This window comes from Elgaria multicarinata, chromosome 4 (genome assembly GCF_023053635.1).
Source record: "Elgaria multicarinata webbii isolate HBS135686 ecotype San Diego chromosome 4, rElgMul1.1.pri, whole genome shotgun sequence".
Taxonomy (NCBI): Eukaryota; Metazoa; Chordata; class Lepidosauria; order Squamata; family Anguidae; genus Elgaria; species Elgaria multicarinata.
In genome coordinates this window covers 23,204,481-23,276,109 of record NC_086174.1, presented here as the reverse complement: position 1 = coordinate 23,276,109, position 71,629 = coordinate 23,204,481, and the positions used below count along the sequence as shown (strand labels likewise).

Sequence of the window (71,629 nt, the reverse complement as noted above, 5' to 3'; positions counted from 1 at the left end):
AGGGCTCCTGTATCTTTAACAGTTGCACATAAAAAGGAATTTCACCAGGTGTCATTTGTATGCCTGCAGCACCTGGTGAAATTGCCTTTTCATTCCAACAGTTAAGGCTGCAGGAGCCGTGCCCTCTTTTAAATCTGGTCACTCTAGTATGGCTCCTGCAGCTTTAACTGTTGTGATCATAGACTCATAGAATAGCAGAGTTGGAAGGGGCCTACAAGGCCATCGAGTCCAACGCCCTGCTCAATGCAGGAATCCACCCTAAAGCATCCCTGACAGATGGTTGTCCAGCTGCCTCTTGAAGGCCTCTAGTGTGGGAGAGCGCACAACCTCCCTAGGTAACTGATTCCACCGTCGCACTGCTCTAACAGTTAGGAAGTTTTTCCTGATGTCCAGCTGGAATCCGGCTTCCTTTAACTTGAGCCCGTTATTCTGTGTCCTGCACTGTGGGAGGATTTCACCAGAAGGAATCTCACCAGGTGCTGCATGCATGCAAATGACACCAGGGGCCCTTCCACACGCAGTACTGAAGGCACATGCACGCGCCCCAAGTACGACCCCAAAACGATAGTGTGTACTACAGCCAGAAGAGACGGAGGAGGAGGAAGCGGCTGGGGAATCCGGGCGCATCCTTGCCGCCGCCGCCTCCCCGCCGGCCTCCTGCTGCCAGGGTAAGAGCGACCCGGGTCGGAGAGCTCGGCGGAGGCGGAAGCCGAGCTCTCCGACCCGGGTCACTCTTACCCCGGCAGCAGGAGGCCAGCAGGGAGGTGGTGGCGGCTGGGGAATCTGGGCGCATCCTTGCTGCCACCGCCTCCCCGCCGGCCTCCTGCTGCCGGGGTAAGAGCGACCCGGGTCGGAGAGCTCGGCGGAGGCGGAAGCCGAGCTCTCCGACCGGGTCGCTCTTACCCCGGCAGCAGGAGGCCGGCAGGGAGGCGGCGGCGGCAAGGACGCGCCCGGATTCCCCAGCCTCCTCCTCCTCAGTCTCTTCTGGCTGTAGTGCACACTATAGTTTTGGGGGTCGTACTTGGGGCGCATGCATGCGCCTTCAGTACGGTGTGTGGAAAGGCCCCTGCTGAAATTCCTTTTTCTATGCAACTGTTAAAGATATAGGAGCCCTGTCCTCCTTTTCCATATGGTCGCCCTAGCCAAAGCCCCCCACCCCGCCCAGCACGGGCCCAATGCCTGTAGTTGCTCCTCCACTTCACCATGACAACCTGCTTGCTCACCCGCCTCTCAATCTGGACCAGACAACACAAGAAGTGAGAAGGAGGCGCAATAGATGCCACTGCCTACTCACTCACTGGCTCTCTGCTTGTCAATCAAATGAGTGTCAAGCAGCTGGGTACAGACCCTGAGGGGAGGGCATTGAGGGTGTCTTGCTCAAGGCTCCTCCAAAACCTGGTGTCTGAACTGGGTAGACAGATGTTTTGGGTGTGTTGGAGAGTACTATGTAACCTCACACATAGTTATGGGAAGCGAGGGTTGTAAGTAGCAACATTCGAGGGAAATGAAATACAAAAACACGCCTCGCTGCTTACAGTCCCTCCACATGGCTAGCCCTCTGGAAATGGTAAAACAGAGAAGGTTTCATTCAGTTTCGGGTTTATATAGTAAGGAACATAATTATATATATGCATTTTGCACCTTCCTCATAGAAATAAATAAAATACCAGTTACACAAACCAAAGCAAATATGCAGACAAAAATATGAAAACCACAGACCCTATGACTACTAGTGTTTATCCAAATTATCCATTTGGTCCGTGGTCTACATAAATACACCAACATAAGACTCCCTATCCAAACCTCTTTTGGAAAAAAAAATCTGGGGCTTTTGAGCAAAGATGTAATAAATCAGAGGCAGGGCAGAAAGTAGACTGAGGTCTACTTCTTCACACAGTGCATAGTTAAGCTATAGAATTCACTACTTCATGATGTAGTGATGGCCACCAATTTGGATGGCTTTAAAACGGAGTTGGATAAATTCCTGGAGGAGAAGGCTGTCAATGGCTACTAGTCCTGATGGCTATGTGCCACCTCCAGTATCAGAGGCAGTATGCCTACATAAACTGGGGAACATGGAGGAGAAGGTGCTGTTGCACCATGTCCTGCTTGTGGGTTCCTGGCCGACAGCTGGTTGGCCACTGTGAGAATAGAGTGCTGGACTAGATAGATCCATCATAGCTCTTCTTATGTTCTTACGTTCTGGTAGATCTCTGGGTGTTTGCAGTAGATCAGCAAGGGTTTCCAATCCCCAATAGTTTCACAATAGCAAGTAAAATGGGAACTTTAAAAAAATGTCTCTCACTTAACTCTCAGCTTTAACGTTCCTCACTTTTAAAACAGGATTATTAATTGGCTGCTTTTAACCAGTCTTTGTGATCTCAATGGGCTGCTTTGAGAGCTTCCTGAGTAACTATAGTTACTCAGATATAGATCTGCACTTTTATTACCAGCCTTCCCCAACCTGGTGCCCTCCAGATGTGCTGGACTACAATTCCCAGTAGATAATTGACTCTTCAAGTACTCTTCAAGTACTTGAAAGGTTGACACAGAAGGGAGGGCCAGGATCTCTTCTCGATCCTCCTAGAGTGCAGGACATGGAATAATGGGCTCAAGTTACAGGAAGCCAGATTCCAGCTGGACATCCGGAAAAACATCCTGTACATTAGAGCAGTACGACAATGGAACCAATGACCTAGGGAGGTGGTGGGCTCTCCCACACTAGAGGCCTTCTAGAGGCAGGTGGAGAGCCATTTGTCAGGGATGCATTAAGGTGGATTCCTGCATTGAGCAGGGGGTTGGACTCCATGGCCTTATAGGCCCCTTCCAACTCTACCATTCTCCACAGCTCCACCCTCACACACAAATTTTGCACTTTGAGATTCTGGGAAAAGACCATCCACAATCCCACAAGCCTGACATTTGCCCATCTCTGATAAACATCTTTTTTTTCCCCAAGAGCATTAAGTGCAGGTCTCACACATGCCGTGTGAGTGATCCGGCTCTCTCTATTCAGTCCCTTCACAAATCCTTTCTGATGATGGAACGAGAGTATCTATAAATGTGAGTGGAAAATGGCTAATTTTTTTTTTAAGCCTCCATTTCTTCCAAATATGTAGATGGATTCATTTGCAGGGCTGCAGCTGCTCTGCGATGATCTATCCATCTCAAGAGATGACTAGCCAGCCAGATAATGAGTTCCTCTCTGTTGAAATGAACTCTCGGCTATTCAATTTGTCTGGCTTTTGACTCATGAATTCTGCGCTGCTTAGTTTTGGAGAATGAAACGAAGCATGGGGCTGAGTTGCTAATGAGCAGCATTATTTTATATACATACACATATGCAAAGAGAGGGGGGAGAGAGCCAGGTGTGTGTGTGAGAGAAGAACACCGTAGGAAAGATCTGTGCATCAAAGTGCGTACTTCATTCATTTAAAAAATATTGAGAGAAGCAATGACAAAGAAGAGGTCACATATATATATATATATATTTAGGGTTGCCACCTTTTCCTCTTGCTGATCCTATATGCCTTTTAACAGCAGCCACAGCAGCTTGAAAGGCGTGCGGACAACAGGTTCAAAGCGTTCAGTTGAACACCCTACTCCGCCGCCGCTGCCATGTTGCAGTAGCAGGGCCAGTGCTAGCTGTAGGAAAGAGCAACAAATTCAGCTGCTCCCCACCCCGCTCCTCCTCCGGAAGGCTTTTTTCACCGCTACAGCCGCTGCCCCCACCCCGCTCGCTTGCTCTTTCACTCACTCACTCAGCTGCTCCCTGCTCCCAGCTGCTCTGCCTGACCTCTCGCGACAGTTGCTGAACAAGGTGGGAGCAGCAGCCACGCTGGGGCCAGGAAGCAGCACGTGGTGGAGCCGAGGAGGGGGCTGTTTCTGTAAAGAGTAAGACTGCCCGGAGCTGCGGATTGGGGCCCTCCCCCCTTCGGAGCTGCTGCCCTCCTCTCGTCATCAGCCCTGCAGGTACTGCAATGTTTGGGAGAAAGAGAGAGAGAGAGAGAAGCTGTATGTTTACGTGCCTTCTCTCCTTATCGCTGCCCCACCGCCCATCCCAGTCTGGACTCCAGCAAGAGAAAAGAAAGGGGGAAGGGGGGAGAACTGCAATGCCCCCCAGGACCTCCTGGCTAAGGAGGGTCCATTCAGCAGCACCTTTTTCAGAATGTTTGCTAAAACAATTCCTATCTACCCTTGCTTATTTTAGGGTGTCCAACCCCCTTTTTTCAAGCCGTTCTTTTGGTAAACATGGTATGTGTTTATCTTGTGTCACTTTAAAACAGAGCTGCAGCACAATCCTATGTATGTCTACTCAGAAGTAAGCCCCACTGAGATCAACCAAACTTACTCTGAGGTAAATGTGCATAGGATGCAGCCTGAAAACGAAGAGAGGGTGAAGGAAAGACAGGAGAAAAAAGAATTGTAGAAATAGAATATCAAGGTAACTGGGATATTTAACCATATTTAAAGACAATAAGTACAGTGAAATTAGTGCTTCTCTACTTCAGTCCCAATCAAATCATTACAACAGTACAGTACAGATTATTTGTTAATTAAAAAAATACAGTTTACTTCAGTTTTCTTTTTTTTTTCATTTGTTTGATGAATGAAAAAAAGTCCTTTATTACTGTATATTTAATCAATGTTTACCTTAAAAAAAAAAATCCCTGTCCGAACCACCTAATGAAATGTGCTGCGCACACCTATCAGGAGCAAACATCCTCTAATGGTGGTCTGTCAAATAACATTAAACAAGAAAAGGGTGCTATTTTCCCCACCACATGGATAAAGTGATGAAAACAACTTCTACGAGTGCAATAAATGGGCAAGTCCTACTTTCCTTCAGACTCGCCTTCTACACATGAACGGTCACTTTCTGATGGGGAAATCAGGGTTCCAAATTGTGGGAAGAGCTTCCAGAGATACAAATTTCTCTGCTTCAAAATTTGCCCTCCAGATGTAAAGGCATAGGGTTAGCCTGCTTGCTCTACTCATGTGTTAACCAGACTTCAATTTTAAATGCTGGAAATTGGGCTTGAGGGCTTCTCTAAACGAGCGATTTATTGCACACTCGAGATTGGCCACTCATGGAAGTTTGCAGGTCTTTTAAACAATGTCATGAGCAACCAGGACGTCTCCAGCAGCAACTGTTGCGAATTCCGCCATGAAAAGAACTACTTATTAACACCCTAAAAAAGCACTATTCTGTCACTAGATGGTGCTGTCTCAATTCAATTCAGTAGTCACCCCTTTCCATCCATGTAATTAAGCCCAAAACAATCGCACCAAAAAGCAGGAAGCACAAATGCCCCGGGTAACCAACAAAATTTCCTCTTAATGTAAAGACACCCTCAGTAGCACTTTAATCTATTTTTATTTAGTCATACTGGTCTGGCAATTGTTGAGTGCATTCGCATGGGACTCATTGCACCAGTGTGCATGGTGTGCGCATTTGAATGTGCATCCTATTGAAAGCAATGCAGTGCAAATTGATGGTATGTGGGCACCCATCCAAAGTTTGCCCATAGTTCCTGTACATGGAGCTTCTGTACATGGTTCCTCTACACAGAGCTCCATATATGTGATTCCTGTACATGGAGCTTCCATACACGGAGCTCCCTTTCTACATTGAAGCACATAAGTTGAGTCCTAGCATGCCAACCCTACATGCTGATGCAAATTAATCCTCGTGGCTACCCCCTTCTGCTTTTCACTTCTGTCAACATACCATTGTGTTGGCCATTCTGCTCTTCTTTGCTTTGGGCCAGCTTTTGTTAATTTAAATTTCTCCTCCACACGACGCCAGGTCCCTGGTCAGGGTCATTAATGTGCATCAGTGATGAACGTTGAAAACTGCCTCTGTCCATGGATCTCCCTTGCTGGCGTGGGGTATACAATCATTAGCCACGTAATTCACACGTTAATTTCTTTTAGCATTTTTAAAAGTAAATGACCCCCTACACAGCTCCTCATTCGGTACGCTGGCATCTTCGGCTGAGCGCATGAAAGGAGAAGAGGGCAGACACTCGGTGTGGCCATTTCCAGCCTGATCTCGGCCTTCCTTTTGAGGCAGCGCCGTGTTAAAAATATTCCCCCTGAAGGTATCATCATCACCCGGCTGCCGCAGATGTCACTGACTTAGCACTTTCTGGAGGATCTATTAAAAGCAATGTCATTAATTACTTAATGTGTCATCACAGGACTGCTTTCCAGAGGTTTCAAAGGGCTGATTATGATTTGCTGCCCAAGATTCGTCACCTTCCTGGGCAAAACAGGGGTTGGGGTGGGATTGGAGGAGTGAAATCTTTCAGCAGCTATTTAGCGAGACTTTGCAATGATCGAGCAGTTTGAAATTCATTGAGCGGCCCCGAAAACACTATTAGGGCACAATCCTATGCAAGTTTAGACCCCCACACATAAAAACGCCTACAACTCCTAGCAGGCCCCAGTTGGGGCCTGCTAGAAGTTGTAGGTCTTTTTTCTGTCTAAACATGCATAGGCTTAACTTTAGCCTGTGGAGGGTGGGCAGACTTCAGTGTTATGGGAACTACCTTATTTATTTATTTATTTTTAACTAGAACTGGTAATGCAGCTAAGACTGGACCTTGGGGCTGAGGGTCCAGAACCCCACAGCCCAGTGGGGGGCAAAGCGACCACCCACAAAGTCGCAGGTGATTGGGACAGCGGCATACATGCCTGGCGTCAACCCTTGGACAAGCAGAGATGATGCACTTTGCTGCAGCATCTTTCATTTCTTCTTTTTCTGGGAATTTTTTTTTGGATTCCAAATGTGCCACTGAGACCAGAATAAAAGAGGGGGGATGTTCATTGTGTACACAGCAGGGAGAAATGTTCATCGTGTGCTTCACAGCTGAAGTAACATACAAGGCCACCTAATGTACTCAATGAGGCTTCTATAAGGTTTTAGGTCTGGAGTCTAAAATTATCTAGTTGCACCACTGACCAGAACCCCCGAGGTCTATCAGCTGGAGTTAAGTGCAAAACAGTGCTCAGGTACAAGAATTAAGGGACAGTGTACCTGTGAGCATATGCTGAGCCACGAATTTGTGATCAATATCAGGGCCGAGCGCACAAGTCCTTTCACACAAAAATTTGCTCCAGGTTTCCCCGGAAGATTCTTTTTCATCAACCTAATTTTGTGGGGGAGAGCTTTTTAATGGTTGCTATTGTTAGACAATTGGGAGTCAGAAACTCTTATCAATTTAATGCACATCACCCAGAGATCTACTTTAGGGTGACCATATGGAAAGGAGGACAGGGCTCCTGGATCTTTAACAGTTGTACAGAAAAGGATATTTCAACAGATGCCATTTGTATGCATGCAGCACCTGGTGAAATTCCCTCTTCATCACAACAGTTAAAGCTGCCCGAGCTATACTATTGTGACCAGATGCAAAAGAGGGCAGAGCTCTTGCAGCTTTAACAGTTCTACACCAATAAGAAAGCTGCATTAAGCCGATTTCAACTCCTTTATCGTATTTTGCATAATTTGTTCTGCCCTTTGATTCCTGTACTGTTCTATACTCTCCCACAGAAATGCAGCCCAAGCACTGCCTTGTCCATTTTGGTTTTAAATTGTTGATATTTGCATGCTTTGTGATTTTCAGCACTTCATACTGAGCAGTCTTGGAAAGGTGACTCATCAGTGTTAAAAATAAGTAATACATTTTCAAAAGGTTTGCAAGATGGGCATCTATATCAGCCATAGGCATAAAGGCAGAAGAGGTATATACACTTATTATTAGCAAGGTAACTACACAACAGCTGTGTCCGCATAAGCTCTGATATTCTGTTCATTGAGTTTCTACAATATTTATTCAATTTAACAGTTGGTTTAAATTGATTAAAAATCTTTTGATTGGCTTCAGAAACACCCAAATTAATCATGGAAGTGATTTTAAAAAAAAACATTCTTAATAAAAGTAATTCTAAACACTGAAGATGGTAAATGCCATAGAAGCATTTCCCTTTCTCATATAGGAGTTAAACAATGCAACCTGTAATATTCCAATGTGGAGTGTTCTGTTCAGGGAGCCAGCCAAGCCCTTTTGTGGAAATTCCATTCCGTCTTCCCCATTCATCCCAGGTTTTCATTCCCCAGCTCTACATCTGAGTGCACCGAGCATGCCCAGCCCTCATTGCACTGTTTAGGTCCCCACCACCACCAAATTATTATTTTTATTTCTCGAAGATTTAGGGTTTCCCCAAACCTATTGATACCTTCTTCTTGTGCCTGTATGCTGCTATTTTGGCTACATGCAGATCTGTACAGCCTCATCTAAATGTGCTTTCTGACAGAATGTGCTTTCTGCTTCAAAAGAATGCAAATTAAACCAATTAATTCATTAACTGTGGCTGCAATTGCACACTTACCTGGAAGACAGTCCTTTTGAATACAATGGAACTTGATTCTGATTTCACTGTAAGATTTATATAACGGGTTAGCAAGATCTAAATTCTACACTAAAGGTTGGATCCAGGACCTGCCTTATGCGAGAAGAAGGGCTCCTCTCGCAGAAGCCTGGTCCTTCCACCTGATTTTGCAGGGGGATCTCTTCCCCTCCCCTCCACAACAGATCACAACTAGGATGACTATATGGAAAGGAGGACAGGGCTTGTGTATCTTTTAACAGTTGTATAGAAAAGGGAATTTCAGCAGGTGTCATTTGTTATGCATGCAGCACCTGGTGAAATCCCATCTTCATCACAACAGTTGAAGCTGCAGGAGCCCTGCCCTCTTTTGTATCTAGTCACTCTAGTATTGCTCCTGCAGCTTCAACTGTTGTGATGAAGACTCGATTTCACCAGGAGGTGCGTGCATACAAACGACACCTGCAGAAATTCCCTTTTCTATACAACTGTTAAAGATACAGGAGCCCTGTCCTCCTTTCCATATGGTCACCCTAAATTTAAACCTGTCTCCCCTGACCTAGTGTCCTCCAGATGGAGGTTATACTAGAGTGACCAGATACAAAAGAGGGCAGGGCTCCTGCAGCTTTAACTGTTGTGACGAAGAGGCGATTTCACCAGGAGCTGCATGCATACCAATGACACCTGCTGAAATTCCCTTTTCTATACAACTGTTAAAGATACAGGAGCCCTGTCCTCCTTTCCATATGGTCACCCTAAATTTAAACCCGCCTCCCCTGACCTAGTGCCCTCCAGATGTGTTCGACTTCAACTCCCATCATTCCCAATCAACACTGGCCAATGGTTGGGAAAGGGTGATTTAAGCAAATCTCCAACTATCCAAATGCATTTCATATTCTTCAGGCCAATTGGATAAATAAAAAAACATTTAAAAAAAGAAGAAAAAGAAAAGACCAAACCGAACCTGTCTCTTCTATTAATCTAGAAGAAACATCTGAGTAGGTGGCTGGAGATTTTTGGATTGTTTTTAGACCTGGCTCTGATGGCGCTTTGGCACACTGACTACAGCCCTTGCGATTTGCTGACAGACCTCATTATTATTTACTGTTTGTTATTACTGCAGCATCTAAAGGCTATGAACAGCCATTTATCTGTGATGTAACCAGGTGTCAGCCCAAATATGAATGCGTATCTGGAGAACCAGAAGCATTTATTCTTGCCTGTAAATAAAATTTATCACATGCATTTCACAGTAGACGAGGACACAATATTCTTCTTCTTCATCATCTGCTCCTGCTGCTGCTCCTGCTGCAAATGGATACAACAGGCCAAAATCCTGCCATGACTTCCACACTTAGAGTTCGATCCAGGATCTGCCTTCTGCAACAGGAAGGGACCTTCCATGAGAGGTAAGGCTCCACTTGCGGAAAGCCCCTCAACTCAAATGTTGGGGATCCTCCCTCCCGCACAGATCACCCCTTTCAGCAGGGTCACCTTAGTGTGTGTAGCATTTTCAGGGGGCTAGACAGCTTGCTGTGGGGAGGAGAGGGTGGGAAAATCCACCTCAACCCGAGCCAGGAGACTCAGACCTTACAGGACACCCCAAGTTTTAAGAAATAAGGGGCAAAATTAAACCTGACACCTTAAATGGTAGCATTAACCACAAGGAATAATTTAGTACCAGGTACCATATTGGAAGGAGGACAAGGCTCCTTTATCTTTAACGGTTGTATAGAATGGGGGAATTACAGCAGGTGCCGTTTGCATGCATGCAGCACCTGGTGAAATCCCCTCTTCATCACAACAGTTAAAGCTGCAGGAGCTATACTAGAGTGACCAGATGCAAAAGAGGGCAGGGCTCCTGCAGGTTTAACAGTTGTGATGAAGAGCAAATTACACCAAATGCTGCATGCATACAAATGACACCTGGTGAAATTCCCTCTTCATCACAACACTTAAAGCTGCAGGAGCCCTGCACTCTTTTGTATCTGTTCAGGAGGCCTCGGTTCCTGCAGTTTTAACTGTTGTGATGAAGAGGGAATTTCGTCAGGTGCTGTATGCATACAAAGGACACCTGCTGAAATTCCCTTTTCTATGCAACTGTTAAAGATACATGAGACCCATACTTCTTTTCATATGGTGATCCTAGTACTGGGGCAATTTAGAATGAAGCACACAGACAACCGGCTATAATAGGAGGTAAGTTTATTTACACAGCAGAAAGGGGAGTAAAAGGCATACAGGAAACAAAAAAATGTTTGGAAACAATACTTCAAGTCAAAATTAGCAAAACTTCCTAGACCTGCCTATCTGTATCTAAGCACAGTAGGACAGGGACAAAACGGAGTCTTGGAGTCCAAAGCAAAGGCAAGACGAAGAGGAAGATAATGCCTAGTGGCATACCGCCCCCCACCCCCCCCACCCCGCAGACTATGTGCTCAAGCCCTTGACAACACCAAGGTGATCCTGTTAGCCAGTCACAGGCTTTGCTGGAACAGGCCGCCTTCGGTGAGAGTTCCCACAGGAATGCAGCTGAGATCACTTGGTTCAATTAACTGGCCCCTGTCCAGTTAACCCTGTTCTGGCCCTGTTTCATCCAATTCACTGGGCTCTGTTTTGACCAGTTCACTGGGCCCTATCCAATTAACCCTGGTCTGTCCAGTTAATTGGCTTCTGTTCTGACCTTGGGGCTAGAGCCATTATGAGAGAACCCAAGGAGGTATATCATTACGTATAGCCTCAGCCTTAGGAAATGGAAACCTACGGACTGCTAGCACACAGAAAGAAAATGGAGTTCTTAACGTCACCCCTTACTTGTGAAAAAGAGAGGAGCTAGGCTAGGGGAGGCTGGTGGCTCTGATTTTGGTGGGGCCATGAACGTTTCATTAGGGTGTGCACCCAGGGAATTTTTGTTTTTAATGGTGATCATTTATTGAATACTCAATCATAAAGGACATTATTTTTATTCATTTATTTATTAAACACTGTAGACACTGATGCCCTACTCCGCATTGGGCTTGACTGACTGTGGGAGGGCCATTGCAGGTGGGGGGGGATGAGGAGATGCTCCTCAAGTCGCACCATTGGTGGGGCTTTGTGGTGACACTGGCTGAAGGAGGGGCTTACAAGGCGATATTAGCCTTCGGGGCTCCTCCTCCTGGTCTCTTTGAAGTGTGTCTCCCAGCAGAGTGATTCCTTCTCACTCCTGCTGCCAGGAGCAATGGTATGCTGTCAGGGTGGTGGCAGCATAGCCCCCTCCGGACCCCTACTCAATGGCCCACGCAATTCAGTGCTGATTGCTTGAGACGTTAGCTAGGGTGTGCCTAGGCACACCCAGCACACCCCTTGCACATGCCTATGGCTATGAATCCCTTTTGTGTTTTAATCAAAACCAGACAGAACTTTAAAGGAGCCATCTAAAGGGCTGAACCCTATCCCCAAAATGGATTCTGCACCTTGGACAGCTCCTTTAGATTTCTGGCTGGTTCTGATTGAAACCCAGAAGGGATTCACAGCCCCACCGAAATCAGAGCCACCAAACTCTAGTGAGTTAAGCTGAAGCCCAACATAAGAAGCTGCCTTATCCCAGGTAAGTCTATCTGGTGCAGTAATAGTATTGTGTGCTCCAGCGTTCCCCAACCTGGTGACTTCCAGATGATTTGGACTTCAACTGCCTTCCCTTCCCAGCTACAACCTCTTTGAAAAATCACACATGACTTGGCAATTAAGCGAAGAGAGACATCTGCCATTGGCATCATGGACACTCGGAGCTCTGGGCTCCCGGGAAAGAGATGCAGGCCCTATGGGCCCTAGCAATGCCTACAGTTGTTTGCACTAGCAGGGTTTGGGTTGCCGCCCCCATCCCCAGGGCTTGTGGGTGCTGAAGACAATGTCCTCCCTTGAACCCAGGGTCCTCCCATGAAGCTGGTTGGTGGGAGATTCAGGACAAATAAAAGGAAGTACTTCTTCACACAGCACATAGGTGAACTCTGGAATTTGCTACCATGAAATGTACTGATGGCCACCAATTTGGATGGCTTTAAAAGGAGGTTGGATAAATTCCTGGAGGAGAAGGCTATCAATGACCACTAGCCCTGATGGTCATGTGCTATCTCCAGTATCTGAGGCAGTAAGCCTGTGTGCACCAGTTGCTGGGGGACATGGGTGGGTGGGTGCTGTCGCACCATGTCCTGCTTTGTTGGTCCCTGGCCGATGGGCTGGTTGGCCACTGTGAACAGAGTGCTGGACTAGGTGGACCCTCGGTCTGATCCAGCAGGACCCTTCTTATGTTCTTACATTCAAGTGGGCAGTAGAAGAAGCTGCAAAACCACTTGATTGGCTTATAGCGATGGAACAATAATTCAAGCTCACAAAACACAGGGAGGCCCAGCAGCAACTACAAACAATTCTATTCACTTGCACTTAGCACTAAGCTGGAAAGCAGCTCAGGTGGGGGAGCATACGAAAGGCCTTGGTGTTGGAGGGGGTGGGAGAGAAACACATTGAAGTAGATGAAGGCACCAGAAAGGAAACCTTGGCATCTGTTGGGAGAAGGCGCTGCGTGCATTTTAAGGCTCCCGGCAGAACATTAACAGTATCCTTTTCTTTTTCATCTCTCCATTTTCCTTTTTTTTAAAAATCACCTTAATGTTCTACGCCTGAAGCCAATGGATAATCAGTTAATGGAGATTTCACAGGGATGTGGGGGAGTCCTTGAGGAAGAGGATGAAGGAGCTTCAGTGTGGCCACTGGAAAATTACCCTTGGAAGCACCTCCCAAATCATCATGTTTCTCCTACTTAATTGGCATTTATATATCACAGATAGGGGTTGGTTTCCAAATTTCCTGTGATCATAGAATAAGGATGGCCATATGGAAAAGAGGACAGGGCTCCTGTATCTTTTACTGTTATTTAGAAAAGGGAATTTCAGCAGGTTCAGCGCTTCTTCCTGTATAATATTGCCAGGATTCGACCATTTTTGTCTGTCTCTTCTGCCAAGACTCTCGTTCACGCACTGGTTATCTCTCGGTTGGACTACTGCAACCTTCTTCTCTCTGGCCTTCCTTCGTCTCACATCAGTCCGCTGGTCTCTGTCCACCACTCTGCCGCTAAGATCATCTTCTTGGCCCGCCGCTCTGACCATGTCACTCCACTTCTGAAATCTCTTCATTGGCTTCCAATTCACTCCAGAATCCAATATAAACTTCTCCTGCTGACCTTCAAAGCTCTTCACGGTCTAGCTCCTTCCTATCTCTCCTCTCTCATCTCACACTATTGCTCCAAGAAAGAAGACCTGCTGCACCAAGAAAAGGAATAGAAGCAAAGCCAGACTTGCATAAAATGTGTGTATGCCCAATTCATGTGTACAGAGTGAAGCAAATTTAGATATAGTGACTGTCATTTAAATAGCAATGCAATACATCTCACTGGGGGAGGCTAGTAGCTCTGATGTCAACGGGGCAATGAATTTGCTCCAGGTTTCAGCCAGAACCTGTCAGAACCCTGAAGGAGCTATCTACATCCTGGATAGCTGCTTTAGAGTTCTTACTGAAACCCCTGAGCGGATTCACCACCTCACTGGCATCGGAGCCACCAGCCTCCACTGCATCTCACCGTAGTGGGGACATTACTGTGACCAAGTGACCCATGTGCCTGCAGAATCTGGGGTTGATGGGCAACGATTGATGGGTAACTTCAAGGCCTTTGCTCTCTCTTCTTAAGTTCTTGCTCTTAAAACCAGATGTGGACTGTAGGGAAAGCCTTCAAATAGAGGACTGTCCTCTGTAAAGTAGGAACACATGGCTACCATATCTCCAACTGCACCTCTTCCTTTGCTCATTCTGTGTACAACTTGCACTGAATTTATTTGTTTGTTTGCTCCATTTATATCCCACTTTTCCGTCAAGGAGCCCAAGATGGTATACGTAATCCTCCCTCCTCTCCGTTCTTATTCTCACAACAACAACCCTGTGAGGTAGGTCAGGCTGAGAGTCAGGGACTGGCCCAAAGTCATCCAGTGAGCTTCATGGCTGAGTGGAGACTAGAAGCCAAATCCCTGAGTCCCAGTCCAACACTCTAACCACTATGCCACTTGAGCTCTCCGGGAGCTAATACTGGAGCTCACTTCCTATCTATCTGTCTATCTATCTATCTATCTATCTATATATGCAATGACTTTTCTCTTGAAATATGATAATGCGATATCACTGGAAGGTAGGGAGACCCATCTACGATGCTGGATATATATTTGATCTATGAATTTGTTTTTTGTAAGTATCCACTCAACTGTAGATTTTTGCTGCCCTCTGCTGTGCAACATTGGTAAAGATCCTAGGAATAGCAATTATTAATCAGACCGAAAAATTACAACAGAATTGCTTTTTAATTACAGCTAAGGCTATAGCAGAACATATAATACAGAGTCTGCATAATTTCAAGGCTCGGTTTGCTCTTCCAAGTAAATGCATAACCACAGTGCTTTCAACAAGATCCCTGGTGTTTATAGCTGCACAAATAATGCTTACCAGGCCAGTTTTTCATGGCGCAGTGGGTGGGTTATGAAAACACACAATGTAAAATGCTCAAGTAGTGGAAAGCCACAGAAGGGCAGTGGACTGCTACACACACCTACAGATACAGTCTATTGGGGCTGGGTGCAAGGCCCGAGTGTTAGGCGGGAGGCAGTGATGGCGGGGGCGGGAACCGAGGACTCTTGTCTTGCTTCCGCCTTCATTTGCTCCCCCCGCTCATTTGATATCAGGGGGGTGGGCTTATTGATGGTAGTCCCCTCTCTCTTATGATGGTGAATGCTAGGTCCGTGTGTAATAAGACCAGTACCGCCCATGATCAAATCCCCAGACCTCGCTGTCATCACCGAGACCTGGTTGGTTGAGGCAGCTGGCCCTGTGTTGGCCCAGTTCATACCAGCTGGGTACTTGGTGCATCATCAGGCAAGACAGGGCCGTCTGGGAGGAGTGGTTGCCCTAGTATATTCATCTAGTTTACACTGTAGGGTGGTTCCTAGCCCAGACACAAGATCTTTTGAGCATCGCTTGGTTTCATTCCCTTGTGAGAACATTGCTTGCAAACTCCTGAGAGTGTATTGACCACCTGCACACTCAATGGAGTTTGCCCCTGAGCTGACCAAGTTGTTGTCTGACCTGAACTTGGAGTCACCCAGGCTATTGGTCCTGGGTGACTTCAGTGTACATGTGGATGATGCCTGTGATGTGTCGGCCATAGTTTTCCTTGAGATCATGACCTCGTTGGGGTTCTCGCAGAATGTTGTTGTTGGGAGTACTCACACTGGAGGTCATACGCTCAATCTCATCTTTGGCCTGGGGCTGGCCGTTGGGGATTGTCATCTAACCCCTTTGTCATGGATGGATCATTACCTCCTTCAGTGTGTGTTTAAGACACCTCTTCCCCCACCCCCGAAGAGGTGGTGGTCCACAAGTTTGGGACCGTCTGAGAAGTAAGCTGGATCCAGAGGGTTTCCAGCATGCTTTGAGGGCTTGTAAACTTCAGTGGGGCACTGATTACTTAGTGGATGAGCTATAACATCTGGCTGACCACCACCATTGATCATTTAGCCCCAAGGCGGCTGCTGGCTCAGGGTCAGCCACGCAACTCATCTTGGTTTTCAGATGAGCTGCATGGGATGAAGCAGAGGCTGCGTAGATTAGAGCGGCACTGGAGGCGGACCCAGTCTCTTGCTGATCGTGAATCCCTTGTGTGGTATCGCCAACAATATCATAGGGCTGTGATGAGAATGAAGAAATCTTTCTTCTCCTCTCGCTTAGATGCAACAAAAAACCAGCCGACCGGCCTCTTTTCAGTGCTGCGCAGCCTGAGAAATCCTGACTGTGCAGCAACAGTAACAGAGCCTACAGCTGATAGATGTGATGAGTTTGCCCAATTTTTTGTTGGAAAGATTAGTGGAATTAGGGCTGGTTTTCCTCCAGGTCTACCCTCAGAGTTGCCGCTGGAAGCTTCCAGGACACGGTCTATGCTTGATTGCTTCGGCCTAGTATCTTTGGCTGAGCTGGAGAGGATTTTCGGTCAGCTCCATTTTACCACCTGTGGATTGGACCAATGTCCAACTTGGTTGATACGCCCTGCTTGGTCGGTGGTGGGTCCACTTCTAACGGCAGTGGTGAATGCATCCCTGATGTAGGGATGTTAACTATGTATAAAGCCCTGCACTGCCTGGACCCTGGTTACTTGAATGCTCGCCTCACTCCTTTGTCCCACCATTGGCAGACTCGCTGTCAGGAGCGGGGTGCCCTGAGGGTCCCCCGCTACAATTTGGAATGTGCAGGAGCCAGGACTTTTTTAGTGGTTGCTCCCCGGTTGTGGAACAATTGGACACCGGAGATTAGTCAGGCTCCTACTGTCAATTGTTTTCAATGCTTCTGTAAGGCATTTTTACTTTCACAAGAGTTTGGGGGAGGGGTGGTTTAAATTTTAATGTGGGTGGAGGGTTTTTAGTGGAAATTGTTTTATGTTTTATTGTAAAGCGCCACAGTGCCAGAAATGGCGAGGTGGCGCTATAAACATGTTTTTAAATAAATAAATAAATGGTGGTCCATTGTGGCAAGGGCAGATTAACTAAAATCCTATAGATTTCCAAGTGCCAAAACATGCTTTTGGGTCCCTCACAACTTACCTGATCCATTTTCAGTGGTGTAGTGGTAAATTTTAAACTGCAGGCATTCACCATGACAGTCCTTCTAACCACACCCACAGGGAGGGTCCAAAAGTACACCCAGCAGTATTTAGGGTGACCATATGGAAAGGGGGACAGGTCTCCTGTTTCTTTCACAGTTGTATAAAAAGGGGAATTTCAGCAGGTGTCATTGGTGTGCATGCAGCACCTGTTGAAATCCCCTCTTCATCACAACAGCTAAAGTTGCAGGAGCCCTGCCATCTTTTGTATTTGGTCACTCTAGCTATACAGGTGCCCTGTCCTCCTTTCTATATGGTCACCCTAGCCACTGGCAATATTGATTCATACCAACAAACCACTTCTGGCAGGATTCTCTCCAACAGGAGCAGATCTTTTTGTAAAGCTAACGGGTCTTAACTGCCATTACAGCGGCTGCAAAATACTTTGCATGGCAAAAGGGAACAATATATTGTTGTTGGGGAAATTCCAAATGGAATTTGGAATTTCACTAAGGAAGCTTCATTCTGGAGTGGGCTCATTTCCGATGCTTTTAATATTTCTTCTGATGCCTTTAAAGCAGCGAGTGAAATTTTACCCAAACTGGTCTACTCATAAATAAGCCCTATTCTAGGATGTCCATATGGAAAGGAGGACAGGGCTCCTGCATCTTTAACAATTGTATAGAAAAAGGAGTTTCAGCAGGTGTCATTGGTCTGCATGCAGCACCTGGTGAAATTCCCTCTTCATTACAACAGTTAAAGCGGCAGGAGCCCTGCCCTCTTTTGTATCTGGTCACTCTAATGTAGCTCCTGCAACTTTAACTGTTGTGATGAAGAGGGGATTTCACCAGGTGCTGCATGCATACAAATGACACCTGCTGAAACTCCTTTTTCTATACAACTGTTAAAGATGCAGGAGCCCTGTCCTCCTTTCCATATGGCCACCCTACCCTACTGAGCTCCTTGAACTTTACACCTATGAAAGTATGCATAGGATAGCAGCCTCAGCTCTCGCAGTTGGGATGCTCAAGGCAACTTCTTTATCCCCGTCCCCTTCCAAAAAATAGGCCATTGTTTGGGCGTTGTGAATCATTTGGAAATCACACTAGGAGAAAGCAGCTTCTCTCATCATCATTTCTCGTGCTTGATGAAAGGGGAGGAAATTGTCTCTGATGCACCACCTTTCACCTTGCATCAGAAGAATGGTTAGTTTTCTAATAACCATCTTGGCATTCATTCTCAGTTTAATTTAAAGCGGGGAATGGAGCTCAAGGGTGGATAGAGATTCCTGGACGAATGGCTTCCCTTAAGTAATCTGTGCAATCACATTAACTTTTCACTGAATGATATACGGTTCAGGGCTAATTGTATTAATATATAACGAGGCATTGCAGTAGAAGGAAGGCCGCCGTTCTGCACAAACAGAGCGGAGAGGCCAGCTCCAAATCAATACAGTTCTAAAAAATATTGATTCATCTTTCTTTTCTCTGAATATTGGCCCTGAGTATAAGGATGTTCAAGGCACCTCTTTGCAAGGTCATTTCCCTTGTGAGAGAGAGGAAGCGGGAGAGAGCTGTCCCCAATTTAGTGCCCTCCAGATGGGTGGACTGCACCTGAGAGAGGGCGGGCGGATGTGCATAGCGTCAGGTCTGAGCATTTCACACTTTATGGTTTCTCTCAAAGGTCATCACAATGATTTAACTAAAATAAAACACAATTCAAGACTGAGAAGCAACTCAACAGTCATGTCGTACAGATCAATAAAAGAAACATTTAAATCTTATTGATCTTACAGACAGTCTGTAATTGTCTCCTTTTACAAAGCCTTTTCTCAATTTTTGTGTAGCGATGACCAAATTGACTATCAATAAGGTACAAGTGTGTGCGTGTGTGTTTTTAAAGTAGGGCTGGGAAGAAACAGTGATTCAACAAAACATTCATAAAACTGTCGTAGGAGAAACATTTTCGTGAAATGTTCCTCTCCCAACTTTATTTCTCCGAATCATTTTGCTGATTTTTCAGCGCACTTACTTGGCCAAGTGAAGGAATCCAAATGTGTGTGCATATGTGTATAGCCAGTAACGGATGTTTACAAATAGGGTTGCATGTGACTTTATATTTTTAACAAGTCTCCTTGAATCTTTGCCCTTACTTTGGAGTGGTATTTATTTCACACTGAATCCCCTTGAATAAAATGAGCTGCTGGAGAAATAGTCTGCTCACTCCCTAAAATGTGTTTTTCCTATATTCATCTAATGTTCACTTTAATGGCAGCTCCCTGTGAGTTTCAGAGGAGACAGTTATTTAGGACAGCAGCCATTTTGAATTTCCCAAAATTCAAAAAGCTTCGTAGCTACTATGGAACACCCAAATGATCACCACCATTAGCTTGCAAACATGTGAGTTTTGACATTCTGGGTACTCCATAGCTGCTCCAGATGCCTTTTTAAAAAATGTAATTTAAAAAAAAAAACCCAGTGTCATGGGATAGGGAGGTGCAAACTGCAGGGGGATGTTTCTGAGGGAAACAAAATGGCAGCCACTCAAATTCCCTTCCCCCACAAAATAATTTTGCATCAACCAAACCAAAGCATCCAGTTTTGAGTAGGTGAAATGGCTGAGAATTGATCCTTATCTATTGGGACCAGTTTAATTTAAAGGCTATGTGTTTTTATGATAATTTCATAGTTTAGAACTTTCGTGGATAAGGTCATAGTACAGATATTGTATTGTGTAGAAAAATCGGGCCTTATCCTGCCTAGTTCACTGAGAACCATGAAAAATTAATTGACTTGTAAAATATGAGTAAATGAGTTATATTTCTGTATTGCATGGGTAACGTCTAGGCTGTTGCTTGTACTTTCAAATACGATTTTAATGTGTGCAATGATTTAGAAGACAGAAAACCAACTCGACGACTTCCTTGCCTGCATTTGAAACCCCGAATGCCTCGTGCTGTGCAATAGATGATGCGCTGTGCTTTTTTCTTTTTGTTTACTGTGTGACTGAGCTCATCGAACACCTGCGAGGGAATGCCGCTACTGAGCATTGCTTGCAACCACTGGCGCTGTTGTTGGGCCACAAATGCCTTCTATTGCAAGGCACCTGGTCCAGAAGTCAGGAGTCCCACCAACCAAGCTGAGGAATGAGGCCAGGGGAGGCTGCGTGCGCTGTTCACTTTAATGTGGAACAAGATCTGAGCTTGTGCTCAGCCGGCCCTACATGCTCCCTGATCCCCCCTCCCTTCTGCAGCCCCTGCTCCTCCACCCCCGTAGCCAGCAGCATCCATCACTCAGCAGGTCCCTTCTGTAACGACTGCAGAGGAACGACTTCTGCCACATCTCCACGCAGCCGTTTCTTGCTTTTTGAGCTGCAGTGAAAGAGCAGAGGGAAAGACTGTGGGCGCTTCCCGCCATGGGAAATGGACTGAAGGCAAATTAAATAGCAGGGGATTCCCACCATTATTTTTCCAAGAGCACGGAACCCTCATAAGGCCACTAAATTCAGAATCTAAAATAGGATGGCCAGGGGGGTATCTACACTACTGTTTTTAAAGCGCTTTAAAGCACTTTGAAAACATTTTGAAAACTGTATATGCAGTGTGTCCTGGGCCCCAACAGTTGTCAAAACTGTTATAAAGCGCTTTAAAGCGCTTTAAAGCAGTAGTGTAGATCCCCCCCAGGAGTCCTACTACTGTACTCTATTTGAAGGTGTCCTGTATTTAAAGGGCAGCCTACTGAAAGTCTGGTTTAAAATGGGGGCGGGGAAACCATCAGAAGGGAAATTAGGGGGCTTGAAGTTGCCCGTCAGCCGTTAGCACCCCAACTGAGCAGATACATAATTATTCTGGTCACCGTCTTCCCCTCTATGGTGAGACCTGTTTCTATTTAATTTATACTGAAGTTTACCCTGAGCCAACTTCCCTTTTCATTAACTGTACTAAGTTAAGGCTGGTGGCTCCGTTGTCAGTGGGGCAATGAATCCACTCCGGGTTTCAGTCAGAACCAGTCTGAACCCTAAAGGAGCTCTCCCACCTGGTCTCACCTTTGCTTTTCCACATCCTCTATGGTCTCCGGAAGCTGGGCAGCTAACGTCTCGGGAAGGAAGAAGGCTGTTGAGCCGCAAAGAACTGCCATGACACAGTACGTCACTTGGGGCAGAGGCTTCCACACGCTGTCCAGGAGAAAGATGAGAGGAGCCACCGATCCACCTAGACGTCCCATGAAGGCGCAGTATCCCTGCCCATTCTGTCTAGAAACAAGGCAAAGAGGTGTTCAAAGGAGGTCTTGCAGTGCCGGCACAAACACTCCCACTGCCTGAGGCGGAAAAGCACACGCAGTGCCGCCAGGCACCATAGCCACGGCTCCCCTCCTCCTTCCCCCTTGCCCACCACATCTGTCTCCATCTTGCCATCCTACACTCCCCCCTCTATCTTCCACATTGCCTCTGCCACCGCCTGCCCTGCAGGATGGCTGAGCTCTCTGAAAATCCGTGTTGGCCTGAAAAGTTGCTAGCTCAGCTCTTCAGAGAGGTGGCGGCCACACCCAAGTGCCTGGCTCTGAGGGGTCGTTCTTTAGAGTCAGGTATTGTGGGAGGAGGGGTGTCCCTGGATATTTCCTGCAGTCTAGGCTCACTCTGAGGAGACCTGCAGAGTGGGTAGCAGCGACAGAGTGGGCAGGGCCTACCTAGGACAGTGTTGTGTTCCCACTGTGGCCAGTTCGGTGCCATGGGAAGCTGACAAGCAGGATGTGAGCAGAACAGCACCCTCCAGCTCATGTTCCCCAGAATCTCATATGGAAAGGCTCGCTGCCTCCAAATTGATATTATTGACGATTTTATCATTATAGTGTACTAAATTGTTTTAATTTTTAACAGAGCCATCACCCGAATAAAGTAATGTTAGTTGAATCATTGATTTAGTAATGTATAACTAACAGCGCACGGTTAAATTATGGAACTCACTACCTCAAGATGTGGTGATGGGCACCAATTTGGATGGCTTTAAAAGGCGGTTGGATAAATTCCTGGAGGCGAAGGCGATCCATGGCTACTAGCCCTGATGGCTATGTGCTACCTCCAGTATCTGAGGCAGTATCTGTGTGCACCAGTTGCTGGGGAACATGGATGGGAGGGTGCTGTTGCACCATGTCCTGCTTGTTCATCCCTGGCCGATGGCTGGTTGGCCATTGAGTGAACAGAGTGCTGGACTAGATGGACCCTTGGTCTGATCCAGCAGGGCTCTTCTTATGTTCTCATGTCGCAATTAAGCTTATATAGGAGTAAAAGTAATCACTTGGAATCAAAAGGGGTTCTAATTGATTCATCAATAATTATCAACATTATTTATTTATTTGATTTGTACCCCACCTGTCCACCAAGAAAATGGCACTTTAGGTGGCTTGAATCTAGCTGGCCAGTCCATTCAGCACTGCAGTCCTACGTTTTGGTAAATGTTGTAGAAAAGCAAATTCGTAGAATGTATTTATTTGGGAGTAGCACAGGCTAGAATAGTGTACCCCAACCTGGTGCTCCCCAGATGTTTTGGTCTGCAACTCCAATAATTCCCAGCCAGCAAACACATCTTTAGGGCACCAGGTTGGGGAAGCGGGGGCTAGGAGCTAGAACAAACATAAGAAAAACCCTGCTGGTTGGGTTAGTCAACTCCGCCCACCGTTCCACATGGCGAGTTACAAGCTGCCTTTTATTACCAGCTCAGTTATTTATCAGCTCAAAGGGATCTCCCTCTTACCTGAGGACGGTGGGGTAGAGCTCTGAGGTGTACAAGAAGACCATGGTGAAAGCCGCTTCAGAGAATCCTTTGCCCATGATCGCAACCACCGAGCGCATCGTCCCCAGTGCTGGGAGGAGAAACAGGGCATACTTGGGAGAGTGAAACAGCCTGCAAGTCTTTCCCAACCTTGGTTCTCCCAGATGTAATTGGACTACAATTCCCATTGTCCCCAACCAGCTGCACCACAGGGAAAGCGGCTGGTTCCCAATCCACACATCGCTACACATAAGCAGGGTGCCGTAAAAGCATCTGCATGTACAATAGGTATAACCAATGTTAACAGTACCAATGTTAACAGTACAATGCACTCTACAAGCTCCATCCGATGCGTGTTTTATTGCACACTCATTACTGGGCCCTCACAGATTTTTCACAGGTCCCTCACATGACATCGTCTGCCTCCCGCACACCTTCCTTGTGCCACAAGAACCCCCCCAGAAAGTCCAAAATATTTTTAAAACCGGAAGGTGTTGCTCTCTCCTGCTGTGTGCAGGAGAAACAGCGGGATTAAAGCACCTTACTGAATGGGCCTCGTGCTCGTTGTTTACTTCCTGTTTTGAAACAGGAAGTAACGAAACCAGGAGTGGAGAAGCGACAGTAGGGAGTATGTTTTCCCACGTGTGATGGAGCTCTACGTGGGGCTGCCTTTGAAGACAGCTCAGAAGCTGCAGCTTGTGTAAAACGCAGCGGCCATATTGGTAACAGGAACCAGTAGGTTCGAACATATAAGACCAACTCTGGCCTGCTTGCATTGGCTGCCTGTACATTTCCAAGCCTGATTCAAGGTGCTGGTTTTAACCTATAAAGCCTTACACAGCTTGGGACACAAAACCCGACGGAACACCTCTCCCGACATGAACCTATCCATACACTACGGTCATCATCTAAGGTCCTCCTCCGCGTCCCTACTCCGAGGGAAGCTCGGAGGATGGCAACAAGGGAGAGGGTCATTTCTGTGGTGGCCCCCCAATTATGGAATGATCTCCCCAGTGAGACCCGCCAGGTGCCAACATTGTTATATTTTCAGCGCCAGGTCAAGACTTTTCTTTTCTCCCAGTCATTTAACAGCATATGTTGAGTTTTAACTGACTCCAGAACTAGCTTTGGCATGGCTGAGTATTTAAAAATTGTTTTAAATTTTAGCTGTTTTTATGGTTTTAAATTTTGTATATTGATTTTTAATGTTCAGTCTGTTAATCTTTGTAAACTGCCCAGAGAGCTTCGGCTATGGGGAGGTATATAAAATGTAATAAATCATCAACATCATTATCATCATGGCCAGCCCAAAATATATTTTGCAGTGCTGTTGTGGCCCAGACCACTTATGATGTTACAAAGGTTCCTGGGAAGCACAGATTCCAGTATAAGGACTCCTGTCCCAGCAACTGTGACTTGACCCCTATACTCATCACTTACTCAGAAGGACATAGAGTGTATCATAGAATCATAGAATAGCAGAGTTGGAAGGGGCCTACAAGGCCATCTAGTCCAACCCCCTGCTCAATGCAGGAATCCACCCTAAAGCATCCCTGACAGATGGTTGTCCAGCTGCCTCTTGAATGCCTCTAGTGTGGGAGAGCCCACAACCTCCCTAGGTAACTGGTTCCACCATCGCACTGCTCTAACAGTCAGGAAGTTTTTCCTGATGTCCAGCTGGAATCTGGCTTCCTTTAACTTGAGCCCGTTATTCCGTGTCCTGTAGGGTTAGTCCTCTCACCTCCAAGATTTTGTACCGTCAAAACTGATCAATGTCAATCATTGGCCAGGGCTGCACATGCAGTCCAGTCCAGTACATAATTATTGCTGGGTGAGCAGCTTCAGGAACTGGGTGTTGGGTCTGTTTATTCTTTAATCCTATTTCTATCCTTTTTCACACCCAGAATCCAATTTAGCAAACGGGTTTGGCTACAGTGTAGAACAGGTTTCCCTAACCTGGGGCCCTCTGGATGCTTTGGACTACACCAATTCCTGGCCATTGGTCCTGCTGGATGAGGAAGATGGGACTTGAAGTCCAAAATATTTGGAGGGCACCAGGTTTGGGAGGGCTAGTGTAGAATGTGTACCTGCTAGGCCAGGGAGCCCTTGTAACTTCAAACAGAAGTTGGCCATATAGTGAGCTCCAGAAGGAAAGGAAAAAGTTTTGCCCATTCTATAGCTTCCACTGGGGGGGTGGGGGGAACATGTCTTGACACATCTTGCTCATATGTATTGGTGACTGGTGTCTCTCATTTCGGTGGGGCTGTGATTCCCTTCTGGGTTTCAGTCAGAACCAGCCAGAACTCTAAAGCAGCTGTCCAAGAAGACCAAACCTAGACCCAAAACGGTTCAACACCTTAGATAGATCCTTTACAATTTGGGTTGGTTCTGACGGAAAGTCAGATTGGAATCACAGCCCCACCTAAATCAGAGCCACCAGCCTCCACTGCTCATGTGGATCATGTGCAGCAAGGCATGAAACTTGGCAGGAAGGGAATTGACTCAGAAAACGTCTGGCTTTTTCTTTTAAAATCTCTCCTAAGTCACTCAAACATTATTTTGATCTGGCTCAGTAATGATTCACAAGGTACACAAATTCGAGGATGTGCAATAAAGTTGGTGTCCTTGCCAGCATAGGTGGAATGAATCCTTCCTTCCAAATTCTTCTTTCCAAATATTCATCGTATTTGATTAAGAAACGACTTGGACAAATATTGAAATATTAATAGCTGTACATGTCTAGATTTTTTAAACACCTGACTTGAATAAATACTGATCTAGAAATTGAATATTTATGTCCGATTTGTTAAATTGGCATTAATGTTAATTGTCATTTGAATTAACTGAATTCAAATGATCAATGTGAGCAATTTCTGGAATTCTGCAAATTCATTCCCCAAAATTCTCCTCAGGGAATTTTGATGCTAAGTATATTCCCTGAACATTTGCTGAACAGTCACTAAATATTTGATACCTGTATGTGACATACAGTGACATTTGAGTTCAATATTTGATCGGCGATATTTGATCATATTTGACAGTTCTTGGCTGTACAGCACTGTCTGACATCTGATAGTGTTTGGTTATTGATATGCCCAGGCTTTTATCTGACATTATTTGATAAATAACATGCAGTGGTGCTTAGTATTTGACTGTGGTGACAGCTTGAAGTTTTATATTTTATATCTGGCAGTTGCCAAAATAAAAATAATGGGCAGTAGCCAATTCTGCCTGCCTACTAGCAGGACTCACCACTAGCAAAACGGGTATCTCATGGGTTGTGTAGCAATTAGAAATGAGCTGGAACAGTCATTTCTGGAACAAGGAAGATCAGCAGAGCTTGCAAAAGGAAGCTCCACTAAGCTATCCCATTCCAGAAATGAGCCTTTCCTCTCGTTTCTGGGTTTCTGTCGCCAATGTTGCCATGCCCCTTTGCTTACCTGTCCCCCTCTGGGCCACACCACTCTCCGGAGAGGAGGGGTGCTGTTGCACTGTGTCCCGCTTGTGGGTCTGTGGTCGACCAGCAGGTTTTAAGGCTTCTTGTGAACAGCCCCAATGTCATGGTTCTCACGACCCACTATGCCATAATGGGCCTTTTCAGAAGACACCTTAAACCCTGCTGGTGAAGGCTTTTGGTTAAGCAGCAGGCTTTAAAGTGCCTTGTGCAATGCATTTTACTAAACCCTGCTCACTCGCTAATCACAGTCGGACCGTCTGCAGCAGGGTTAGCCGCTCTAACCGTGGTTTAAAGTGTTTTGTGCAACAGCACGGCTTGTGATTAGGGCTAACCCCAGAGAACCACAGTTTCACTAACCACAGAGCCTGAAGTGTCATCTGAACAGGCCCAAAGTTTAGCTCAAAATGCTTAACCACCGTGGCTTCGTGTGTTGTCTGAACAGGGCCAATGTAAAGTAGCTCCTCATATCCTTCTATTGAATGAACTGCTTACTTGCAGTTAATTTTCTTTGCTCATAATGCCGTTCTTTCAGAAAGAGGAAAAACAATATAGATATACAAAATAAAATTAAGCTACTTACATGCTGGGATGACAATGTTAGCTCCTATACATAGCCCTGTTATGATGAGGGACCAGGCCTGGCTCTGCCTTCGTCCAAATCGATTCACCACGACAAACACAATATACTTGGCAGGAATCTCAATGATCCCAAAGACAAACTGGGTCATGTACATTCCCAGGCCAAAGCCGGTGATGTTCATGCTCATGCCGTAGTAGGAAAAGGCCACTCCAAACCTGAAAGGCAGGGAGATAAATCAGGGGCAGCGTCAAGGTAGGCATGGTTGGGCACGTGCCCACGGCCCACACCCCAACAGGGGCCCACTGCTGAGATTCCACTGAAGTTCTTCCTCCTCTTCACCTTTACAACCTGCTCATTCACCTGCTCCTCACTCAGTTGCAGTGAGAAGGAGGAGCAGGAGATGCCGGGGCCGACTCCTGCCTCACTGGCTCTCTGACCATCAAACAAGCAGGGGGTAGCAACGAGGAGAAATAAGGATCAAGAGCAACTGGGGACAATAGCAGTGAGAAGTTAGACTCCTTGAGGAGGTCTTGCCAGAGGACCCTCCAAAACCTGGAGATGGCACTGAACAGAGGTGCAGAACCTCAAATCCTGGAGCCAAATCCAGCCTGCCCAGGGTCTTAATCTGGCCCTCCGGGGTTTCCCTAGATGGCCACATGCCATTCCTTCAGCCCCACCCCTTTTCCCTGACCAAGGATTGCTTGGTGCTTTCCTGACTTTTGTGCTATTTCCCCCCTCGCCCTAAAAGGTTGAAATGCCTCTTCTAAGGCTTAATGACTGACAGTGAGCACTTCAAGCTAAACTATCTCCCGCCCCTTTCGCCATTAGCTTCACCCGCTGTTGGTATGATGCCCCCCCCCCCAAAGAGCTTCTCCAAAATGGAATTTGGCCATTTCAGGCCAAAAGGTGTTTGACAACTCTGGGCAGAGGAAGCCCAGACTCCGGAAGCCCATGAATGTGGGGAAAAGAAGAGAGATGCGTCTCACCACACAGCTCCCATGCAAAAGGAGATCTTTCTCAGCATCGATGTTCGGAAAAGGGTGATGTAGGAATAATTCCCATCGGACTTCTCTGCCACTGCCATCTTGCCCAACATCTGAGGAACAGAAAGCTGGAGTTTAGGGTGGCCACTAATAGATTGGCAAAAAAGAGGAATCCCATCACCCCAAAAGAGGGCATGGATTTGCGTTAAAATGTGTGTGTGCTGATTAATATGCATCGATGTGAAATTCTAAAATAATTACTGGACTTTAAATAGGAATACAACTAGGGTGACCATATGGAAAGGAGGGCAGGGCTCCTGTATCTTTAACAGTTGCATTGAAAAGGAAATTTCAGCAGGTGTCATTTGTATGCATGCAGCACCTGGTGAAATTCCCTCTTCATCACAATAGTTAAAGCTGCAGGAGCCCTGCCCTCTTTTGTATCTGGTCATTCTAGAATAGCTCCTGTACTTTTAACTGTTGTGATGAAGAGGGAGTTTCATCAGGTGCTGCATGCATACCAGCGACACCTGCTGAAATTCCCTTTTCTACGCAACTGTTAAAGATACAGGAGCCCTGTCCTCCTTTCCAAATGTCCACCCAGTGTGTGGCCGCTGTAAAGAAGGCAAACTCCATGTTAGGCATTATAAGAAAAGGAATTGAGAATGAAACAGCCAGTATCGTACTGCCTTTCTACAAATCTATGGTGCGACCACACTTAGAATACTGTGTACAATTCTGGTCACCACACCTAAAAAAAGATATTGTAGAGCTGGAAAAAGTGCAGAAAAAGGCAACTAAAATGATTAAGGGGCTGGGGAGGCTAAGGGGAGACATGATAGAGGTGTACAGAATTATGCATGGTGTGGAGAATGTGGATAGGGAGATACTTTTCTCCATTTCTCAAAATACTTGAACCCAGAGTCATCCCATGAAGCTGATTGTTGGGAGATTCAGGACAAATAAAAGGAAGTACTTTTTCACACAGTGCATAGTTAAATTACGGAACTCACTACTACAAGGTATAGTGATGGCCCCCAATTTGGATGGCTTTAAAAGGGGGTTGGATAAATTCCTGGAGGAGAAGGCTCGCAATGGCTACTAGCCCTGATGGTTGTGTGCTATCTCCAGTATCCGAGGCAGTACGCCTGTGTGCACCAGTTGCTGGGGAATATGGGTGGGAAGGTGCACCATGTCCTGCTTTATTGGTCCCTGGCCGATGGCTGGGTGGCCACTGTGTGAACCGAATGCTGGACTAGATGGACCCTTGGTCTGATCCAGCAGGGCTCTTCTTATGTTCTTAAATGGTCACCCTAATACAACACATCTCCCATCATGGGGATGTCATATCAGGACCATCGCTTTGTTCCTAGACCCTGATGCCTTGACTCACCTCAGTGTTTATCTTGGTAGCAAACTCCTTTCTCCCATTCATTACAGCACAGCGTTGTAACTCTCTATGAGCTTGCTTGAGCTTCCCTTTGGCCAACAGCCACCGGGCAGATTCTGAGACCCACCTATTAAAGAGGGTGAGAAAGCAGGCTTGGTTTGAAAACTCCTTAGGTCTGCCCCACTGACATCAGCAGCAGCAGCATTTACGCAACCAATTTAAGACTTCAAGGCACCTTCTTGTAATCCCAACAGTAACCCTTTAAGAATAGTTGGAATTATTGCCTCCATGTTTCAGGGCGGAAGGAAGGAACTAAAAATGATTGAGAATGCCTTGCCTAAGGCTATTTAAGTGAGTGTATAGCACAACAATATGGGTATAACAGTAGATACGTTAGCCAGCTGAGCTGGCCAATTACAACCACAAGAAGCAATGGTGCAGTGGTCAGTTTTGAAGTGCAGGGGCTCCTCGTGACAGGCCACATTGCCACACCACCAGGGAGCGTTCAAAATGTCAGGCAGCCCTGTTGATCCATATCAACAAGCCAGTTCTAGCAGTTTGCATCACCACCAGGACCAGACCTTTTGGGTCTTAATTGCCATTCAAGACCAAGCGACCCCAAAATACTTTATAATGCAATAGGGAACAATATATTATTGTTGCAAAATGTTATCCTCCCACCCTCTACCCCATGTCCTGTAAGGATTACAGGTATGTTCAGAGAGAACCGGAAATTCTGAGAAGAGTGGCAGATGATACCAGAGTCCCCGCTAATTTTTTTTAAAAAAGTGCTTGTGCTGTCTCCCTGTGAGCCCATGCTGCACTACACCACCGACCATCAGCACAAAGCAGAAAAATGTGTTTGCAGATGCTTTGCTTGATCATGTGAAAATATCCTGGATCACAGAATGGGTTTCCCAAGAGTCCCACTGCTAAGTGCGTATTTATGAGGACCAAACTGCATGGTAGATGTATTGTAGATGCATATAACTTTATTCTGATTACTTTAAATAAAAGAAACACTGGGAGCTGAGATATTGACATGACCGGAGCTCAGAGAGGATTCCCAACCCTTGGGTGAGGATGAACATAAGAACATAAGAGCCCTGTGGGATCAGGCCAAGGGTCCACCTAGTTCAGCTTTCGGTTCACAAAATGGCCAACAGCTTCCTATGCACACTCCCACCCATGTTCCCCAGCAACTGGTGTAGACAGGCATATGGCCTTTCATAATGGAGGTAGCCTATAGCCATTAGGACTAGTAGACATTGATAGCCTTCTCTTCCACAGGAATTTATCTACCCCCCTTTTCAAACCATACAAATTGGTGGCCGTCACTACATCTTGTGGTAGCGAATTCCATAGTTTAACTATGTGCTGCGTGAAGAAGTCCTTCCTTTATCTAGGGTGACCATATAAAAAGGAGGACAGGGCTCCTGTATCTTTAAGAGTTGTATTGAAAAGGGAATTTTAGCAGATGTCATTTGTATATATGGAGAACCTGGTGAAATTTCCTCTTCATCACAACAGTTAAAGCTGCAGGAGCCCTGCCCTCTCTTAAATATGGTCACTGTAGTATAGCTCCTGCAGCTTTAACTATTGTAATGAAGAGGGAATTTCACCAGGTTCTCCATATATACAAATGACACCTGCTGAAATCCCCTTTTCTATGCAACTGTTAAAAATAAAGGAACCCTGTCCTCCTTTTCATATGGTCACGTAACTTTATCTGTCTTGAATCTCTCACCAATCAGCATCATGGGATGATCCTGGGTTCTAGTATTATGGGGGAGAGAGAGTCTATTCAAGCACATGCTGCAACCCACCGTGGCTTATTTAACTTAGCCGCAGCAATTGTGGAAACTGCAGCCCACCGTCTTCCTACCTGTAACACAGGCTTTAGTTCAACCTGACATCGATAAAACCTGACATTGATAAAGCTCTTGGCAAACCATTATTGTGGCACCATTTATACAAGAAGCCAGACTGTTCGGGATCCACATTGTGCACAAACTGCTGGATCACTAATTCCAGTTTATATCAAATATGCTGGGCAATGATTAACGTGCTTCTCTTAATGTGTACTGATTCCCCTGGTCTTCTCCAGGATGCATGCGGCAAGCCAAAGAGTTTGCCCTCGGCTGATGCCGCTGGATGCCCTCAGTTCCCTCAGATGCTGTTGTGTAATGCTCTTGAGGGAGAAGGAGCCGTTCCTCACTCAATCACACAGGCGTTAATGTGCCATCCATTTCTTCACAAATGAGGCTGGGTGAGATTAGCAGTCAGCAAACTGGTATTTTAAAGCCCCTTCACTAAAACCGTGATGGCGAAGCCTTCGTGTGCTATTGGATTTCCCTAAATCCAGGTTAAGGTCTTTGTATCCAGGCTGTTTTTGACTCATAAAGCTCTGCATGGCTTAGGACCTCGGTCTGTCATGGAACTTCTCTTTCAATATATATCTTCCCATATTTTAAGGTAATCTCAGAAATTCTTCTTCACGTTTCCCTTCATTCTGTAAATCTGATTTTACCTATTAAAACTAGTTTTTTTAAAAAAAAATTGCTGTTTTGGCACATCTATTAGTTTTATATTGTTTATTTTATTTATTTTATTTTATTTTATTTGCAATATTTCTATACTGCTCCCTATCCAAGTATTGTTTATTTTAATACAGCAACAGCAGCAGTGGTGGCTTGTTGTTGTAAAATGCCTTGAGAAATTTATTTTATGAGGCATTTAACTAAACACATGTAAATAAACAACCATGTCATGATGGGATGATATGGCCAGAACTCACTGTAAGCTGGCTATTTCCTCCCATTTAAGCAGTGGAGGCTGGTGGCTCCGATGTCTGTGGGGCTGTGAATCAGCCCTGGGTTTCAGTAAGAACCAGTCAGAACTCTAAAAGATTTATCCAAGGTGCTGAACCCATTTGGGGGATAGGGCTCAGCTCTTTGGATAGCTCCGTTGGCATACTGGTTGGTTCTGGCTGGAACCCAGAGTGGATTCGTGACCCTTCTGACATTAGAGCCACCAGCCTCCGCTTGATCCAAGTTGGTTCTGTGATGCTTCCCTCCCTAACGCACAAGCATGCCGTGTGATTGTCACCCACCACATGGAGACAACGCCCACTGCACAAGGCAGAGTGACGGCCAGCAGCAGCCAACGCCAGTCCCGCACCAGGTAGGCGATCAGAGCAAGAAGCATATTCCCCAAACTCCAGAAAACGCTGGTCATGATCCCAGATACTGTACGGTGTTGTATGTCCACCCATTCCATGCCTGGAACACAGAAACAGAGCTCAGCCGACACACAGACACAAAGGCACACCACCAACCTGATGACTTCCTGAACTGCCCAGACCTAGATCCTGTGTGGTACACTGAATGACAGAGACATACCTGACATGCCTTCATCTAAGCATCCACTACCAAGGCCGGCATCATGATTCTATATACTTGAAAGGTTGTCACACAGAGGAGAGCCAGGATCTCTTCTTGATCCTCCCAGAGTGCAGGACACAAAATAATGGGCTCAAGTTACAGGAAGCCAGATTCCGGCTGGACATCAGGAAAAACTTCCTAACTGTTAGAGCAGTATGACAATGGACCCAATGACCTAGGGAGGTTGTGGGCTCTCCCACACTAGAGGCATTCAAGGGGCAGCTGGACAACCATCTGTCAGGGATGCCTTAAGGTGGATTCCTGCATCGAGCAGGGGGTTGGACTTGATGGCCTCATAGGACCCTTCCAACTCTACTATTCTATGATTCTATGATCAAGGGGAGGCATGACTGGGCACCTGTCAAGGACCCACGGCCCAGCAGGGGCCCACTGACGGCATTCCCCTGAAGTTCATCTTCCTCTTCACTACTGTAACCTGCTTGTCCACCTGCCTCTTGCTCTGGCCCAGACTATGATGATGGTGAGAATGAGGGGCAGGGGCAGCAGTGTAAGGAGGCCATGGAGGAGCAGAAGGTGGAGCCACTGAGGGAAGGGGACCATTGAGTGTTCCTTGCTCAAAGGCCTTCAGGAACTTGGAGCCGCCACTGTCGCCTCCTATAGCAGCTGACCTTTGCGCTACTCCTAAACCCGACTCTCTTTAAGGACTCAAAGGCCTAGCTTGAAACGCTTCGGCGCTTACCCAGAGGCACTACGATGAGGGAGAGGCCACAGATAGCCATCCCTGTCAGGGTCCGTGTGACCACCAGCATAGTGTATGTGACGGAAGCTGAACTCATGATTCCGAAGATCAGGGTGCACACGTACGACACCAGGAGCATGCGTTTCCTGCCAAACCTGCCGCACCGGAGAGGAAATGTTACTTACGCAACAAAAGATAGCGTTGCAGGCTGCCAGCTAGATCCTTACCATGGGGCACAAAGAGAGCAATTGGCCATTTCAGAGGAAGTAGCCTGTCTTTAACATTTTTTTCAAAAGAAGTGTGGAGCACCTGGGTGAGCAACAGTGATGCTTGACCCCAAAGCAATACATAACAGTAAGTTACTACCACAGGTGAGAACAACACAGTATTGCTGGCTTTGGAAGTGGCCTGTGGTCATATACGCCATGCCAGGGGTGCACAGCCTGAGGGGTCCCAAGGACTTTACTGTGGCCCCCAAGGGCACCCTGACTCTCCCACTGCTACTGAATTCTGTATTCTCTGCTCCCTCCTTCAAGATTTATTTTATTTATTTATTTACAATATTTATATACTGCTCCCCACTGAAAATTTCGGAGCGGTGTCCAAGAGAAAATAAAATAAAAACAGAATAAAACACTTTAAATAGATTTTAAAAGAAGCAAAATGTACAGTGAACCGTGGCTGGTCATTAAGGAATGGCTTCCTGGAAGATCCTCCTTCAAGATCCTCATACAGATCACTTTTTCCCTGCCGCTCCTAGCAGCGATGGAAGAGCGATCTGTTCAAGATTGCCGGAGTGTGTGTATCATGTGTGCATGTGTGAGAGAGAGTGCACACACGTGCCTGGGCTGCAAGTGCATGTGCGTGTTTACATGAATGTGTGTGCAACTATGTGTGTGTCAATCTGGCTGTGTGGAAATGTGTGGCCTCCAATTCCAAAGCCAGATTCACAGATGGCCGTTGGGGCTGAAAACATTGAGCATCCCAGATATACACATAAGAGAAAAATTCCACCGCAGGAGTTATTTATGAGGATTAATCTTTTTTATTGTTTCCAAACACCAGTAAATAAAAAACACTACAGCGCAAAGAATAATACATATAAGCACACACACACAGAAATCAAACAAAGCAAAAACAAACAAACAACACAAAAATAAAATGTTCTTCCAATATTCCCCCCAGCAAAAGTATGTAACAATGTTGATATATTTTCTTACTCTGTCACTGTCAAATCCAAATCTCTAATTTCTCTCTTAACATTTTCTACATTATTGGTTGAATCCACAGATGTACAAGTCATCTTTTTCTCGTCCCTTCATAAAGTTTACAAAAGGTTCCCATTCAATTATAAATCTTAAAGTCGATTTTTCTCTCATAATTGCCGTGAGTTTCGCCATCTCCGCTAGCTCAAACATCTTCAGTAGCCGTTCCTCTGTTGTGGGCACTAGTTTGCCCTTCCATCTTTGGGCATATATTATTATTATTATTATTATTATTATTATTATTATTTATTTATTTATATAGCACCATCAATGTACATGGTGCTGTACAGAGTAAAACAGTAAATAGCAAGGCCCTGCCGCATAGGCTTACAATCTAATAAAATCATAGTAAAACAATAAGGAGGGGAAGAGAATGCCAACAGGCACAGGGTAGGGTAAAACTAACAGTATAAAGTCCGCACAACATATAGTAATCTTGCTGCTGTGGTCATATATAAAAATATAGTCCCCTTTTTCATCTGCTCATCCATCTTTTTCATCTTTTTCATCTGCTCATCCATAAATCCCAAAAGAAAGTATTCTGGTTTCAGTTGGATATTAATTGTTAGGATTTTTTGGATTACAGAATGAATTTGTATCCTGAAAGTTTTTGCTTCTTTACAGGTCCACCATGCGTGGTAGAAGGTTCCTTCCTGCTCTTCACAATTCCAGCACAATCCTGATGCCCCTTTATACATTTTAGCCAATTTCGCTGGTGGCATATGCCACCTATACATCATTTTCTAAAAAAATTCTTTAAGGTTATTACTTTTCTTTAAGGTTATTTATTTAGGAACAAATATTACACTCCTGTAGTATCCAGGCACCCAGGAATATGCACATTACAAAATGGGGTCATAGGATGTATAAGGTTAGTGCCTACTTTGATTTGACTTGTTCCTTTGCTTCCTGTGGCACTGCACCCATCCTGTACTGTAACGCAAACCAGACAATCGGCCCAGTCAGGTTAGGATATGGATGCTCTTACAGGCACTTGCTTGCAACAAGAATGTGCTGTGACAGCCACATGCACCCACCAAGGTGGGGTTAAAGCTGATCTTTCATGGCTATGAATGTATTGTTGCTCCTCATGTCCCCCGAAGAGTGAGAAGCTGCAGGGCCAGTGCTCACCAGTAGGGATGTGCTCCGCTTCTAATCGGACCGGAGAAGCAGGAGCGGAGCGGGGGGCTTCGCCTGCCCTTAAGGCGGAGGCGAAGAGGATTGGGGGGCCGGCGGAGCGTGGCGAAGAGGATCGAGGTGAAGGCGGATCCTTCGCCTCGATCCGGAGCTCCGCCAGAAAGGTAAGTGGGGTTTACCGGGCCCTGCCGCTGTCGCCCATGCAGCGACGGCGGCAGGGCCCGGTAACCCCCCTCCCCGCCCTCCTCTCCCTTGCCTGCCTCCGTCCGTGGTCCGTCAGCGTCTTCAAGCGGCCCAGACTTCCTAGTGGAACCGCGGGCTCAATTGAAGACGGCGACGGACCGCGGACGGAGGCAGGTAAGGTCCCCCTCTCCCTTGGTCCTTTACTGGGCTCTGCCGCTGGACTGCCTTGAGTCTTGGTGTGCATATGTATCCCTGGACAAGCTATCATGGTGGCGAGTTTGAGGTTTCTAAAGTGCAAATTGACGGAGCTATGGAAAGGGGTGTGAATGGGGTGCCCGGTTTTCATAAATTCCCCAAAAATCAGGGGATGATAGGACTGCCTTGAGTCTTGGCGTGCGTATGTATCCCTGGATAAGTTTTCATGGTGGTGAGTTTGAGATTTTTAACGTGCAAATTGACGTAGCTATGGAAAGGGGTGTGAATGGGGTGCCCGGTTTTCATAAATTCCCCCAAAATCAGGGAATGATGGGACTGCCTTGAGTCTTGGCGTGCATATGTATCCCTGGATAAGCTTTCATGGTGGTGAGTTTGAGATTTTTAACGTGCAAATTGACGGAGCTATGGAAAGGGGTGTGAATGGGGTGCCCGGTTTTCATAAATTCCCCAAAAATCAGGGGATGATGGGACTGCCTTGAGCCTTGGCGTGCATATGTATCCCTGGATAAGCTTTCATGGTGGCGAGTTTGAGATTTTTAACGTGCAAATTGACGGAGCTATGGAAAGGGGTGTGAATGGGGTGCCCGGTTTTCATAAATTCCCCAAAAATCAGGGGATGATGGGACTGCCTTGAGTCTTGGCGTGCATGTGTATACCTCCATGAGGTGTCATAGTGCCAAACTTGAGGTTTCTAACTTTAACAGAAAAAAAGTTGTATACTTTTTTAGATTAATGCAAGCCTATGGGGGGGGAACGGAGCTCCGATCCGGATCCGGAGCTCCGAGCGGAGCGGAGTGGACATAGGCGGAGCTGGGGTGGGGCGGAGCGGCCCGATCCGCAAATCGTGGATCTGGAAGTGAAGCGGAGCGGGGGGTCTGTGCACACCCCTACTCACCAGGGTTTGGCTTCCCTTGAAAGGAGAGATCACTGGAGAATGTTACGGGGCTAGCAAGTGTTGAGTTAATGTACAAATGTACTCTTTGAGCATAGATGGAGACAAACCACCTTGCAGCTCCGAATCGGAGCTCCGCAGTGGAGGGGAGTGGCGCCAGGTAAGGCCAGGAGAGGAGGGCGGGGGGGTTACCAGGCCCTGCCGGTGTCGCCGCCCGTGCGGCGACGGCGGCAGAGCCCGGTAAGGGACCAGGGGGCCTTACCTGCCTCCATCCGCGGTCCGTCGGCTTCTTCAATTGAGCCCGCGGTTCAACCAGGAAGTCTAGATTTCCTGGTTGAACCGCGGGCTCAATTGAAGAAGCCGACGGACCGCGGATGGACGCAGGTAAGGGAGAGGAGGGGTTTTTTTACCAGGCCCTGCCGCTGTCGCCGCATGGGCAACAGTGACAGCGGCAGGGCCCGGTAAACCCCACTTACCTTTCCAGCGGAGCTCCAGATCGAGGCGAAGGATCCGCCTTCACCTCGATTCTCTTCGCCACGCTCCGCCGGCCCCCCAATCCTCTTCGCCTCCGCCTTAAGGGCAGGCGAAGCCCCCCGCTCCGCTTCTAATTCGCCGGTCCGACTAGAAGCGGAGCACATCCCTAGTTTTTATTATGCAATGAGTGTTGCCAATGGAACAGGATTATTATTATTATTATTATTATTATTATTATTATTATTATTATTATTATTAAAATGGGCTGGCCTATTATTCTGCCATTAACAAAAGTGTGACTGGCAGAAATTAAGGATAGTTTTTAAAAGAAAAAGTCCTGCAAAGAGAACTTGTGTCTGAACCTTGGGGGTGAACTACTCCCCGCCACCATTTGCCTTACTTCACTGCCACTTAGGGCTCATCTACACCAAGCAGGATATTCCACTATGAAAGCAGCCACACTACTGCTTTATAGCAGTATTGGAGTGCACTGACAGTCATTGGGGCCCATTGACACATACCTAGGAGTTCGTGACAATGGTAGTGGAGAAGGTAGAATTTTTATTTTTATTTTCAGCACTCACAGAAGGGTGGGGTTGGACCACCTTCAATTGCCTGTTCCTTTTCTACAGAAAAAATGACCAGCAGACAGATAAAAATCTTGGCGTCAACAAGGGGTGTATAAGTGCAGAGATCTCAAACAGCGATACTTGGTATGAAAATAGGGGTGTTAACAAACACGCAACAATATCCCTATTTTCTTCTGTGAAATGTAGGAAAGCACGAGAACGAGTTCAGACAGCCTTGGCCAGATTTGACAACCACCCACTATTGCAATCGTGGGACATAGGAAAGGTTGTGACGGTCAAATCTATGGCATTAGAAGAAGAAAAGAAGACGTGTCTATCATCTAAAGATAGTACAAAAGACTAAAATAACAAAGGAGTCAAATGGAATTACCTGTCTGAGAGATAACCAAAGGTCACGGCCCCAAGCATGACTCCGATGAAGAAGAAAGTAGCTGTTGCTTGATTCATCCCTCTTTGCTCACAAACCAAGTCCCACTGGAACAAAAGAGCCAGAGCAACACTTAGGGCACGTCTACACCAGCCCTATAGCCCGGGATCGTCCCGAGATCATTCCTGTGCATCCAAATGCCACACAGGGGATCCCGGGAGCACGCAGGGATGATCCCTCCATTTTCCTGGGATAACCCTTAGGTGTAGAAAGGGCCTATGACTAAAGTCCTCTCCTTCTCTCAAAATAATTAATTAATCAATCCTATTGATCAGTGGCCCAACAGCAATAGTTCTCTGAGCAATGTTAAATTTGGATGATTGCGTTCCGAACTTTGCCGTGAAACTTTGCCGCTGTGTGTGTATGTGTGTAATATTTTGATTCTTTAAAAGTCTTTAAAAATCTGAAATGTGGTTTTCTAAACATTTCTGTTGTTTTCCAAGAAACACAAGAAAAAGATTAAACTCTGAGACCCCAATTTAATAACAGCTAGATAGGCTGGGCCAGCCTTCCTCAACCTGGGGCGCTCCAGATGTGTTGGACTGCATCTCCCAGAATGCCCCAGCCAGCAGCTGGCTGGGGCATTCTGGGAGATGCAGTCCAACACATCTGGAGCGCCCCAGGTTGAGGAAGGCTGGGGCTGGGCCCATTCTTGAAACTTAACATGGAGGCTGGGCCCACCCAGAACTCAGCTCCTGAATACAGAGTATATTGCATTTATAGTCCACCTTTTTTACTCCAAGGAACTTAAGACAGCATACATAATCATCCTCTCCGTTTTTATCCTCACAACAACAGCCCTGTGAGGTAGACTGGGCTGAGATTCAGTGACCGGCCCAAAGTCACCCAGTGGGTTTCCATGGCCGAGTAGGGACTAGAACCCGGATCACCCGACTCCCAGTTCAACACTACACCACACTGGCTCTCCTACACCTTACTGGCTATCAAGCTCATTCAAATCAGCATTAGCCCCATAATTATACCCAATAAGTAAACCAGAGCTGGGACTGCCCAAGTATTAATTGCTTGTATTGTATTCTTAAAATGCCACCTCCATTTTTAGAATTTAAAGTAGCATCATTATTATTATTATTATTATTATTATTATTATTATTATTATTATTTATTGGCCGCTTTTTCCCCAGTTCTGGGACTCAAGGTGGTTTACAAGATTAAAACATGTATAATTAAAATATATAAATATGAATTTACATAAAATTAAAATAAAATAAAATCCAATACAATATTTCCAAAAGCCTGCTGGAAGAAAAACATTTTTTCCTGCCTCCGATGATGGAGCCAGCCTAGCCTCCCTGGGAAGGGAGTTCCAGAGCCTTGGAGCAGCCACCGAGAAGGCCCTCTCCCACATACCCATCAGGCGTGCCTGGGATGTTGGTGGGACTAAGAGAAAGACCTCCCCAGAAGATCTCAGAGCACGGGCAGGCTCATATGGGAGAATACGGTCTTTCAGATAACCTGGACCCGAGCCGTATAGGGCTTTATAGGAGATAACCAGTACTTTGAATTGAGCCCGGAAACAGACTGGAAGAGTGGTGCTGTTTTAACAGGGGAGTTGTATGCTCCCTGTAACCAGCCCCAGTCAACAATCTGTAGATATGTTAGTATGAGGATTTTCAACTTGGTTGAGCCATCTGGTTGTTTCTTTCCCCCAGAGAACTTCCTGTTGCAGGGAAGAACCTGCTCATCAAAAGATGAAACATTAACTCTCAAACAGCTTCAGGAGGTTGACTAAGGCGTCTGGGGCAGCATAACACTAAGTTAACGTGCTGAGAAGTGTTTGATATGGTGAAGGCCACCGGCTTATGTACATGCAGTGGAGGCTGGAGACTCTGATGTCACTGGGGCAGTGTATCCACTCCAAGTTTCAGTCAGAACCAGTCAAAAGCACCTTGAATAGCTCCTTTACAGTTCTGGCTGGTTCTGAGTGAAACCTGGAGCTGATTCACTGCCCCACCAACAACAAAGGCACTAGCCTCCACTGTACATGAGACAAAGTCATGGAGGATACCCCCAGTTGCCGGTGCAGGGTGACATCAGAGGAAGCCATCATACTTGCTTATAGGATTCCCATAAGCATCTAATTGGTCACTGGGTGAAAAAGGATTCTGGATTAGATAGATTCAGCAGCATGCTTATTATTATTATTATTATTATTATTATTATTATTATTATTATTATGCAATGGACTAAAAAGCACCAAAGGGTGGCCACTTACGAATTGACAAAAAAATAGGAACTACATCACCCCCAAAAGAGGAGACTTTGCATACAATTTGCATATGCCAATTTATCTATGTAAATGAAAGAAAGTGTTTGTTTGTACGTCCTCGATGGACTCAAAAACCATACATCTGATTGTCATGAAACTTTTAGGATTTGTTCTACCTGTAATTGGGATGGATTAGGCATTGTGAAAATTTTGACAGCCATCTTGAACAAAAGAAAGCAGCAAATCGAAATATACTGCTTCAATACCATTTGATCGATTGCATCCAAACTTTGCATCAGGATTCAACACTGCAGGAAGCCGGTTTTAACCGTACAACGTTAATGTTTTTCATGTTTTTAGAAACCCACAAGCAGGACCTGAGTGCAGCAGCACCTTACTGCCCATGTTCCCCAGCCTATTGCCTCTGATCCTGGAGTCATGAGGACCTGGCGTCAGACTGAAGGACTTCCCAGTTCTATGGATCAATAAAGGAAAAGCCATGTCGGTGAGGACTAAAGTGGGTAAGCTTGGGTTTTACTAGAAGATAAGTACCCAAAGATACAGCCACCAATTTAGGAGGTTTTAGAAGGAAAGTTCACAGAGAATAAGGCTATCTATGGCTTCTAGTTATGAGGGCTAAATGCTGTCTCCAGGATCAGAGGGAACATACCTCAGTGCGTGTTGCTGAGGAACAATAGCAGGTGAGGGCTGTAGCCCCTGTGTTTGCTTTGAACATTTGCAGAGGCATTTGGTTTGGCCTCTGTGGGACTCTGGGCCAGACAGGCCTTTGGTCTGATGCAGCAGAGCTTGTCTTATGCATATGGAAGAAATGTTCCAAGGAGAATCATATAGTTCAGGGAGGTGGAGGCTGGTGGCTCTGATTTCAGTGGGGCTGCGAATCCATCCTGGGTTTCAGTCACAACCAGCCAGAACTCTAAAGGAGCTATCCAAGCTGCTGGACCTATTTTTTGTGGGGTTCAGCACTCTGCAAAGCTCCTTTAGAGTTCTGGCTGGTTGTGACTGAAACTCAGAATGGATTCGCAGCCCCACTGAAATCGGAGCCACCAGCCTCCATTAGATAAAGGGTGTTGAACCTCAGGCCAATGGGCCAAATCCAGCCCTTCAAGGCATTCCCCACAGGGCCATGTGCCCTTTCCCCCTGACTGCAGATTGTTAAATGGTTTCCCGGCTTTTGCGTTATTTTCTCCCCATTCTAAAACGTTGAAGTGCCTCTCCTTCATTACTGGCAGTAAGAGCTTTTAGCTAAATTACGTTGGCATTTTTGGCCAAATCCCCTTTTGCCTTCGGCCCCATGCATTTTATTTATTTATTTATTTATTTAGAATATTTATATACCGCTCCCCATTGAAAAATTTCGGAGCGGTGTACAATGTAAAATGAAAATAAAAACAGAATAAAATCAGTTAAAACAAAATTTAAAAGAAGCAATAACAGTAATCCAAGGCTGCATGTTAGAGAAAGGCTTCTTGGAATAAAGATGTTTTCAGGAGGCGCCGAAAGGAGTACAAGGTTGGCGCCTGCCTGACCTCCAGAGGCAGGGAATTCCACAGGAGGGGCGCCACCACGCTGAAGGCTCATCCCCTGGTGGATTCCAATCGGAGGATGGATCTAGGTGGAACCACCAGGAGCAGGCCCTCGGATGACCTCAGGGACCGGGCAGGTTGGTAAGGGAGAAGGCACTCTCTCAGGTATCCTTTAGCCCTGTCCACCACTGGAATTTGGCCCCTGAAGAGGGCCTTCGAAATCGAATTCAGCTGAAAGAGTTTTATCACTCCAACGTAGATAAAGGAGAGAAGCTTGATATAGAAGAGCAAGGCCAAGGAGAGATGTGAAAGCCAATACAAGGCCCACTAGGAAAGGTTGAGAATAAACCCCAGAGTCCTCACACGCCTCCTCTTCCTGCTCTGACGTGGCTCCTTTCTTCCCTCCCTCTCTGCCTCCTCTGTTTTGTCACTCCGGTTCCTTCCATCCTTGACTTCCCATCCTGTTTTCTCTCTCCATTCATTCTTACCCCACATACTTTTAATGAATCATCTTCAGATCACTATTATTATTTTTATAACGCTCAGCACGCACATCCTCCAAGCAGAAAGCATGTTCCTCTATCTACCCACCCCCAAAATGATATCTGTAACTAAAAATTAATAATATCTCTAATTCCTAAACTATTTACTGGGTTCTTGGAAGTTAACACATAGTTGGCACAAATGGATTTTCCAAGTCCTTCTGACACCAAAAGACTGTTATTACAACATTGGAAGATTAAAATTTCACTTCCCTTAATGCAATGGACTGAGGACCTAACCATACGATCAATATTTGAACAGGTGGTATATAGGCGCCACTCGCCAGTGGATAAATATATGGATATTTGGTCTGCTTTTCTTGAAATTTAGGCATAATCTACTCCCCCTTTTTAAAAATAACAATAATAATGTTGTACTAGATGGAATATTGTCATTTCTGTGCATGTAATTTTCTGTTCTTTTTTTTTTTCATTTTTCCTTTTCACATTTTGCTTTTAACTACAAATTCTCAATGTCATCCAAAAATTACTATTGCCAGGACGTTTTGGCGAAAACTTTGAAAGTTTAAACCAGTTTCCCACCAATCTACAAATCTGAAGTATAAGCCAGAGGTGAAAATAATTGTAGGAGAGCATTCATCCCCAAAGTATCTTTATTTAAACATTTGGGCTACCACACCCAGTCTCTGGTCACTCAAAAATATACGTTATTTCATGCATCCACTTTCCTACACTGCAGATTGTATTGAACCCAACAGGTAGTAAAATCCTGTTTCCATTGCAAACACACTGGACAGTCAAAGAATGGTCTGAAGGTACATGATACAGTTATTGTTGCTGCAGCTGCAGATTTATTTATTTGTTGCATTTTTATCCTGCCCTTTAGCTAAAAAGGCTCTCAGCTTACAAAGGTAAGAGAGAAAGCACCACCATGTGTATGACACCTTACAGAGTTACATAGGCAAAAAAAACAGACAGGTCTCTGATCCCAAGGAGCTTACAATTTAAAATTAGCAATGGGGAAATCGACAGAGAGAGCAGCAAAGAGGCAAGGAAAGGGTTGAAGGAACATGGGCATAAGTAGTCTCACCTTCTCATCTGGGACTGAGGCTTAAGGGGGTAAGCCAGGCTTCCTCAACTGGATTCTCTTCCCTGTGTGATGGTCATTGTTTACACTGGTTTATTGGGTAGAGCAGTGTTCCACAACCTCAGGCTCTCCAGATGTTTTGGAGTTCAGCTCCCATCAGCTCCAGCCAGCATAGCCAATGGTCAGGAATGATGAGGGTTGCCACCCAAAACATCTGGAGGGCATCATGGTGGGGAAGGCCAAAGGCCACCCTGAGCAATGACTGGATCAGAGATTACCAAAGAAGCACACCTGAGCTGCTCTGAGCACCTTGGAAGAAAAGATGGGGTGGGGGGCAAGGATAAGCAATACTCATAGTTCTCTGTCTCTTCTCAGTTCCTCAACAACCTATCGCTCCCCTTAACTGCATTTTCAAATAGTCCCAGAACTGAAGGGAAGGTGAAAGGCGGAAAGCTCACCTGGGTGGCTATTGTGGCCGTGAACTGGGACTGGTCATAGACCCATCCGTGCTGGCATCTCTGGACAGATGTGGCGTTGGGCGACTCCTGGGTGGAATTAAGCAGCAGATGAAACTGAGGCTCAGAGAACATCTCACAGGAGCTGAAAGCGTCTTCCAGATCCCTTGGGATGCTGATGAGGAGCACCTCTTCCTCGGTGAGATTGGCAAATTGGTCTTGATGCGGGATGGCACAGTGGTGAGGTGGAATGGCCGCCAGGAAGTTGTGCAGGAGGAAATGCAAGGGGAGGAAGATCCGCGAAAGGCAGAGCAGGAGCAACGTTAAGACCTGGAACTTGCCAAAGCCACCGGCCTCCCGCAGGAGACCTTCAAAGTTCATCTTTGCCAAGAGGCTCGTTTGCTTGGAGGGGTTGAGATACCAGAGGAAGGGACCCCTATAGATCTTTTTGTGTCCCACAAGAGCAGGATGCCATAACTTTTCACACTGCCGTCTTTGTGGACTTTGAGATGAAGATCGAGTATCTGCCCCTTCACGAGTGGGAGCTGAGCCAACAGATCTCTGGACAGAGTTGAGTGTTAAGTGGAAATGCAATCACTGAGGCAGGCAAAGAAGAGAAAGGTGTCCAGAATAAAAGATGTGGGCTCTGTGTTAGAGGGTAGGAGAATGTTTAACACAGCAACGTGTCTTACTGGTTGACCAAGCAATCTTTGAAGCCGCCAGCAGTCAAGCTGGAAATAGGCTATTTGACATTGCCATCCCAGTTCATGGCCCCCAGAGTTAAACACTAGCTCAGGTGAGTCACTGACATTTGACCCCAGTTGCTGGGGAACGTGAGCAAGAGGGTGCTATTGCACTTACGTCCTACTTGTGGGTTTCTCACAGGCAGCTGGGTGGCCACTGTGTGAACAGAATGCTGGACTAGATGGACCCTTGGCTTGATCCATCAGGGCTCTTCTTATGTTCTTATGACACTATAGAACAAAATCAAGTACGATCCACTGGCCGTCTCCTACTGCCAATGTATTTCGTCTATTCTCCTAGGAAAGCCTACCTCAGATGACCACATCTGGGTGGGCATTCCATAATATGGGTGGCATAATAGAGAATGGCCTGTCCTGGGTGTTGGGGATACCTGGTTAAAGCTTCAGCTGATGATCACAATGTACACATTTAGGTTCATGTGAGGGCCAAGGTCCTTCAACTAACCCTGGTCCCAGGCCAAGACAGAGGTGCTTGCTGTCAAGGGCTCTGACCTAGGTTTGGAGGTGTGTCAACCAGTTATGGATGGGGCTACACTCCCCCTGAAAGACTGTGTGTGCAGTTTGGGGGTGCTGCTGGATCCAAATGACAGCCCAGATAGATGCGACAGCCAGGAGTGCCTACTATCAGCTTCAGCTGTTGTGCCAGCTGTGACCTTTCCTAGAGTTGGAAAACCTAAAGACAGTAGTGCATGTGCTGGTAACCTCAAGGCTCAACTTCTGGAATGCGCTGTACATAGGGCTAGCATTGTACCTAGTTCAGAAACTTCAACTAGTTCAAAATATGGCAGCCAGGTTGGTCACCCGTACATCTAGGGGTGAGCGTATTACCCCAACATTAAAATCACTCCATTGGCAGCCAGTTAGTTTCCAGACAAAGTACAAAGTGTTGGTCATTACCTTTAAAGCCCTACATGGTTTGGGTCCTGGTTACCTGCAGGATCTCCTTCTCCCATACAGTCCGCCCCACACACTCAGGTCCTCTGGGGAGGACTTACTTCAGTCAGCCAAAACTAGGCTGGCATCTGTTACCCAGAGGACCTTTTCTTCTGTTGCCCCCAGATTGTGGAACAGCCTGCTGGAGGAGATTCGTAAAATTAACTCTCTCTGTGATTTTAAGACAGCATTGAAGACTAGCCTTTTCCGGCAGGCCTACCCAGATGAATGTGAAATCAAGAATTTTTAAGATGTGTTGATTCTTGTACTAATGTTGTTCCCTGCCTCGATCCATAGGGAGAGGCGGGTAAGAAATAAATGTAGTAGTAGTAGTAGTAGTAGTAGTAGTAGTATTTAGAGGTCAAGAGAAGCTCATTTAATTGCATCCTAAACCAAAATGGAAGCCAGTGAAGGTTTTTCAACAACATCCTTTGAATTGACCTGAACTATGGAAGGCAGCCCAGATTCACAAACTACTAGGCAGCCCTTCAAATCGGATAAACTCCTGCAAGGACAAAAGAAAGCAAGGTGGGGGGGCAGCACCCGGGGAGATGCATGGTGGGAAAGACATGAGAGGCCGAGCAGTGCTCAAATTCTTGGGGCTTTTACATCCTTGCTGTTCTCACACAGGCAGCTTGCTGCCAGACATGATGTAACACCAAGAAAATCAGACCGGCATCACTCACTTCCCTCACTCCTCCTCCCAAAATTGAAAATAAGAGAAAATGTCATACAGTAGCATTTAATTTCAAACCAAAGTTATCCTGTTATTGCATGTCAGTTCCAATTAGCACCTTGTTCCATTACATCTGACTTCTTTCTTCCTTCCTTCCTTCCTTCCTGTTAACATCTAGAAGTGTCCATTCCATTGGCTAACAATGTGTTCTGATGCTGTTGTGTCCTGTCATCATCACTGTTGACTTCCTGCTGCACAGACAGTGGAGCATCTGTGTTAATTTGACTCATCAACTCAAGAACAATGACTCCATCCCCACTTTGTTCCTGCACTTGGGTTCCCAAAAATGTTTTATTTCTGAAAAAGAAAAAGATAAGAGGATGCAGTCTTGGGGTTTCTTGCCACCGAGAGACTAGAAGGAGCTCAGATGTCACAAATAGCTCTGCTCTGTCCACTTAGCTTCCTCCACTTAAAAATACATGTTATGGACATAGAAAAGCGAACCCTATGGAGACTTATCATCATCATCATCATCATCATCATCATCATCATCATCGCAAGAATATTCGAGGCTCAACTTCTGCAATGCGCTCTACATAGGGCTACCTTTGTGCCTAATCCGGAAACTTCCAACTAGTTCAAAATATGGCAGCCAGGTTGGTCACTGGTACACCTAGGGGGGACCACATTACACCAGTTTTAAAATCACTTCACTGGCTGCCAATTAGTTTCCGGACAAAGTGTAAAGTGTTGGTTATCACCTTTAAAGCCCTACATGGTTTGGGTCCAGGTTACCTGCGGGATCTCCTTCTCCGGTACAATCCGTCCAGCACACTCAGGTCCTCTGGGAAGGGTTTACTCCAGTCAGCCACAACTAGGCTGGCAACTGTTACCCAAAGGACCTTTTCTTCTGCCACCTCCAGACTGTGGAATGGCCTGCCGGAGGAGATTCATCAGCTTAAAGCTCTCTCTGAGTTTAAGGCAGCCATAAAGATAGTCTCTTCCAGCAGGCCTACCCAGATGAATTTTAAACCAAAGAATTTTAAGATGCTGAGATTGTTATTTTAATATCGTATTGGTTTTATATGCTCTTTTAACTAGTTTTATGTATTATATTGTATTTAATATTGTTCCCCACCTCGATCCAGAAGGAGAGGCGGGTAATAAAAATATATTATTATTACTATTTAATTATTACATTATTACACTTATAACTGCATGCTGCCGATGGGAGGGGTGTGTGTGTGTGTGTGTGTGTGTGTGTGTATGTCTTTCTTTCTTTCTCAAGATATTTATATACCACCCTTCAGCCTGCTCCCAAGATAGTTCATCATTAAAAAAAAATCTAAACAAAATACAGCAGGGTGGATCCCAACTTAGTCATACTTAGAACAGACACATAGAAATAAATGGAACTTAAGTTAGTCATGACTAACTGAAGCCCCATTGATTTCAATGGGTTTGATCTAGGTATAACTAAATGTGGATATAACTAAAAGTGTTAAAAACTACTACTACTACTACTTCCCAGATGACCTGAATGTGCAGGGCGGACTGTACGGGAGAAGTCTGGGAATGTGTAAACTTCTTCACCTGGTACTAAAATTATAAGACTGTTGGCACCAGGCAAATTTCTCTGGGGAAAGAGTTGCATAAACGGGGGCCCACAATCGAGACGGCCCCTCTCTGGTTGCCACCTGTTATACCACAGAATGTGGGAGCATATGGAGGAAACCCTCCAAAGATGACGTCAATACATGCACCGGTTGCCACAAGAGCAGGAGTTCCTTTAGACGCCTGGGGCCGGAAGCCAAACAGAGCATTAAAGGAAAGCAGCCGGAACTGTGAATTTCTCTCAGAAATGGAACGGATGTAGGACTCTTACCCATCAGTGGAGGAAGACCAGTAATAGGCCAATATCCTGCTGCACCCCTTTTGAGGGGCAGTAAACACATCCATGCTACTTGCTTTGCATGTCGGGTCACTCACCCGTCATCTTCCACGTCTTCAATAGTCTCCGGCAACTGGACATTGGTGGTTTCCATTAGCAAAAAGGCCACCATCCCAGACAGCCCGGCCACCACACTGAATATCATGGGTGGGAGGTATCTCCAGGTGTCATCTAGCAACATGATCAGAGGAGCTATGGAACTGGCAATCCGTGCCACAAAGGAACAGCAGCCGATGCCGTTTTGCCTGGAAAGTCAACAAGAGCCAACTTCATGATGCAAGCAAGCCTCCTCCTTCGAAAGGGAAGGAAAGGCTTTACATTCAGACCATCTGCAGATCCAATCCCCGGCTTGTCCAGGTGGGGCTAGGAACAAATCCTGCCTGATATCCTAGAGAGTTGCTGCCAGTCAGTGTCGGCAGTACTGGGCTAGCTGTTCCATAGGAATCCAGGGGTGGGGAAGATTTTTTTGGACCAGGGACTGGATGGACAAACCCCAGACCAATCTGGTGGGCCGTATGGCGGCAGCGGCAATGTCCTGCCCCAAAGCCCCACCCTCTCCACTGATGTCATCTACCCTGCCACGCCCAGTTTCTCCATGCAGGAGGCCTGGCGTTCTATGTCTCCCTCTCCGCAGAGAAAGAGAACTCAGTGGCATTTGGAGGAGGAGGTGCTGCAGCCATGAGCCAAGTCAGATGCCTCCTTCATGCAATGCATGAGGGGAATCCCCAATGTTCAGTGGAGGGGGTAGTAAATCCACTCCTGCTTTCAGTCAGAACTCTGAAGGAGTTATCCAAGGTGCCAAGGCACTGAAGCCTGAAGTGGATCCACCACACCACTGACATCAGAGCTACCAGCCTCCCCTGCCTATGTTATCTCCAACCAGGGATCAGAGATAACAGCAAGGATTCCTCTCCCTTTGCACTACACAAAGGGGAATCCCCACAGATTGGGGGCTGGGGAAGAGAACCTCTCCAGGCTGCAAATGGCAGCCTGGGGATTCCCCATCCAATGCCACTTGAATCTGGGATCTTTTCCTATCCTGTACCTTGCTATCAATTCCCATGCTGAATGACCAGAAGATAGGCTGACTTCTATGGGTAAGCATTAAGACTTTTTCCTGTTTAAACGCGCATAGGATTGCAGCCTAAATAAATAAATAAAAAATTAATATTGGGCAGGTAATGTACACTCATTATCATTGTATTCTTTTATTGTTACGTTTTATTATTATATTTTAGTAGCAATGACACTGTATGTTCACTGCTTTGGTTACTTCGTGGAAAACAGGATATACATTTGTATAATAAAATAATATGGGAGCACTTTGGTTCATATTTAGACAGAAAAAAGTCATACAACTCCCAGCATTCCCCAGCCAGCCATACTGGGAGTATCACAGACAGTAAATCTATATACACCAGTTGCTGGGGAACATAGGTGGGAGGGTGCTGTTGCACTGTGTCCTGCTTGTGGGTCCCTAGTTGACAGCTGCTTGGCCACTGTGTGAACAGAGTGCTGGACTATGGACCCTTGGTCTGATCCAGCAGGGCTCTGCTTAGGTTCTTATAGGACTCCCCCGCTCCCTTGCTAGCTTAGCATGCATAGAATTGTGCCCTTAATCAATTAATTCATTGAATCATCAACTAAAATTCAAGCACAACAGGGAGACAACGTCTAGCCCAGACTTCCCCAAAGCCGAGTCTCCAGATGTTGCTTGACTACAACCCTCCTCATTATCATCCAGTATGGCAAATGGTCAGGGATGATGGGAGTTGTAATCCAAAACCTCCTGAGAATCCAACATTCAGAAAGGGTGGCTCTAAGCTCAGTATTTTCCCTGTTCTGTGTAAAAGGTGTCTGGATTTTCAGAATGTGATCCCCCCATTTGCAGTCTGGTGGTGCTGTCTGTCCTATCACCCCCAGGGGACTTGGGCCGTCTCATCCCACTGCATGTGTAGATCAGGTCTGAGATTTCTTGAATCTTGTTGTCAGCTCTAATCATAATAATGAGTTTTCGTGCACTGATTGGAGTGATTGTTACACTCCTTTCCAGAGCACAACTAAAATTGTGAGTGAAATCTTAAAAAATGGAATCTGTGTTGTACTTAGAAGAAATCTAAGACGGAGTCTGTATTGCATTGCGAGAGAAATTCAAAATGGAATTTTGTGTTGAACTACAATTGTGAAATCATAATGGAGCTCTGTGTAGAAACGGTGGCAGGATCTACACTACTGCTTTAAAACCGTTTATAACAGTAGTGACAACTGTTGGGGCCCAGGACACACGCCATAGACAGTTTTCAATCCGCTTTCAAAGTGTTATATCCTGCTTGGTGTAGATCTGGCCACTTGAAAGAACGAAAAAAGACAGGCATGATCAGGAACTTGTTATCAAGAAGTAACAGAACACAGGCTTGAAGGCTGAGTTCATGATGTATTTTCACCCAGGAAAGAGAGATGCACATTAAGATTGTTTTTCAACTATAGATGGCTTTGCTAATCTTCCTAATATGGTAATAAGTCTCTGTTTTAACAGTTCCTGCTATCAATAAAAGCTAAAGGTGTTGTCCTGGCCACCACCTCATTTTCCCGGGACGTGATGGTCCATATGTACGTGGGAATAAAACGAACCCCGTGTGAATTGGAGCGTTGTGTTTGATTCTTCCGCAATCCGTAGCCAGAGAAGAGCCCCCTCCCGAATAACGTGCCTGACTGAAGAGGTGGGCTTGATTTCCGTCCAGCTCCAACCCTCTGGAAACCTGTGGCTTGTGGCTTGGATTACCTTACCTGAGGACAGTGGGGTAAAGTTCAGCTGTGTATAGGAAGACTGTAGTGAAGGAGGCTTCTGAGAAACCCTTCCCCAAGATGGCGACGGCTGAACGGACATGTCCGTGCTCTGAGGAAAGAAACAACAGGAGGTGTGACCCAGTGTAATGATGCAAGTGACTGCTCCAGAGCAGCAGAGGCTGGTGGCTCCCATTTTGGTGGGGCTTTGCATTCATTCTGGGTTTCATTCAGAACTAGCCAGCCCTCCAAGCAGCTGTCGGAGGTGGTGAACCTTTTGGGAACTATTTCCCCACATCATGCAATCTCAGCATTAAGGCATGCATGGGAAGTTTATATGTGTAGATAAGGCTGCGGTCCTGTGCCAAATTATGCATGCTTATGTCCTATTGCTTTCCATAGGTGCAGGATTCCAGTCAAACAAATTAACACAGGGGTCCCTGGTGGGCAAATTCTGAACCGTGAAAGAGTGTTGTGGGTACTCTCAGGAAATGGCTGCCAGAGGGCCAGGACCAGTCACGATGCACTCATTTCCCCAAAGGCTAGGGTGACCCTATGAAAAGGAGGACAGGGCTCCTGTATCTTTAACAGTTGCATAGAAAAGGGGATTTCAGCAGGTGTCATTTGTATATATGGAGAACCTGGTGAAATTCCCTCTTCATCACAACAGTTAAAGCTGCAGGAGCTAAACTAGAGTAACCAGATTTAAAAGAGGGCAGGGCACCTGCAGCTTTAACTGGGGGCACCTTCACTTTGCAGCACGCCAGTCTCCCAAATACAGCAAAATTAATTTAAAATATCTTTTAAAATATAATAAAAATCAAGAGGTGCAGGGAGCCTGCTGAGCACCAAGGAAAGTGTCTGCTGGCATGGAGGTGCCCCCGGGCATCATGTCGGAAACACTAAAATGACCATATGCAAATGAGTACTGGCTCCTCTGGGTGGGAGGTGGCAGCCGAAAACTCTCAACCAGTGAGGTTAGCTTAATGGGGCCTGGGTATGGGGCTACAGAACTGGCAAGATCAGCCTTCTCCCAACATGGTGCCCTTCAAATGTTTTGGACTACAACTCCCATCAGCGCCAGCCAGCATGGCTAATAATAAGGGATGATGTAATACTTTGTATTACATTTATATCTTGCCTTTTTTCCTCCAAGGAACCCAAAGCTGCATACAGAATCCTTTTCCTCTCTATTTTATCCTAACAACAACCCTGTGAGGTAGGCTGGGCTGAGAGTCAGTGACCGTCTCAAAGTCACCCAGTGAGCTTCCATGGCCGAGTGGGGACTAGAACCTGGATCTCCCAACTTCCAATCCAATACTCTATCATCTACCCCACACTGGCTCTCGGGCAGAACATCGGTAAGGTACCAGGCTGGTGAAGGCTGGGCTAGGGGACCTCTCACCTGCAGGGATGGCCATATTGAGGGCAATCAGTGACCCCGCGGCAATCAGAGACCAAGCCTGGCAGTGCCTGCGGCCAATGCGATCCAGGACAAAGTACACACCGAGTTTGGCAGGAATCTCAATGGCCCCAAAGGTGAACTGCGTCATGTATGGATCCAGGCTGAAACCACTGATGTTTAGAGTGATGCCGTAATAGGTGAATGCGACACCAAACCTACAAGGCAAAGAGGAGGCCAGGGTGTCAAAACTCTTTCAGCCCCAAATTCAATTTCAGAGACGCTCTCAGGGAGCGCATTCCAGGGGTGTACACAAATGTGAAAGTGAGTGTGAGCAGGAGAACATGTCCACCGAAAATGTTTGCAAATGCTTGCTCATGTGCTTGTGTTCGTTTTGCACAAATTTCCCCATTCACTTTTGCGCAAATGTCAAAAATGCAAACATTTCAAATGCCAGCTTTAGTCTATGGAGGAAATTTGCACAGATTTGGGTATGTGCACAAATTTGGGGTTTTTTTTCCGTGCAACTTTCATGCTGGATTACTGTTTGTTTTGTCCAATTTGCCCACTTTCGTCTACAGGGGAAATTTGTGCAGATTTTGGGAATCTGACAAACTTGGGGATTTTTCATGCAAACTTCATGTTTGATTACTGCTCATTTTATGCAATTTGCCCACTTCAGTCTATGGGGAAATGTGTGCAGATTTGGAAATCTGCACAAATTTGCGAATTTTGTGCAGCTTTCATGTTCGGTCGCCGTTTGTTTTGTGTAATTTGCCCATTCATGCAAAATGAACAGCGACTGCAAATGTGGGAGCATAGCGAGGAGAGACAAGCAGTGAGCTGATGTTCAGAGAATCTCAGCAAGCTCGAACATTGCGCATTCACCCATCCCTACCAACAATGTCACCAATCAATCGTCCTCCCAGGTGAGACAAGAAAATTACAGCCATAACACATCTGAATGGATTGGGCTGAATTTGTGATGGGAGTTTTTAAATGAATCAATATTTGTGGGGCCAGGGTGGGGAGAATGAGATAACCACAGAAAGAAGTCAGGAATGAAATGGGTTGCAGCAAAGCAGTTCTTTCCAACAAAGAGAGAATCCAGCATCAAACTGCTGAATTAACACTTACGAAGAAGTTTGGTTCTATGGTTTGAATCAAGAGATTACACCCTTTTATCATGCTACAGGGGTTGATTAAATGATCAGTGTCAGGATGTTTATCAAACATTACTTTGTGAATAGCCACTGTAATTATTTTACATACATCTAAGCCTTAAGATTATATAAACCATCACCATCTCTATTTCTCGTATTTCATAAGAACCTACGAAGAGCCCTGCTGGATCAGACCAAGGGTCCATCTAGTCCAGAATTCTGTTCACACAGTGGCCAACCAGCTGCCTACGGGAAACACACAAGCAGGACACGAGTGCAGCAGCACCCTGCCGCCCTTGTAACTGGTGTATATAGGCTTACTGCCTCTGCTACCAGGACTACTATTTATTTACTACATTTATATCCCACCTTTTTCCCTCCAAGGAACCCATAATCCTCCTCCTCTCCATGTTATCCTCACAACAACCCTGTGAGGTAGGTTGGGCTGAGAGTCTGTGACTGGCCCAAAGTCACCCAGTGGATTTCCATGGCCAAGTGGGGACTAGAACTCGGATCTCCTGATTCCCAGTCCAACACCTTAGCCACTATACCACACTGGTTCTCTATATCACACTGGCTCTCTACTAGCCATTACAGCCTTCTCCTCCAGGAGCCATTGATAGCCTTCTCCTCACTGGTAACATTTCCCCATTCTCCCAACATCCATGTATATGTATGTGTTTTATCTATACTTATATCTGTATCATATCTATTTATCTCCATATTATATAGATTGTTTGTTGTTGTTTATTCGTTCAGTCGTTTCCGACTCTTCGTGACTTCACGGACCAGAAGTGATAAGGAATTATTTTTAAACAAGCAATGTGCGGAAGTGGAAGAAGACAATAGAATAGGAAGGACAAGAGACCTCTTCCAGAAAATTAGAAACATCAGAGGTAAATTCCAGGCAAAAATGGGTATGATCAAAAACAAAGATGGCAAGGACCTAACAGAAACAGAAGAGATCAAGAAAAGGTGGCAAGAATATACGGAAGATCTGTATAGGAAGGATAATAATATCGGGGATAGCTCAGACGGTGTGGTCAGTGAGTTAGAGCCAGACAGCCTGAAGAGTGAGGTTGAATGGGCCTTAAGAAGCATTGCTAATAACAAGGCAGCAGGAGACGACGGTATCCCAGCTGAACTGTTTAAAATATTATATAGATACCGTATCTATATCATATCTATATCATATTTATATCTATGCATACACACACACACAAATATATTAACCTTATGCCATAATAAATGTGTTAGTCTTAGTTGTTTTTATTCCATTTTGTATGAGATCAAAGAAGACAATAAACATATCCCATCTAATCTGCCACACACACAAAGGAAAGCCTTTTCTGAGAGGACAAAAGACTGTGCCTTCTAATCCCCACCACAATTAGCCGCCATGACTTCCAAGACAGAAGAACCATCTTCCTGTTCTTTAAAATGCTAGAAATAAGTACAGTTTGTATCACAGGGGCAATATTCATACCATACAGTGGCAGAGCAAAGCGTGGTCTTCCTCAGCTTGGGAGTCTTCACCAAGTGCCAGTAGAAATAGGTTCGTGACTTGTCTACCATCGTAGCCTTCTGTAGGACCTGCACTCACCGCAAAGGAACAGAGAAAGGACTTCTCAGCCTCTTGCTGTCTGTTTTCCAGAGGCTACATTGCGTCACGGTATTATCAGAAAAGATACTAGCTGTTTCCTAGGCTGAGAGGCAGGCATATGAGCTTGGGATTTAGATAGGGTGACCCCATGAAAAGGAGGACAGGGCTCCTGTATCTTTAACAGTTGTATTGAAAAGGGAATTTCAGCAGGAGTCATTTGTTTATATGGGGAACCTGGTGAAATTCCTTCTTCATCACAAAAGTTAAGGCTGCAGGTGCCCTGCCCTCTTTTAAATCTGGTCACTCTAGTATAGCTCCTGCAGCTTTAACTGTTGTGATGAAAAGAGAATTTCACCACGTTCTCCATATATACAAATGACACCTGCTGAAATCCCCTTTTCTATGCAACCGTTAAAGATACAGGAGCCCTGTCCTCCTTTTCGTATGGTCACCCTACCTGCCAAATTTGTTGCTGACAGTGCAGTAGTGCAGTGGTGGCACAAAAAAGTGATGGTTTTGCTTTGGAAGCAAAATTGTGCTCCAGGGAGGTGCTCCCCACATGCCTTGTTTTAAAGCAGGAAGTAGGCAAGTGTGGGTGGTCTCAGGACCATTTAAACAATCCTTGTAGAACCAAGGAGCTGTTTTAGGGTTTGTGAGAGTTGTTTAACCCTCCTTTTCATATGGTCACCCTAGAGCCCCCCCCCCATTGGTGGAGGACTGGCCTTATCATTAGGCAATACTGCTCATGCAGATGTTAGGGCTAGAGTGACCATATGGAAAGGAGGACTGGGTGTAAAAACCGCACAAATGCTGGCAAACCATAAAATGATCAATAGTTGAGTGGAAAGTGGGTGGTGTTGGGGGAAGGAGACATGGGCTCCTGGGAAACCCCAGAGGGGTGGATTGGGGGGGGCAGGCCTAAGGGTCTCCACCCCTGTTATATACAAACAGCAAATTCATCATCTGAGTGTGGATCCTTATGGTAGTCAAAACAGCACCATCCACACACCATGCTGGAATGGAGTTTCTTAGAAGAGAGCCTGGCTGGCTGGCCAGAACCTTGAACAGGAGCACTCCATGCTGCAAGGTTTGGGTGCAGGCCCTTCTTGCTCATTATAATGGGCCTATTCAGACAACACGCTAAGCCCTGGTAAGGACGCTATTAATCCTTTGGCAGCAAGTGGTTAGTGAGCCTGTTTAAACCGGGGTTATGTAGCCACCATGGTTAGGAATGATTCACACAACACGTTAAGCCATAATGTCTAGCTCAAAAGGCTTAATTGCCATGGCTGAGCCACAGAGCCGTTATCATTGCTGTTTTTTTGCATACTGTCACCACTGTGCGCAAGGCAGGTGCCGCAAGATGCTGTGTGCTTTGCACTCACTTCTGGAGTTATCCTGGACTGGAAGTCTCCCTTGCCATTGACTCTGGCGCATTTGGAAAGGCAGCTGTGTGCCGCCTCCACCTTCTTCTTTGTCAGAAGCCACCGCGCAGATTCAGGGAGCCACCTGGCAAGGGGCAGAGGAGACATTGAGGGGATCCAAAGGAAACAATCGACAGTTGGGATTACAGCAGGTGAGGAAAACACCCTTTCTCGCCCTCTTCTGTTCATATGGGCCCCAAAGAAATTTGGATGCATAATTTTGGAGAGGAATTTGGATTTTCCCTTGGGGGGTTTCCAGAAGGGAAGGCCTTTCATTGGGGACATCCCTTATCTTTGTTAGCTTTGTGTGTGTGTGTGTGTGTGTGTGTGTGTGTGTGTGTGTGTGTGTGCGTACACATATTAGCTGCTGGAGGAGGGAGTTATTTTTAAGATGGAAAAGTGGGATATAAATATTTTGATAGATGGATGAATAGATAGATAGATAGATAGATAGTAGACAATTCATCACATTCATACATTACATTTTTCAGTGTGCATTGGAAGAAATTTATTAGCTGCTGGAGGGGGGTATTTTTAAGTTGGAAAAGTGGGATATAAACATATAGATATAGATAGATAGATGATAGGTAGAAGACAATTCATCACATTCATACTTTACATTTTTCGGTGTGCATTGGAAGAAATCTAAGGAGCCCACATAATCCTGCCATGTGTGTTTAGATCCTGAGCCATGGCCAAGTAATGGGGAATTGTCATTGTTGGCCAGGACTCGGATACAGAGGAAGAAGAGCCAACAGGATCAGCAGGGAACCAAACCTCAACTAATGTGGAGCCCATTACTCAGCCTCCATACCAAGCCTGGTCTAGAACTGGAGCTGGTCAGCTGGGAACTGCCCGATCCAGAGTCCCCTGAAGTGGGACCCCTGTCGACTGTACCCTCTAAGGAATTGGCCCTCCGGGCCCCAGGGGCCTCACACTCCCAGTGTCTGCTGGCCAGTGCAAGCAACACAGAGCCCAAGAGGGAACAGAGAGCTACGCTCCATGCCAGAGAACTGTGACATCAACCCTTTGGAAGACCTTTGGAAGAGGGCAGAGACTGGGACAGGCAGGCTGGCCCAAGGAGTGTACAAGGCCACAGTTGCGCTCCAGATCTTTCAAAGCAAGTTGCCACCATGGAGCTGTCCAAGGTCCTGAGACTCCTGCTCTACCTACACATGGGTAAGCAACCTAATGCAAAGTGAGTATTTTAGCCTACAACTCCCAACAACCCTAGACAGCATAGCCAATGGTGAGGGCTGATGGTAGTTGTAGGCCCAAACATTTGCAGGGCCACAGGCTGCCCATTCTTGACCTAATACTTGCTACTGATTGAGGAAAAGACTGGGTATCTCCTTATGCCTTCCGGGCTCCCACTTAAATGGGAGCAGGATGGGCAGTCACCACTTCCTTTCGCACAGTGACCAGGAGCATGAAAAGGAGGAGGAGGAGGACGTGAAAACAAGAGAAGAAAGGGGAAACCGGGAAAGCTTGAGGCAAGGTGTATCTGACAATGGGTGGTTGGGAAACCTTTTCGAAGCCCGTAGTGAACATTAGGGGCTTGGAGGAGCTCCCCAGGGGTCACTCACCACCAAACGATGATGCTGAGGAGGCAGGGAGAGGTGACCGCCAGCAGGAGCCAGCGCCAGGACCGGATCAGATATGCAACCAGGGCCAAGAGCATGTACCCAACAGACCAGGATATGCCGCTGATGGTGCCGCAGAAGGTGCGATGCTTGATGTCTGTCCACTCAACCGCTGGAAATTACAAGGCAGCAGCAGCTGCTGGAATCAGTTCAGCCACAACACAAGTTGCGGCACAAAACAGGAGCAAAACAAGCGGTGGGAGGCGAGCCGGCCGAAGGAGGGAGAGAAACAAGTTCTCAGGATGCAAGAATACATTTATTCACAAAAGCCCAAAGCATTTCGGCCTGTCCTCGTGTTCTGAGGCCTTCTTCGGGGGGTAGAGAAAAGCCTGCAGAGTTTTCACAGCAAAAACATTGTCTCCTGTATTATTCTACTGGCTGTAGCCCAAAATATCTGGAGGGCCCCAGATTAGGGAAAGCTGTTCTATGCTGAAGCCAAATCTGTTTGCTAAATCATGTTCTGGGCATGAAAAAATGGGTCCAAGTGGGATTAATCTGCAATCAGCAGTAAAATAATACAGGAGAGAATCTTTTTGCCAAAGGGTCTTAGAAGTGAAAAGCATACAGGCAGGCAAGTCCCATCAGCAACCCAAGAAAGCATGAAAGAGAGGTGAGAAGGGGGGAAGGTGTAGTATTTATGGTTTCATATATCTGAAGAACTTCCTACAGCCAGCATACGAAGAATAACCTTTATTTCAAGTGAGTCACGATACATACAGAAACTGCCTCTCCCATGTCAGGTGAATGCATTTATACAAATCACTAGAACACTCACTCAAGTCAATTAACCCAATCAGCACACAATCATTACAGAAGGTATTGTTCCTTTTCCTGCAGGTAGACAAAATGCAGTAGAGGGAAATTCATAGCATGTGGATATTTGGAATTCACATCGACAATTATGCCGGAATGGTGGGTTGCCTCCTTCCCCAAACTGGCACCTTCTAGAGATGTTGGACCACACGTCCTATCATTCCCATCCAACCTGTGGTTGTGGGTTCTCCCACACTCGAGGCTTTCAAGAGGCAGCTGGACAACCATCTGTCAGGGATGCTTTAGGGTGGATTCCTGCATTGAGCAGGGGGTTGGACTCGATGGCCTTGTAGGCCCCTTCCAACTCTGCTATTCTATGATTCTATGATTCTTAAAGAGTCAGCCCTGGCAATCCTGTTTTTGTACTCACCTAATATCAAGGAGATAATGGAAATGCCTGTGAGCCCCACTCCGCAGAGTGACCGCATGATGACAAACATCAGGTAGGACACTGAAAACGCGGACATGGTCCCAAAGCAGAGCGTGACAAAGAAAGAGAGCAGAAGCACCCTTCGGCGGCCAAATCTGTGGGGGTTAAAAGAAGAACTCAGCAACTGTTTTCCTTCCAGAGGGAGCAAATAGAAGAATGAGACAAGAATGCCCTTGCCCAGAGGAGAGCCCAGTTTTAAGGTTTCCTGTGTCATTCACTCCCTCTAGCTTTGCCTTCTCCTAAGAGTGCTTAGGAAATGGGAGGGAAGTAGCCTGGGAAGCAGCACGCTCCCATGGATTTCTATTTTGAAAAAGTGGGCTCTCTGCCATGGACACCATTGGCTTCCTTTCGTAAATGACCATGGCTCAGTTCAGACAACAAGTTTCTCTCTGCAGTGGGAAAACTCCACGCAACGGTTGAGCTTTTAGGGGGTACTCACCATGCAACGTGTTTTAACTCCACCGTTGTGTGACTGTGGGCTACCATGGAGTTTAGTAAAAGGCAACATGATGTTTGATTGACAGTTCCTCTGCCCTCTCCCAGTCCTCCTGATGGTATCCCATCAGCCATTGCTGGGGGAAAAACACGATCCCAGCAGCTCTCCTAAAGCGGCACTCCCTCATTTCACCGCTCTTGCCAGAGAACTCTGTAGCCAGTCAGCTAAATGCAATGGGAAACTCCACGGAGCCCACCACTCAACTCTCAACACGACGGTTGTGCAAGAATTCTCCTCTGCACAGCGTGGACACTCAGCATGGCGTGCTTTCCCTTCAGACAACACATTTCTCAATGGTGGTGTAAAAACTCCACGGTGGAGTTCTAAAACCGCCGTAGAGATATGTGTTGTCTGAAATGAGCCCATGTCGTAGTTTCCCTACCCAACATATGCAACAGACGTGATTGTAATCTACTTTGCAGGGTCAGTGTTAAGACAACAAACCTAAATAAGAGATTGTAAAAAGCAATTTGCAAACTGAAAATGCTATAGTCATGATGAGGGGAATCACAGCCACTCTCTGTATCCTCTTTGCTTCGCGTGTCTTTTTACAGTACAATATTTCGTAGCTTTGTGTAGATTTCAGTTCTATTTAGGGATGTTGGAGAAATCCGAAATGGAATTGAATGAGTTCGGATTTCTATATATCTGACCCATGGATTCCGCAGCAAGCCAGCTTTTCCCAAGTCGCACCGATTCCATGGACTTGCAAACCATTTTTTTTTTTTTACTTTCTGAAATTTTACGCATTTGGTTGTACAAAAATACGTAAAATGAAAAGAAAAGAAACCATTGGCCAAAAATGTGCATGCCCTTACAGCTTAAAGCATGAAAATGCACATTTTGCGAGGATTTGTGCATATTGGGGGGGGGGTGCATTTTCACAAGTGTGAATTTGCACAAGTATGAATTTGTGTAAATTTGGAAAAATCCCATTCTCCCAATGGGCAGACAATGGAACGAAAGGCACCTGGCACCCTGTGAAATGCAGATAGAATGGATTTTACAAAATCCACACTGCTGCATTTGACCTTTGTGGAGCAAGCTTGAAAGCTCTGGCTCATCTCCAACAATGCAATATCCATTCCACAGATCATGGATAGAAAGGGGTAGCTGCCTTAGGGGGAAGGGTGCCCCCTAATCTCACCTCCCCCCCCAAAAAAAATGGCTGGGGAATGGCCTCACACATCAGAGCAGAAGTTTTCAGCTAACAGCTAAAAGCCCAAAACAAAAGCAGGAGCCAAGGTAAGACCTGAAACTGTCTAGACTCCGGCTATTGGGTGGTATCGAAATGCAATCAATCAATCAATCAATCAATATCAGGTCCACATTTACCCAGCACTTAGCTAAAGTCTAAAAGCAAAGTCTAAAGATTCCAGGGGTGAAATTCCTGTAATTCTTAATTTGTTGGAAGCGGAGCACTGGTGTTAAGGGTTAGAACACAGCACAGGATGGGAGAACTTGTGCAATTCAGAGGCAGCGATGTCACGGACACTAGCCAATAGGGACAGGGCTGGCTCTAGATTGGAGGAACTGACTTAGATGCTGATATCAGCACACTGTTGCTTAAAGTTCTTGCCGCCAGTGGGGGGGGGGAAATGGGGGGGGGAACTGCACAAAACCCAGGACACCAGCCAATTATTTGTTGTTGGAGGAAAGGGGGTGGGGCCAGGGAGGGGAGGCGCCTTATGGGGAATCCCTGGAGGAAGGGATTGGGACCCCCAGTGGGCCAGACTTGGACCCTGAGCCTGAGGTTCTTCCCCCTGCTCTAGGAAGAGGAGGAGGAAGAGGAAGTGCTGCTGCAGATAGAGTCCCAATCATCACCGCTGCATGGAGAGAGGGCAGGTAGAAGTGACTTCTCTTACTCGTCAGCAGCAGTAGGAGGCCCTTCTGGGTGTTGGAGCCTCAGCAGCTGCTCAAGGGTGCCAGCCGCCCTGCCGTGAGACTCAGCTCCAGCCACATTGCACACCTCTCACACACACACCCAAATCACAGTGTTCCCACTAGATGGGGGAAGAATGACATTGTCCCAACAGCTGGATATTACTGTTTGGGTGCTCGGGAAATGCATCGTGCTCAGAAAGGAAACTGTTCTTCGAGGCGAGACCTCCAGATTCTGGGCAACAAATAAGCTACAAATGCTTATTCGCTGTGAAATGGAGTGATAATCCAAAAAGGGAGAGATTTTCCTAGAGAGATTTCACACTACGTGGTGAGAACATAAGGGGGAGGGAAGTGTTTTCTTGCTGTATTTGAACATTAATTTCTAGCCCATTTATCCTTCTCAATGTAAGTCAACAGTGACTTCTTGTGGATAAAGGAACTCATCACAAGTTAGTCAAAACTGCAGTTTCCATAAGATACAAAAGGTGTGTGTGTGTGTACATGCACAAGAGACAGCACTCAGATATTTTGACCTGGGTGCTAAAGATCTTATTAATCCACTAAGTCAGGGGTCCCCAACCCCCGGGCCATGGACCAGTCCTGGTCCATGGCCTGTTAGGAACCGGGCCGTGCAGGTGAGCTGCATTCACCCCCTACCCCCACCCCAGTATACCTGGGCACGGAGCACCATCTCGCCTGCCCAACTGGAGCAAAGCCAGGACACTGGGGTGGGGTGGGGGGTATTATCTATCCAGGGTTTAACAGTAAGTCAGGTTGGGAATAGAAGTAAATACTCACCTGTCAGACAAGTAGCCAAAAAGGACAGCCCCAAGGGTCACACCAATAAAGAAGAAGGTAGCAATTGCTTGGTTCAAGCCTTTCTTCTCACACACCAGGTCCCACTGGGAAGATAGAAACAGTAAAAGAAGGACAAGGGACAAAGCCTTCCTTGGCCAAACACCAACTTCCCTCTAGCCCCAAAGCTATGGCAAGTTGCTTGCCTCTGTGCTCCTGACCCCTCTGTTCTCCCGCACTGATCAGGCCCTTCTTTGGAAAGACAGCACTTTTTCAGATGAGCTCTGGATTAGGGAAATGTGAATTTAAAAAATTGAGCTCGCTAGAGTTCTCCGAGTTCCATCTGATCTGTATCAGACTGGTCCTGTTCAGACAACACGCTAAGCCATGGTTAGGCCACTAACCCTTTTTCAGCAAGTGGTTAGTGACCGTGTTTAAACCTTGGCTTAATAAAATGAAATGAGCATAGGCCTTGTGCTTGTGCATTCCTTTCTCATGCCATCCTTTCCCTCCTCCCTTCTTATGTTGCTAAGATTAACTAAAGAAGCCTTCGATTAACATCGTTTCCTATTACATCTGAACATCGTTTCCTATTGCATCTTACATTTTAAACTGTTGATTTGCGTTTTTAACCTGTTGGTTGTTTTATTATGGTTTTAATTTTTGTGAACCGCCCAGAGAGCTTCGGCTTTTGGGCAGTATAAAAATGTAATAAATAAATAAATAAATAAACCATGATTATGTAGCCACCATAGTTAGGAATGGTTCACTCGACATGCTAAGTCATAGTTCACACGACACGCCAAGCCACAATGTTTAACCACCGTGGCTTAGTGTGTTGTCTGAACAGGGTCAATGCAAGCTTTGTTTATCTCTTTTGCATGAAAATCCATGCATACCTTTGTGTGTATTTTTCCAAACCTATGCATCAATTGTACACATCTTTGAAACGTATTCATTCTTCTCCCATTGATTAAAGCATCCCATGCACATTTTTCAAAAGTCGACATTTTTAATGCATATTTTTCAAATGTATGCATGCTGTCGAACTCTCTCTTTTTGGGGGTATGTGAGCTCAGAAACCTAAGAGCTTTGTCTAAATCATGTGAAATACAAAGATGAACAAAACAGGGGTGTCCACTGTCACCAATGTTATTTATTTTAGTGTTGGAGTTGTTGAACCGAGATGTAAGACAAGAAAAACGAAACAGAGGAATAAAGATAAAGAAGGAGATATATAAGCTGAGGGCTTTTGCAGATGACTTGGTCTTTACCTTGGAGAATCACTTAAAGGGCATTGAAACTCTGATGAGTAAACTGAAGGAAGTTGGGACAGTGGCGGGGTTTAAAGCTAATAAGCAGAAAACTAAGATGTTAACAAAGAATATGAATGCGCAAGAACAAGAAAAACTGAAAGAAAAGACAGGTTTCCAAATTGAAAAAAAAGTAAAATATTTGGGGATTGTATTAACAAATATGAATTGTATGTTATTTCAAAATAATTATGTTAAAGTGTGGAATGAGATTAAAAAAGATTTGGAGTGATGGGGAAAGGTCCAACTGCCACTTTGGGGGAGAATTGCAGTAATTAAAATGAACGTTTTACCAAGAATGTTATTTTTGTTTCAAACTCTACCTATTGTAACATCAGATTTACCATTCAAGCAGTGGCAGAGAGAGATAACCAAGTTTATTTGGCAAGGAAAAAAACCAAGAGTTAAAATTAAAATATTGCAGGATGCAAAAGAAAGAGGAGAACTGGGATTGCCAGACCTCAAAGTGTATTTCTCTGCCTGCTGTTTGGTATGGATGAAAGAATGGGTGACATTAAAAAACAGAAGATGTTGGAATTGGAAGGACATGAATTGGGATTTGGCTGGCATGGTTACTTGTGGTATGACAAAGCAAAGGTGAATGTGGAATTTAACAATTACTATGTAAGACGCGCTATTTTAAGAACATGGAATAAATATAAACTAAGATTTTGTCAGAAAACACCATTTTGGGTATTGATGCAAGAGGCTTTTAATAGTAAAGGTTTCACAAGTATGCACAAATGGTTGACATATAATGATGTATTAGAATTGTCGCAAGGTGAATAGAAGTTAAAAACAAGGTAAGAATTGTTGAAAGAAGGTCATACATGTCAATGGTTTTCCTATGCACAAATTATGGAAAGATTCAAAATAGACAAGAAAAATCACAGATTTGAACAAACAAAATCCGAATTTGAAATACCATTACGTACAAATGATGATCATGTGGTTACAAAGATGTATAAATTGTTGTTACGATATGAGACGGAAGATGAACAAGTAAAGGTTTGTATGATAAAATGGGCACAGAATATTGGACATAACATCTTAATGGAAGAATGGGAAAATATGTGGGGAAAGGGTTTAAAATTTACATTATGTGCAAAGCTTAAAGAGAATTTTTATAAGATGATGTATAGATGGTATATGTCACCTGTAAAACTAGCAAAAATGTTTAAAGGGGTGTCAAGTAAGTGTTGGAAATGTAAATAAGAAGAAGGAACCTTTTATCATTTTTGGAGGACTTGTAAAAAAGCCAAGACATTTTGGATTCAGATACATTCTTTAATTCAAAAAATATTAAAGACAAACATAGAAATGAAACCGGAAGCTTTCTTACTTGGATTAATGTACAAACAAACAAAAGAGAAGGGGGGAACTCTGTTTTTGTATATGGTGATGGAAGCACGATTGCTATTATGTGTGTATGTGTGATATTTGTTTAGATGTTGTTGGAAAAATAAAAATGATGAATCTAAGAAACCTAAGAGCTTCAACCACAAACTGCATCTGAGTCTGTGTCTGGTCCAAAAGGGGAAATCCAGATCAACAACAATCTGAAATGGGTGGGTTTTTTAAAAAAAAGTTCATTTTTTTTTAATAAGAACTCACCAAAATTCACATATTTCTTCATAAACAGGATAGAAAGAATTTGAGATATTTTAAAAAAATGAATGTGGAAGAAAGTGAAACCGTCTGCCACGTACCTCTGTGACTGTTGTCGATGTGTACTGTGAGGAATCATAGACCCATCCGTGCTGGCAGTTCCAAACGGACGAAGCGTTGTGCCGCTCCCAGGAAGAATTTACCAGCAGGTGATGCTGAGGCATGGAAAACATCTTACAGGAGCCCAGCATCCCATTGGGCCCTCTTGGGAGACCGGTGCGGAAGACCTCATCTTGGCTGAGGTTTGAAGCCCCAGCAAAGGCTGGAATGGCACAGTGGTGGGATGGAGAGGCAGAGATGAAATTGTGCAGCAGGAAGTGCATGGGGATCACCAATCGGGGCAAACAAAGCATCGAGTACACCAACATCTGGTATTTCCCAAATCCGTCCGCTTCCTGCAGGAGCTCCTCAAAACTCATTGTTCTTCGGCGGGGAATTGGGCACAAAGATGATACATGCGCTGGGTGAACGGGCAGAGGAACTGGGAGAGATCTGGCCGTTCAGCGATTAAGTACTTTAACGAAGCAAGTTTCATACAGCTGTTTCAGAGGGATCTAACTGACTCCCTGTGCATCAAGTCATGCGGTTAAGGAAAGAGAATCCCTTCATGGCAAGCTTACAAGAGCAGTATTGTATTATTTTGAGCTGCTGTGAAAACAGCCCCCATACAGGCATATATATAGACCGAGAGAGAGAGAGACCGAGACCGAGACCGAGACCAAGACCCCAAGGCAAATGTGCACTCTGAACTATTGAACTGATAAGCAAGGCTAGAAATAACTGGATACAACCAATGCTCCTGGTAGGAAAACTGAAGGTTCAGAAGGGTGGAGAGAGAGCTGGGAGGGGGAACGATCCATAACACTCATTACCTTTCCATTTGTTATCTTTCTGTCATCAGGCAAAGAACTTTCTTTTCTCCCAGGCATTTTAGAGACCTAGTTCTAGATTAGAATGGCTGCTTTATCAATCTCTGTTCAATTGACTGATTGATTGATTGATTGATTGATTGATTGCATGAGGGTTGCAGGAGCCCTGCCTTCTTTTGTATCTGGTCACTCTAGTATAGCTCCTGCAGCTTTAACTGTCATGAGGAAGAGAGGATTTCACCAGGTGCTGCATGCATGCAAATGACACCTGATGAAAGATACAGGAGCCCTGTCCTCCTTTCCGTAGGGGTACTCTACACAAAAAAACAGCTGGAAGAACAACAGTTTCTCCATGAAAGAAGGAAGCCAAACATTCGTCTTTCCCAACTTGGTGCCCTTCAGATGTGTTGTACAAGTCCCATGGGGCATGCTAGCTGGGGATGATGGGATTTGTAGTCCAAGAGCTCTCGAGGACACCCAGTTGGGAAAGGCTGCTCTATGCTCATACGCTGATGAGGTTTCCAGCAGCCATGGGCTTTGAAAACCCATGGGTGGTGGTAGTGGTGGTTAGTATTGCCCACTGTAAGTGTGTTACTTTGGGGCTGGAAAGACCCCATAAGGAAGATGTGCAGGAGGTGATGTGTTGTAACCCAGACCCTTTAATAGTGACCCTTTTGGTAGCAACAAGCCAGATTCTCTGTCCTGGAGGAACAGTTGAGGCCATTTCTCAAAGGAAAAAGGAAAGTATGACAGTGGAGGCTGTGGGCTCGCTCCCACCCTAGAGGCCTTCAAGAGGCAGCTGGACAACCATCTGTCAGGCATGCTTTAAGGTGGATTCCTATAAATGAGCAGAGGGTTGGACTCGATGGTCTCATACGCCCCTTCCAACTCTACTATTCTATGATTCTAGGTCTGTACAAAAGCATGCAGAAGGTCTGATTTAAGACTCGTCCGTAACACCACAGCACATGGGACCCAGCAAGAGCATTTGCTCTTCATGTTCCCTTATCCCTTCACCTGAGGGTCAGGATGCTGGCAGTCACCAAGCCAGCCTCGGTTAAACTCCTAAACCCCCAGTAATATGGTTCTGATTCATACACCCACATACCCTGCTTTTAAGTTTAGAAAAGTGATCTGTTCATGGATCTCCTATATCCAATTTGGCAATTAGGCTTTAGCCTTTGTGAGAGTAACGTCTGTAATCCCTAGGAGCTCTCCAAAGTGCTGCAGAACCAGATTCTGGCTTGCTACTTTAAAAACAAACTGCTAATTAATTAGATAACAGATTCTCATGCTGGCTGGAGCTGATGTGAGTTGAATTCCAAAACATCTGGAGAGCCCCAGGTTGGGAAAGACTGCTTTACCCAATAAATCAATGTGAAAAATTACATTGACACAGCAAAGGGAAGTTGGGCTTCATGTGCAACCCACTGACAGATCTTCATATCCCCCAGTGTCTATAGCCCTGGGAAGTGTGTAGACTCTTCATTAGAGTAGAGGAAGTGAGGGTGTGCATGCAAACTAGTTCCCCTCCTCCCTCCATCACAATTCTTATTACCATCCACATGTCTCTCTGCAGCAAGAAGCCTCCTCTAGCCATGGGGGTTCTCCACGAGATTTAGAACCTTGGAAAATCAGGGTTCTAGATCACATGGAGAGCCTCCAGAGATAGTGGGGTGGAAGCTGATGAGAATGGTGATGGAGGGAGGGCAGAGCAAGGGTCCTCATTCCAACTCCCTGTCCCCAAATGTCAAGACTGCATTAGTACAGTATATGCACATCGGCTTGTAGAATTTGTTTGTTTAAAACGTTTCCTTGTACCGCCTTTCCTCAGAGTAGATTTCAGAGCATTGTAAATTCATAGAGCCTTCTGCAGTGTATCGGTGCTACCAGTGCATTCACAAGAATGGCAGGCCTTTCCTGTACTTTATATATCTCAAGGAAATTGGCACTGGGAAGCACTTGAACCCACAAAAAAGCCGGTGGCTAAATTATCTGTCTCAACAACCAAAGAAGGCAATCACTGTAGCAGGAGATAGATCTGAATTTCAGCACTGCCGCTTTGTCTAGTGCCCTAGTATTGTTGTCAGCCCTTGCCTTAAAATACCCTGAATAAGACTTTTCTCTTCTCAAGACTTTTTCTTCTCCCAGGCATTTAGCAATATGTAATTAGCCTGGGTTTGTTTTTGTAGGTTTGGGGGGTTTAAAGTTGTACATTTTTGTGATTTTAACATTTTTAAATATTGTTTTTAAGTGTTTTTATCCTATGTGAACCTCCCAGAGAGCCTCAGCTATGGGGCGGTATACAAATGTAAATAATAATAATAATAATAATAATAATAATAATAATAATAATAATTTGTGTACCCAGATAGAATGTTGCTATTGATGCAATTAGACTTAACAGGAAGCAGGTTGTGAACTTTTCCTGGAGAAATTGGTGATATAACTACAGACTGGCACAAAATAGGCAGCATATGAGGAATGGCAATTAGGGTTAATGAATAATGTTTGGGTGCCTCCTGCATTCAGAGGTTCTGTCTGGACAGCACTGCATTGGCACCGCATCCCCCCAAAACCCCACGATTTTACTCCTGTGGAGTTGCACCAAAGTAATCCCCTGTGGGGTTTATGGTGGCCATCTGGGTACCAGAGCTGCCCACTGATCCCTCCCTGGCTTTTTCCTTCGCTCTCCATTTGACTTTATTTCTGCTTTATTTCACCCCCTTGTGACTACTTGTGGGTTTCTCCTACAATCTGCAAAAGGGAAACTTCCCAGCAAAAGAGACTTTTCTCCCCATGCCCAAGGCAGTGTGGGACCGTTCTGGATGCCATTTGGTTCACCGGCCTGCCCTCTGCCCAGGTGGACAGGGACAAATCAGAGGTCGCCATCCACCTCCACATCGAGGATGGAGCGAGGTTAGATGGCAGAAGGGCTGTGTTAGCCTTGCTCCATCCTGAAAAGTCGGATAAGTCCCCGACTTTTAAAATGCAGAGCTTCTCTGGAAAACCCCGCAATGGCTTTGAGGTGGATGCTGCATCATATAATCAATGCAGCACCACCATGGAGCCACCTCAGGGCTTCCAGAGGGTATAGGCAGCCCCAGAGTCCTCTAATACGCAGCCATTCTACAGACATCCCAATCTAAGGTGGACGTTTGCTATGGAGAAGCCTTCTAATGAAGAGAACAGCATCTCTTTAGCATTTATATGATGCCGCTGGCAGCAGGTATTAGGAGGTTTGGGGTGAAGTGTCATCAATATGCAGATGATTCCCAGATCTATTTCTCTGGGACATCTGAGTCAGGAGAGGCCATGCATGTTCTGAACTGGTGCCTGGACAGAGTGATGGGTTGGATGAAGGCCTGAGTATCTGAGACTGCATCCCAGCAAGGCAGAATGCCTGTGGGTAAGGAGTCCCCCAATATGGCAACTGGGGAGTTTTCCTGTTCTAGAAAGGGTTGCAGTCCAGCAGAAAGCCCAGGCATGTAGTTTGGGAATGTTCCTGGATTCATCATTGTTATCATGCTCCCACTGGAAGACTCTTCCTTGGAGGAAGAGCTGAAGAACTAGGAAACACCTAGCAATGCTCAGAATCTGCCAGAAGACCAGGAGGAGCCCAGGCCTCAAGGTGACTACCATGAGGGCATCCCTGTGGAGGACAAGTTCTGTGCCTCAGAGGTGGAGACAGAGAAACCACCAAGCACTCTGGAGAGATGCCGCCTGAAAAGGCAGGAAGTTAGAAGGAAAGCTAGACTGAGCCAGAGGCCTCTTTGTGGGGGGGGGGAAATCTACTTGCATATAGAATCATAGAATTGTGGAGTTGGAAGGGGCCTCCATAGGTCATTGGTTCCATTGTTGTACTGCTCTAAGGATGTTTTTTCCTGATGTCCAGCCAGAACCTGGCTTCCTGTAACTTGAGCCTATTATTCTGTGTCCTGCACTCTGGAATGATCAAGAAGAGATCCTGGCCCTCTCTGTGTAGGAGGCTTGCTCACAAGGAGGACCTTTTCAGCTGCAGTCCCTAAAGAGCTCACAGCTGAAGCTTGGGTGTGGCTCTGGCAGCCTCTACATAAAAATAGCAATGTAAAGCAGAGAGTTGCTGAAAATAATGTTGACTGGATCTTCCTGAATCTGGGTTGCCTTGCTGCCGGATTGCTTCCTTGACTGATTCCTGGAGTGAATACTTTGGGACTGGACTCTGACCCTGTCTACTGCGTTGCCTTGGAACTAGGTTGCCTGCTGGTTTGGAAACGGCCTGAGTCTCCATTCAGGGTAAAATGTGCTCCATCAGCCAGGATTTTACACAGCTCAGCCTCATCAGTTTCTAGCTATTCTGCTTACACCGAACACATACATCTGATAGGCAACGAACAAGTAATTTCATCTCCACGGCCTCACACCCTCATCAAGTAAATCTCTCCATGTGACCTTGCAAAGACGTTTTTGTCATCCCCCCCCCCCCCCGCCAATACCATTAAATGTGGTGTGTCTTTCCTTCCGGAAGTCTAGCGTTACAGTAAATGTGGAAATTGCACACCATCATATGAGCCTAGGGTATCCTGCCCAGCATGATGCTCACATGATTCCAGCATGTGCTGCTGGAAAAGAAAAAAAAGAAAGAGAAAGAAGC

General features: G+C 45.8%; 2 protein-coding genes across 2 annotated transcripts; both read right to left on the bottom strand.

Moving 5' to 3' along the window:
- Positions 1-20,350: 20,350 nt before the first annotated feature.
- Positions 20,351-44,766, bottom strand: LOC134398139 (solute carrier family 22 member 7-like). The gene is made up of 10 exons (XM_063125383.1): positions 44,389-44,766; positions 38,510-38,613; positions 33,383-33,537; positions 32,352-32,520; positions 29,243-29,366; positions 27,853-27,962; positions 26,867-27,081; positions 22,812-22,920; positions 21,107-21,313; positions 20,351-20,432 (listed from the first exon to the last, which is right to left on the bottom strand). Exons 1-10 carry the CDS (start codon positions 44,764-44,766, stop codon positions 20,351-20,353), a joined length of 1,653 nt encoding a protein of 550 aa, XP_062981453.1.
- Positions 44,767-46,925: 2,159 nt separating this feature from the next.
- On the bottom strand, positions 46,926-66,546 carry LOC134398137 (solute carrier family 22 member 7-like). The gene is made up of 10 exons (XM_063125382.1): positions 66,169-66,546; positions 63,150-63,253; positions 59,912-60,066; positions 58,672-58,840; positions 57,047-57,170; positions 55,545-55,651; positions 52,899-53,113; positions 51,497-51,605; positions 48,748-48,954; positions 46,926-47,115 (listed from the first exon to the last, which is right to left on the bottom strand). Exons 1-10 carry the CDS (start codon positions 66,544-66,546, stop codon positions 46,926-46,928), a joined length of 1,758 nt encoding a protein of 585 aa, XP_062981452.1.
- Positions 66,547-71,629: the final 5,083 nt, after the last annotated feature.

What these genes read in the sequence shown, in the direction of transcription:
- LOC134398139 (XM_063125383.1), bottom strand. Translation starts at nt 44,766, where the DNA reads ATGAACTTTGAAGGTCTCCTGCGGGAGGCCGGTGGCTTTGGCAAGTTC. An exon ending in CCTCATCGTAGTGCCTCTGG is followed by an intron (nt 32,521 to 33,382) that starts GTAAGCGCCGAA and finishes TCTGTGTTCCAG; the next exon opens with GCATGGAATGGGTGGACATA. An exon ending in CTCTACCCCACCGTCCTCAG is followed by an intron (nt 21,314 to 22,811) that starts GTAAGAGGGAGA and finishes CCTTGTTTCTAG; the next exon opens with ACAGAATGGGCAGGGATACT.
- LOC134398137 (XM_063125382.1), bottom strand. Translation starts at nt 66,546, where the DNA reads ATGAGTTTTGAGGAGCTCCTGCAGGAAGCGGACGGATTTGGGAAATAC. An exon ending in CATCGACAACAGTCACAGAG is followed by an intron (nt 63,254 to 66,168) that starts GTACGTGGCAGA and finishes CTATCTTCCCAG; the next exon opens with TGGGACCTGGTGTGTGAGAA. An exon ending in GAAGACGTGGAAGATGACGG is followed by an intron (nt 47,116 to 48,747) that starts GTGAGTGACCCG and finishes TTTCTTTTTCAG; the next exon opens with AAATAAAACATTTTTGGGAA.